This window comes from Somniosus microcephalus, unplaced genomic scaffold, assembly GCF_052327205.1.
Source record: "Somniosus microcephalus isolate GS21.2 unplaced genomic scaffold, FLI_Smic_1.0 unresolved_chr9, whole genome shotgun sequence".
In the NCBI taxonomy this organism is placed as follows: Eukaryota; Metazoa; Chordata; class Chondrichthyes; order Squaliformes; family Somniosidae; genus Somniosus; species Somniosus microcephalus.
Window position 1 is genome coordinate 31,748,013 of NW_028225187.1, and position 72,089 is coordinate 31,820,101.

The 72,089-nt window shown below is 42.3% G+C and overlaps 1 protein-coding gene across 1 annotated transcript; it reads left to right on the plus strand.

Annotated features, from left to right (window-relative positions):
- The first annotated feature begins 9,139 nt into the window (after positions 1-9,139).
- On the plus strand, positions 9,140-31,933 carry LOC147085039 (Fc receptor-like protein 2). Its single transcript, XM_085979741.1, has 13 exons — positions 9,140-10,106; positions 11,902-12,168; positions 14,568-14,846; positions 15,726-16,013; positions 17,672-17,974; positions 18,805-18,906; positions 19,432-19,462; positions 21,464-21,555; positions 22,546-22,602; positions 23,382-23,438; positions 24,204-24,269; positions 28,305-28,336; positions 29,809-31,933. Exons 1-13 carry the CDS (start codon positions 9,941-9,943, stop codon positions 29,935-29,937), a joined length of 1,869 nt encoding a protein of 622 aa, XP_085835867.1. The 5' UTR covers positions 9,140-9,940; the 3' UTR covers positions 29,938-31,933.
- Positions 31,934-72,089: the final 40,156 nt, after the last annotated feature.

A 72,089-nucleotide genomic window follows, 5' to 3' on the forward strand; every position in this document is an offset into this window, starting at 1 on the left:
GCGGGGAGCCCAGCCAGGAAACATATGTTCTGGGACAGCCCCTCAGTCCAGTGCAACGTACAAGTGAGTGTGTCCAACAACACTCCAAATTGTTCTCCAAGGAAACATCCAACTATCTCAACGCAGAACCAGCTACTCAACACAGTAGCAAACAGCCTGTTTTTGGAGACACTGAGCTTAAAGGAGAAGAAACAAGCAAGACTTACCTACAGAGACCTCCACAGCACTCGGCCAATCCAGCCAAGCAGTCCTCACCCGAGCCACAAGGTACACAGGACCTCGCTGGGTGCCTTATCCGCCGAGAGTTGTTGAGTTCGGGCCTTCTGGAGTTAGATGGCCGTCCTGAAAGTTGTTGGTCATGGAAAGAGCCCAACCTGAGACTACACAAGGTAGCATCGAACAGTGGACAGGTGATGGAAGCCTTCCCTGCAGAGGACCGTGCCAAGGATCTGAAGGATTTGCACCTTGGAGTGGATCCTCCCCCCCTTCAACGGAGCCTGGGGCTCTCCTGGAACCTGGAAACAGACAGCGTCACATTCCTGGTGTCCCGTGAAGAAAGGCCATTCACACGGAGAGACATCCTGTCCACAGTCAACAGTTTGTACAACCCTTTGGGGTTCGTAGCTCCCATAACAATGCAAGGAAAAGCATTTGTACGGGAACTCTCATCGGATCAGAGTGAGTGGGATGCTCCACTCCTCCCTGAAAAAGAAGCAAAATGGAACCTACAGTTGATCAGAGACAAGATTGACATCGATGTGGGCGCCGTCAAGTTCTTCACGGACAGCAAGATTGTACTTGGTTACATCCACAACTCCACAAGAAGGTTTTACGTGTATGTTTCCAACTGGGTGACTCGTATCAGACGATCCACTCACCCTGACCAGTGGTGCTATGTCCCCACGGACCTGAACCCTGCAGACCATGCTACCAGGTCTATACCAGCAGCACACCTACAGCAAAGCAGTTGGTTCTCGGGCCCCTCTTTCCTGTCTAATGTCAACACAGAGGAGACTCCTGAGTCCAATCCCTTCACCCTTGTGGAGCCTGAAGCTGATACCGAGATTCGGCCTGAAGTTACGACCCTGGTCACCAAAGCCTCAGAATCTCAGTTGGGCTCACAAAGCTTCGAGCGATTCTCAAGCTGGAGAACACTCTGCCGAACCACAGCTCGACTCATTCATGTAGCAGCATCCTTCAAGGGGAATTCGGACAACATAGAACGCAAAGGATGGAAATGTTCTAAAGAAGTATCCAGCACAAGTGAGCCATCACAAGCCAAAGGTGTGATCATTCGCTCTGTCCAGCATGATGTCTTCAAGGAGGAATTCAAATGTCTTGAAGAGGGACAGACATTCCCCAAGCAAAGAGGAGAGTATTTGTCCACCCTACAGAGCCGTAGGAAATGGACAGAAGACAAGCCAAACGTCAAAGTGAGAGACGTTGTCTTGCTGAAAGACAGCCAAGCACGCAGAAATGAATGGCCAGTGGGCCTGGTTGTCAAAACTCTGCCGACCAGGGACAAGAGGGTCCGCAAGGTGGAGGTGAAGATTGTCAAGGAGGGGCCTATCAAAGTGTTTCTGAGGCCAGTCTCAGAGATCCTCCTTTCTGAAGTAACCTAGAGAACGAACTCTGAGTATGTTGCAGCCAAAGGACGTTTTCTTCAGGTTTATTTTGTATCTGTAGTGGTACAATGGAATTGTACCAAGCGGGGAGTGTGCTGCCTCTCCCTCTAACTTAACCTCACTGTATGTATTTAACTTACTTATATATGTATAACCTACCTGTTGGGGCCGTTGCCCCTTTAACTTACCTTTTAGGGCCATTGCCCCTTTAAGACGCGCCTTAGCGTGCTGACGTCACGTCACGTACAACGTAGCGTGCTGACGTCACGGCACGTACGACGTGACGTGCGTGAGGCGGCTGCCGGCCCGACTCGGCCTTCCAGAAAGGCTGCCAGCACAGCCCGGCCTAGCGTCTTTGGCCGCATCTACCAGCCGCCGGGAGCGACGCGATCTTCCGCTCCCGCGGCAAGCATCGGCTCAGCCTGGCCTCCAGCTCCCGCTCCCGACTTCGGCCTCCACGGCCAGAAACGCGACCACGCGCATCACGTGACGCCCCAAGCGCGGACAACGCTACCGAGCGTGATGAGGTCATCACGCTCCCCACAGGACTGCTACGTAGTCCTCGTGGAGTCCTCGCTGGGACACAGACCTACACCACGGTGCTCCTACAGCAGCACAGGCTCCGGGCAGTTGTATTGTCCCCATGCTTGAGTCTTGGAAATTGTTTGTCTGTAAGTATTTTAGAATGCTATGGATGATTAATGTGCACTGTATGTTGTAGAAAATGTTTAGTTGTAACTTTTCTCTGCCTAGCTGATTAACTAGTAGCTGTATTTTCATACACTATGTACAGGGCTAATTTAAAGAGAATGCCTCCCAGTTTACTAAATGTACTGTGTTGCTCAGGCGTACCTAAATCTGTGTATACATATCAGTTATGCGCCTGTATACTAATGTGTGCTTCCATTTCTGTGTTGTATTTCAGTTTTACAATTAGAATCGTTCAGTAAAGTGTTACAAGAAAAGTCAAGCCTTGTGATTTTATTGGAAGATATCGAGTTGTTCGCTATCTGTCTAGCTCTGCATAGAATCGCGTTGCGAGGGCAGAACAGGTACCAACCATAGAACTCTTTCAGTCGGCAAGTATATGTCATCAACATAGGCCTGTACGAGTAGGAGTATAAAGTTTGAAAAATGTTCCTGTAACAAAAGGACAGTATACTCAGTAATCAAAGATCCGCAGCACTAGGACAATATAAACAGTCATTAAAATATCTGAGCCAGTATGACAGTTAAGTTATTAATCAAAGGCCTGTACCAATAGGACAGTATAGATAATGATTAGAGACCTGCAGCAGTCGGACATTATAGGCACTAGTCATAGACCTGTAGCAAAAGGACGGATATTGGCCCAGAAATTTGGGTCTCCATGGGTGAGTACGCACGGGGTACTCACCAGTAAGGCCGATGGAAGTGCCGGTTTCCTGCATGCACTGCGCATTCGCGGGAAACCGGCACTTCCTTTCCACTGAAAGCAGGGGTTCAGAGGTCACGTGCGCGGGGGAGGCTGCGTGTGCGCATCTAACTTACGTTTTTCTTACAGGTTTTTCCGTGAGGGTAAGTCTGCAGAATTTAGAAATACAAAAAGCAGGCGTAAGGTCTGCTTCTTACAAGGTAAATGGTGAATTAATTAAATTAAAACATTTTTTTCCACAGGTTTATTATTTTTAAATACTTTACAGCTAGGTAAGTTGATTATTAGTCCCGTTAGAATAAAAAAATATTTTTTTCAAAAATTTCTATTATTGTTTATAAATAGTTATTCCTTGTCATTTATAGTTTGTTTAGTGCTATTTTGGGGCCGTAGCACTTCCTGTCAAGACTTATGAATGGAGCATTCCCTGCTCCGATTGGCTGCTCATGGCCCACGTAATCCCAGGGGACGCTTCAAATTAACTCTGCCCCTGGGATACGCAAGCACTGTGCGCCGGCAGTTTGACCAGGACCCGGATCGGAATCCCACGACTCAACCGCTGGCGCGCTAGGTTAGTGCAGATCAGGGGCTTACACCCGCAGGAAGCAACCGACCTACAATTCTGGGCCAATGTAATGAGCAATGACCGGCACCTCTAGGGCTATATATGTGCTAATAACGAACGGCACGGTTAGTAAATTACAGGTTGCTTATCCAGTAGCTCTGCATCGGTCCCAGTCATAGACCAACACCAATGGAACTGTGCAGATTCTAATTAGAGTTTGCCACAATATTATAGATTGGGTATTTATCGGAGATCTGTGCAAAGAGGACAGTATAGCTACTAATAGCTGGCCTGTACTAGAAGTCGTGTCTAAGTACTGATCATATACATTCTGCAGTAGGACAGTCGAGGCAGCAATCATAGACCTGCACCAGTAGGTGATACCTACAGTGAGCCCGAGAGAGGAACAATATTGTGTGGCTCAAGGAGATGCCCCATTTAAGCCTCGTTTTGGGCTTCAGTTATTTGAGAGTCGAATCACCTATTTGCTAAACATTATTGACGGAATTAAGCTCTCGGGACTTAAATGGTTAATCGTGCCAGGGTGTAACACCTCCCTTACCCCTCTACCGTTGTACCAGGCCACATACACAGAGCGGGAGTTGACCACTTCCCTAAGCCCGTGAAAAAAACAAGCCTTCACCCTGGGGCCACAGACCAGGCCAGTCTCTCTGTTAACGTTACAAACTGCGGTTAGAATAAATCATATTTGAAACAGTTTGAACAGATTACTACGGCCTGGATTCCAACTGTTCGCTTCTGATAAGAATTCAGTTTAAAACTGACAGGGCTCAGGTAACTTTTCAGCGTTAGGGTGGATTCGTCATCGTGTCCGGTTTAATTTCCTCTTGGCTCCAATGTGGTCAGAAGTCACAGTGATCACAGTGTGCAGTCGGCTGGTGCATGGGCAGTGAGCAATACAGCTGCAGACTGCTCTCGGGGAACTCGCTCCAGCCGCTGTCTCCTCATTCCCCGTAAGTACCGACTCGGGATCTGCGCGTGCGGGCGTTTGGTAATGAAGAAGTCGAACAGTGTCAGCGGCTGAATGTGATTCTATGATATCAGTTTTCAGGTGAACAGAACTGAAAACAGCTGATCCGAAGCGCGGGTCTTCACAGAGGGAGGTGGACTGCTTCTCGGATCCCCCGCATTCGAAATGATTCACATCTGTCGCCTTCTGACCTTGTGTAAGTAAATCTCAAATATTTCCAGTGCCTTTGAAAATCAACGTCACTCACCCCTGACCGTTAACCAGATTAATAAGACTCATTCAGTGAGAGGGTGCTTCACAGTAAATTAATATTCAGACTTTATTAAGGTCAAACATTCAATTATACTGCATTGAAATGTCATTTCCATGCTTCAGTTTTAATCAGAATTTAGTGGAACAACAGAAATAAGTTTGATTAGTCAGGCAAACAGGATCTTTCTGCTCATCTAAGGTTGCAGCCGACCTTAGTCACATCTAAACGGTCCAATATTTATTATTTCACCAATTATTTAGCCTCACCTGCAGAAACTGCTTGCACGTTTCTTATTGTTGTCGTTTTGTTTATTAGAAAAAAATAAATGTTTTATGCGCTTCATCTCAAGTATCAGAGTTGGCTCAGTTGACTCACTCTTACAAATTGCTCTTAATACATGCGGTGAGATTTACAGTGCGTGGGTTCTGTGGCTAGATGTTAAACTTGGTCCATGTCATTGCTTGATGATTTCGTGTGCGGCAGGCACGCTTCTTGTTAACAACTGCCACAGTGCGAGAGAGAGAGAGAGAGAGAGAGGGAGAGAGAGAGGCGGAGCGGGAGAGGGAGTCAGTGCGAAAGACAATCAGATAGGGACAGAGAGAGACAGATAGACAGAGATTGTAAGAAAGTAACAATTAAGCTGTCCACGAAGGAGAGTGACAGAGAGAGAGAGAGAGAGACGGCAGGAGTTTTTTTTTCAACTCAGTTTTGCAGATTCACGATGAAGGGCTTCTTTTATTTTCTGTTGTGAGGGAGAAAATAGACATTAACGGGACGACAACACTTGAGTTAACAAAGCTGAGGAGAACATATTTACTATGATTATACTTGACCTAAACTGACGGCTTAAGGGTGTTTGGCAAGGAAATTTAAAATGCTGCATCTTTAAAATTAATTTCTGATGCTGTTTATTGGAATTTAGACAGAAATGACTCTTTATGGCCACAGGACATTGAGGCTGCCTTCCTGTGAGATGCTGACGTCAGCGCTCTATTGGCTTGTTAACCACTGGATCACAAGCCCAGCAAACAGGAACAAACAACAGGGTTTGCATCTTTAATGTACCACCGACTCTTTCACCAGAATCTCATCTATTTTAGTAACTTGACATCAGTTGTGGGACCATGTTGGTCACAGCTACTTCCACAGATTAATGAGGTAGAGCTTAAAATATGTGAAGTTAACCTCAAGTTGTTCATTCTTGAGCATATAATAGGCCCCATGATTTATTTGTTGCACAGCACATGAAACCCACTTTTTGGAAATATTGGCCTAACTGAATGCTTGAAACATTCACCCTATTGAATCCTAGCTGGACAAAAGTCCCAGGTTCTACATGTTGAACAATGAAATACAGACACATCTGCATTGACCATTGACCCTTTTGCAATTATATTTGCAAGGTTTGCAGCAGCAGGCATTGCCTTAGTAGTCTGATTCCTGTGGCCTGAGGCGCGACAAAAGCTTCCTGCTGCTTTCTGCTGCTAGCGGCTGGGTCATGTATTGTCTTCACGAGTATCAGTTGCAACCCAGGTAATACTTGTGATTCTGAATCGATTAAAGATGAGTTAACTGATGATAGGAACATACCAACAGGAGTAGGCCATTCAGCCCTTCGACGCTGCTCTGTCATTCAATTATATGATGGTTAATCTGTACCTCCACTCCAATTACCCCACTTTGCTCAACATCCATTGTTACGCTTACTCAACTCGTGTCAGCCGTGGCTCAGTGTATAGCATTCTCGCCTCTGAGTCAGAAGGTTCGTGTGATTCCGGTCCCACTACAGGGACTTGAGCACAATCAACTAAGCTGATACTCCAGTGCAGTGCTGAGGGAGTGCCGCACTGTCGGATTGGCCGTTTTTTATAATAGACGTTAAAGTGAGACCCCTTCCAGGGTGTTTATCCCTGGTGCCCTGGGCAATATTTGTCCCTCAATCAACATGACAAAAACAGATAATCTGGTCATTATCAACATCATTGTGTGAACATTGGCTGCCACATTTCCTACACTGACTAAACTTTAAATGTCCTTCATTGGTTTTAAAACGCTTTGGGAAGTTCGGAGGTCTTGAAAGGCGCTATAGGAAGGCAAATATTTCTTTCATTTTTTAACGAAGATCTATCGATCTCCGTCTTGGAAGTACCAATTTACCCGCAAAATCCACAGCGGTTTTTGTAAAGAGCGTTGAAATTTCTCACTACACATTGTGTGAAAAAGTGCTTCCTGATTTCCATCCTAAATGGCCTATAAACAATTTTAATGAAATATTCCCTTCTCCTTGACAGAACAATCACACTCATTGGCTCTCAGAACAATGATACATTTCAATATTTGTCAGTTTCCTTTCATCCGGCAGCAACTTTTCCATATAGTCCTCAGACCATGGGGAACTTCCACAAAATAACAATTTATCTTTGTCTGTGAGAGGGACAATTGGCATCATTCGATATATTAATATTTTACATTTACTTCAACTGAACTGAATACCTCGTGGCATGTATGGACTGGCAGCAAATGTGTTTCCGCCTGTTTTGTGTCCCTGCCGAAGTCAAATTTCAACCCCTGGGTGTTTCCTCTATTCAGCTGCCTTACAGCTGAGCAGCTGAGGTCAAACTTGAAGATGGTCTCAGATAATGAAACATATTTTACATTGTCTTCTCTCTTGCAGTGCAAATTACTCATCAGGCGACCACACAAGGTATGATGACAATAATGTCCTTTATTGATAATAATCCAGTTGTGGAATGAACGCTTCCAATTTATATCTATAGGACAACAACAATCCAGCAATGGAGTAATTATCAGCTGTTCGCCCGTGCGTAAAACTGTGGTTCTGGACTCGCCACCTATGAGAAACTTTCGGTCATCATTTTCATTGATTCGGTGGGAATGTAAAGTGGGCGGTTTCTCTCACGGTCGGCCAATCAGAACCCCAGTTTTAAGCCTCGGCGCCAAGTTTAATGTCTACCACAATATATTAAAGAAAAAGCGACCTAGAAATTTGTCTGTGTAACTGCTAGATCATTTAACTGTGGGTTGGCAGCGAGTAATCATAACTGAGTAAATAAATGGATGGATAGATAGACAGTTCTTTGTTGAAGTAACAGGGAATGCTAATCAAATTAGTGCAGTTCACTGTCGTGTATATAGACTTTCAAAAAATGCCTAATGAAGTACCACACAACTGATTTGTTCGCAAAAATCGTATTGTTATCATTGCGATTAAGGGGTACGGACAGCGTGGATAAGAAATTGTCTGAGACAAGGAAGCAGAGAATAGTTTTCAATTTTCGTTTTCTGTGATTGGAAGGGAATATTCAGTGTTATTCATAGTCATAGAGTTATACAGCACAGAAAGAGGCCCTTCGGCCCATCGTGTACACGCCAGCCATCAAGCCCTATCTATTCTAATCCCATTTTCGAGCTCTTGGTCCGTAGCCTTGTATGCTGTTGCGTTTCAAGTGCTCATCTGAATGCTTCTTGAATGTTGTGAGGGTTCCTGCATCTACCATTTCATGATGATATGGAAATATATGGAAAGCGTACTTATTCTGTGTCGCTTTTATGCTTTCGCTAGTAAATCTGATGGGAGAGTGCATGGAGCACACTCCGACCATTCTGTTCTGCAATGACATACGGGGTGGGAGGCGGTGACTAGTGGTGTTTTGCAAGGATCAGTGCTTGGGCACCAGCTATTCACAATAAATATCAATGATTTGGATGAGGGAACCAAATATAATATTTCCAAGTTTGCTGATGAAATGACACGAGGTGGGATCGTGAGTTGTTATTAGGAGGCAAAGTGTCTTCAAGGAGATTTAGACAAGTTGAGTGAGTGGGCAAAACCATTGCAGATGCAGCATAACGTGGATAAATGTGAAGTTATCCACTTCGGTTGGAAAAACAGAAAGGCAGAGTACTAAATAAATGGTGATAGATTGGGAAATGTTCATGTATAAAGGGACCTGTGTGTCCTTGTACCCCAAACACTGAAAGCAAATATGCAGGTACAGCAAGCAGTTAGGAAGGCAAGTGGTATGTTGATATTCATTGCAAGAGGATTTGAGTACAGGAGCAAGGATGTCTTTCTACAGTTATAGAGGGCCTTGGTGAGACAACACCTGGAGTACTGTGTGCAGTTTTGGTCTCCTTACCTAAGAAAGGATGTACTTGACATAGAGGGAGTGCAGCGAAAGTTCACCAGACTGGTTGCCGGGATGGCAGGACTGTCGTATGAGGACAGATTGGGTCGACTAGGCCTGTGTTCACTACAGTTTAGAAGAATGTGTGGATCTCATTGAAACGGTTAAAATTCTGGCAGGGCTACGCAGACTGGATGCAGGGAGGATGTTTCCCCTGGCTGGCGTGTCTAGAACGAGGGGTCACAGTCTCAGGATACGGGGTAGGAAGTTTAGGACTGAGACGAGGAGAAACGTCTTCACTCATAGGGTGGTGAACCTGTGGAATTCTCTACCACAGAAGGCTGTGGAGGGCGAGTCACTGAATATATTTAAGAAGGGGATAGATAGATTTCTAGACACAAAAGGCATCAAGGGGCATGGGGAGAGAGCTGGAATATGTTTGTGAGACGTAGGATCTGCCATGATCATATTGAATGGCAGAGCATGCTCGAAGGGCTGAATGGCCTACTCCTTCTCCTATTTTTCCATGTTTCTGTGTTTCTAAGCTGGGTCCGGTGTAAATCACAAAATCCTGATTTGCATGGTGACAGAGGAGTACCGCCAGGAAAAGGCAGGTGCTTCTGCCGCCCAAAGGTCGGCCATTCTAAAAGTTTAAGCAGCCAGGGAGTTTCCGTTTACAACGTGCTGAGGTCGATATCAACGATGTAAAGTCATCACCAACTCAAAAGATCGATCCATGGGCACCCGATAGGTAGCGCCCATTTTGGACAGCGACTAGAAATTCTCTGTAGTGGATATTGCACAGATTAGTTTCAACAATTCTAATCAGAACATTATTTTATTTTCATTCTACAGCCCATGTCCCAGAAGTAGTCCTTAGCAATCCGAGCGATGGAATCGTGAAAGAAGGGGAGACATTTTACCTGCATTGTCGATACAGAGGCATGAATCAATGGGCTTATTGGTATAAAGATGAGACTTATATTCATTATAAATATATGTTCTTTGAAAGATATGCAGATAGTCGCAGTGGAGCGTCTTACCAGTGTTCAGTGCCGCTGCTTTGGTCCTCCTCTGAGAAGAGTAAACCTCTGGATTTAGTCACCATTGGTAGGTAAACTTCGACACCAATGATCATAGCACAGTTTTAGTCGAGAAATGTGTCGCTTATAAAGGGGCCTCACAGTCAAATATAGTACAGGATATCAAGCACATGCAATACTGGGATAAAATTGGACCACTGGGCAGAAGTGTATCTTCATCCCTCCTCCTAACAGGGGGACCTCTCGGTTTCCCCAGAGTTGAAATATATGCCGCTATTTTGTGCGGTAGTATCAGCCAGTTTCACCTCCCATTTATATCACATTAACTTCAATTGAAATATCGCACAGAGTCTAAATCTACCCAAATTCTTACATGTTGTTAGGTCAATCAAATGTTATTTATTTCAAGAGAGACCTTAAACCGCTAATTGTGCATGGAACAGCGGCTCTCTAAAACAGCAGATACGAGAAAGCCACCGTTAATATCTCCTAGAGTAATTTTAAGACTGTGTTGAAAGCTTAAATTCTATTTCCAAAGTTCAAACTACAAAATCTGTGATCTGCAAACTAGTTTATATTAATAATAATGACATCTGAGAATTGCTGTGTCGCTGGTCTGATATGCAATGACTTCTCCATTTAAACATTACTTCATCCTCTGCGAAGTAGGTTGTAGGGTGACCCATCACAGGTTTAAAATCCAACTTTGGTGGAAGCACGTAATGGGCTCTACTCTCTCCAACCCTGTTACAAATCAAATGTAAAAGTCATAAAACCGACTGCTGTTTCGTATTCGCTCATTTGCCGCCAATGTGTATTACAAATTTATACCGGAGTGGGAATAACTTTACCTTTCATCGCAGGGTGAAATAAACAGGCGAGGTCCAATCAATCGCCATGTTTTAGATTCAGGTGGAGTCGCATTTCTATTTACTTCAGTGTTAAATAAATCGAGAGTGGTTTGAAACTTATGGCTGCTCCATTACTGCCCTTTGGCCTCTTGGCGGTAAAAGTGAAAAGTAGCTCAAGTGTATCCTCCCGGCGCTCCCCTGGGATCAGGATTGGTTGGAAGTGCATCTGCAGACCCGAGGCATGGTGAGAAGTGGAGTGTACATTTATCTTGTGTCTCTCAGAAAACAAATTATTATGAGGTGCAACGAATGCTTTTATCTAGGTAATAAGCAATGCTAGAAAAATTGTTGATAGGTGACTAACTAGGGGCGCTCCTTGAGCACTGCCACAAGTTTATTGTATGTGCAGTGCAAAAACCCTTTACATACATAAATGGGGTTCCCTTCCGCACACCTGGCGAAGTTACAGCGGAGGAGCGAAGGCAGGAAATTGCCCTGTGTTTCCACAAAAGTTAATGGGACAATGAGCAGCTAATTTGTTTGGTCTTGCTGGACGAACGAGCAATACCCCAGGACACTGGAACGACTTCTTCGTCTTGGCGTCGTTCAATGGGATTTTTAACTGATATCAGAAGCACCTGAACAGGTGAAAGCGGCCACGGTTTTAATATCTTGATTCCACAACATTTACAAATACCAGACGTTTATTTAGAGAGGGCTGGGCATCTGCCTGGCTGTTGAATCGATCCTCGCCATTGAACTTCGTTGATGAAACCTTGAAGGGCAATATGAGCAGTGATAGCTCAGCATTAGAAAGGGAACGGTCACTCTCTGAACCAATAAACATTAGTTTGGCTTTTCAGGTCTTAAAATTACTTTTAGTTACTGAGGTGATACCGATTGCTCTGGATATTGAGCTGCACTTTCAAGCCAATGTTTTTTAACATTGAAGAATGGTGCTTTAACATATTTTAATTTGTATTTCGTTCATATGTTTCACTTTTTTTGCAGCTTCTGATATGAATTTAACTCTGGAAGTGAATCCAACATCCGCACTGTCAGGTGACAGTATTATCCTGAAATGTTTGATGCCTTCCTGGAAATGGAGAGAAGGTTTTCCCTTCCTGTGGTATCGAGATAAACAGTTAATAGCAGAAACTGACGAATCTCAGTACACCATAGAAAACGCAAAAGAGTCAGATACGGCACCATATCGGTGTGAACTCAAAATACGTTACAGGAAGTGGATCTCCCCGAATGTAACCATCACCATAAAAAGTTGGTCACTGCTTTTCTTTTTCATTTTCTTTATTTGATCTGGTAATGAGCTGTTGAAGGATGTGAAGTATTCTAAGAATCCTTGGCCTATATATGACTGCACAACCACAGAAATGTGGTTGACTCTTAATCCCCTCTGAAATGGCCTGGCAAGCTACTAAGTTTTATCAAAGCACGAGAAAAAACTGTAAGATTAAAACTTGGAGGAACACCTGGCATTGAACTAGGCATCATATTCGGACACAGATAAGACACACAGTCAACCCTGCAAAGCCCTCCTCCCTAACATCTGGGGACTTCTGCAAAAATTGGGACAGCTGTCCCACAGACCAGTCAAGCAATAGCCTGTCATAGTGATGATCACAGAATCATAACTTCCAGCCAATGTGGTGGCTGGGTGGTGACAGAGTGATGTAACTGTGAATATTTGCAGAATTCACAGTGATCATAGTAGATGTTGAGACACAGCAGGGAATAGCGAAAAGAGCAAAGTTCTATTGAAGGATTCATACTTGAATAAGTCTTGCACAGCGTGGAGTTCCTGTATCAGCAGAATATATTAAGCAGATTAAGTTCTCCGCAAACAAAGCAGCGAGTGCAAATCCATAACAATATAGTAATGCTGCCTACTGGAGTGTTCCACAATACAGCTGCTGGTTACCATTTAGTACAGTCGCACCTCGTGGTGGTTCTTGGTATATCCTTGCTCTTGTTATCAATAATCTCTGCTATTTGTTTAACTATATGAGATGAATTCTTACCTCCCAATCCATATTCTGTTTTCACCGAACTCTTCTCCAAACCTAAACTGAGGACTGAGCCTGCAGTTAAAATATTTGAGGTAGACCAGTTAAAATTCATTTTTTTTATTGAAACAATGCTGTTCAATATTAGGCTTCAATACACATTTCACAAAAATGGCAAAGCTCTGCAGTTGAATTCATACATCAACTCTAAGCACATGGGGGCAGCTTCTTTGAAGGGCTCGGTGACTTAGCCTTGTTGAGCAAATGCTTTCTACCACCGTGATAACAACAGAGTGATGAGGTTTCCATTACGGTAGAAGGTAAATAGAACCAGCTGTAATTACTGTTCATCTTTCATTTAAAGAATTCTTCAGGGGATTATAGATAAATAAATATACGGGAGGGATCCAATGTGGAAAAAGATTTACTCCCAGCTTTATCACATAATAAATCAATTTTGGATGTGATCTGTTTAAATCAAAGCGCCACCTGGTTCTATAAAAAATCCATACATTTACTGAAACCCACACTTGTAATAGCTGCAACGTTTGAAGACCAGTGTCCACTCCCAGTGGCTAATATTAGCTTCCTGCAATAGTGTCGAATGGGCGATACTGAATTTGCCTCCCATTATATGTCCCTCCCGTGTTTGCATCGCATCATTATCATTGGACAGGAACATCGTGCGTGGTGTACAATTGGTGCAAGATTCGATACCACGCGTTTTACACCATGGATCCAAGGTCAAGTTACCTCCTCTGTTTCTGTCTGACTGAATCAGCAACGAGCAGAACCTGGTCAGGAACAGCACGGTGTTTAATCAGACAGTGCCTTACCACTTACTAGTCCCGGCAATCGTTGCTAGCTGAAATCTCGGTGCTAAAATTTAACTTGGAGAGTGCAGTAGATAATTGGCAGACAAGGAAATCGAATTTCACCTGTGTGTAGATAGTATGGCCAATGAGCTACTACCGGTTTTGCACCCCAGACAAACTTGAATTTCCACCCCTCCAATTTCAGTAGAGGGGGATGACGGGGTGGCAAAACGCCGGAGGCTATTGAAGGCTGAGCCTCTGATGTCCGGCCTCTCGATTGCATTCAGTTAGAATCTGCCAATCATAACTCTATCTTTACATTTTAAAAGGAGCAGGCAATCAGAACACCAAGTGGGTGTTATCGATCCTGTGTCATCAGTGGATTTTCAAAGAATTGCATTGTCCATAGCTGAGCGTTTAACATGAATGTCCTAAAATGTGAAGGTGCTGCAACAATGACCAATGAGGTTTCAGTATTTAAGACTTGGGCATAAAGCATCGCCTGGGCGGAGAGCAGAGTCCAAAATCTGAGTGGGGGGAATGGGGTGGGCTGAAGAGGGATAATCTCACAGGACCCGCAGGATGTTTCCTCCATTCATTTTAACGGAAGGGTTAACTTCTCCCCAAATCTAGCCACGAGAGTATGTTCAGATGTCGGTGTTCCAAAATGCATCTTTCTATAAACCGAGTGCAATCAAGGATTATTGAACGGCTCTTTCTTTGAACCGCTGTCAGCATTTCATTGCTCTGATCATTAACTTGTGTTATCCAAACAAATACTTTCATAAATCTTTGAGAGATGCTTCAGCTGGTAAATCTATTTTTTACTCTTTTATAGAGCTCTTCTCCAAACCTACATTGAGGGCTGATTCTGAAGCTCAAATATTTGAGGGCCAACAGTTAAATCTCGCATGTTCGGCTGAAATATTTCGCTCCAGTTCGTCTTTGAGATATGTATTTTTCAAAGATGAACAAGCTCTCAATTCAGCGGCAGACCACAACTATTACATCAAGGAGACATCACTGCTGGACGATTCGGGGATTTACCAGTGTGAAGCAAGTACTTTGAACAGTGAGGTGAAGAAACTGAGTAATCAGGTTTCTGTTTCAGTCAGACGTGAGTACAATTTACTGTTAGAATTTAGCATCTTTCATCCACAAAATTCCCAGCAGGTTCGCACACGGGGATTGATCCGTGAAGAAAGGGCCTTACCTATATGTTCAACATGCACTGAATACATAAATAACTAAATTATTGTCGCATAGACAACAGGGGAAAGGAAATAATAGCATGTTTATACAACACATTCGTGAGGCCACAGATACTGTGTCCAATGTCCTGCCTTCCATTTTAAAGAGAACAGTAAAATCACAGAAAACGGGAAGCGTTGATTCACCAGATGACGCCAGGGATGGAAAACTTTATTCACCAGAATAGACTTGAGCTACTGGCACGAACACTACCGGAGTAGCCATGGCTAAGAGTTATTTCATTACTGTTTATTACATGATAAGACCGAGATAGGGTGATAAGGGAATGGTATTTACTCTGATTGCGAAGACAGGAAGGAGGGATCATTGATGTATAATTATCAATATAAGCGGGAGGATAGCTTAGAAGAACGTTCTTTATTCGAGGATTGCTGGAACAAAGAATGATTGGCCAAGTGGAGCAGTGGAGTTAGATGCAATTGCATTTAGGTAGATAGTGTTTATGGTACTGGAATAGTGCAGAGTTAGTAGGAATCAGTACCAGGCCAGAGATAGTAGGGTGGCCACTAGTGGATTGCAATAGGAATCATTGCAGTTCCAGAATCAGTTTTTCCTCTATTAATTCCACTGACTGCTGAAGTAGGAGAGGGGCACGGGCGCCCAAGATTGGAGTGGTAACCTAAATGACGAGGCTCTTTATTTTGATGAGAGCCCTATTTCACTTTGAAAGTAATACTACAAATTCCACAAAAGCAATGTAATTAACAAATGGTTATATTTACAGGAATCCCAGTGTCCAAACCAGAACTGGCAATCAGCCCTGGTAAAGAGTTACTGGAAGGCGACACAGCATCGTTAACCTGCTCAGTGTTCAACGGTTCTACCCCGATTACCTACATATTCTACAAAGGCCCGAATAAAGAACTCTTCCGAGAGGAGTCCAACCTAACCGAAATTACTTACCAAATCGGTAAAGTCAACCAAAGCACCCAAGGGGATTATATTTGTGGTGTTTCAAATGAAGCGACCAGACGTCCTCTACACAGCGATTTTGTTACGGTTGCAGTGCTAGGTGAGTTATTATAAATACCTCTGAGGCAGAACGAAACTAGTGACTCAAAGTGAGAACAGTCCGGGAATCATTGCTTTTGCCAATAGCTTGGACGTTGTAACATCTTCTTTGACATTCTTCTGTGTGAAGTGAGGCACTGCGCCATTTACATTAAACAGGTGAATGCCTAAAAAGAACAAGAATGTCATCTGATTGCATCAAATATTGGTCTACAAACTGCAACTGTTAGTTGTAGATTTAAAACGGCCGATCAGTCTGTTTAATTGACAAATTGAGAGAAGTTATACGGAGAGGTTAATGACGACTCAAATCTTAATACCATCGGCAGTAATTTTTGGGCTATAAATTTTAGAACATCATCTCTTAACCGTAGCTGCTAATACTTTTGTATTTGTATATGGGATTGGGAGTCGCTGGCAACATTTGCTTTAATTGGCCATCCCTAATTGCCCTTGAGAAGGTAGTGGTGAGCCACCTTCTTGAACCGCTGCAGTCCACGTGGTGAAGGTACTCCCACAGTGCTGTGAGGGAGGGAGTTCCAGGATATTGACGCAGGAGCGATGAAGGATCGGCGATATACTTCTAAATCAGGGCAGTGTGTGGCTTGGAGGGAACCTTGGAGGTGATGGTGTTTCCATGCCCCTGCGGCCCTTGTCCTTCTTGGGGGAAGAGGTCGCGGGTTTGGGAGGTGCTGCCGAAGAAGCCTTGGCGAGTTGCTGCAGTGCATCTTGTAGATGGTGCACACTGCAGCCACGGTGTGCCAGTGGTGGAGGGAGTGAATGTTTAAGGTGGTGGATGGGGTGACAATCAAGGGGGCTGCATTGTCCTGATGGTGTTAAGATTCTTTAGTGTTGTTGGAGCTGCACTCAATAGAAAAGTGGAGAGTATTCCATCACTCCTTAATTGTGCCTTGTAGATGGTGGAAAGTCTTTGTGGAGTCAGGAGGTGAGACACGCGCCAGAGATTACCTAGACTCTGACCTGCTCGTGCTGATAATATATTTCAAGCTCAGTTGGACAATATAGGTTCCATCCCTATATTGGAAGATGGGCAACAGTGGAGCCCTCAGGCTTTCGGCCCGAATTAAGCTTTGCTCTGAAGCGGGCCATTGTAACTTTAGCCGAAGGTGAAACATGGGTCATATCGTAGAGTTCGCCCATTATAATCAACGTCATATATTTCCTTCCATTGCCTGGTGGATTCCCCCCGCATTGTTCTGTATGTAACTCAGCGCAAGTTGTACTGATGGCTCATTGTCACCACCACATTGAGGCCGGTGACAAAGGAAATCTGCACATGTTTCAGTGCATTAACGAACCTACCTGAAAACAATCATCTTGTTTGTCCACTCGCTATATTTCCCGTTTCATATACAGTCCTGTTGAAAACTTTCAATTTTGGAAGAAAACCTACTATTTGGTGTTATGTGCAGAAACATTAGTTAGAACTAATATTCAATATCACTAATGGAACAGCGCAAGGACAATTCTGAACTAAATATTTTCGCCAATGCATTTACACCTGATCAACAATTCTTGCACCAGTCTGATTTATTTATCTGATTTAATCTAAGTGAGTACTCAAAATAGGTTTCAATTTTGAATTGTAACTTGCAGAATTAATTCTCTACATCTTTAATCTTATCTGCTTTCCACTAGTTCCTGCAGCTGGTGCTTCTCTCACTTCCAATGCCAACAAAACTGAGATTTCAGCGGGGGACCGTCTCTTTCTCCAGTGCCTGGTGAAGAGAGGCACTGCACTGCTTTTCCGCTGGTACCTGAACAACCAACAGTTAGGAAACAACAGCGAATCTTATCACTTAAGCAGGGACGGGAGTGAACTCATTATCAATTCATTCCAGACAGGCCATGGAGGTCGATATCACTGTGTAGCGACCAACAGAGGGAGCTTTGAAGGAATAGTAATGACAACCAGCAATTATATCGATGTCACGGTACCATGTAACAGAACATTGTGCTTGATCTAATTTTATGAAATACTTTTCTTCCGTCAAAGTAAACAGTATATTGAATTTGCATGACTTATATCTCATAAAGAAAACATTGCAGCTCAGGTGGAAATTTATAAGTATAGTTTCTGATTAAGAAATTGAACTTAACTAGGTGAAAACCGTGCTGAAATAAACTAGCAAATTTTCACAAGGGTGCTTTTGAAGTTGAAATTGATAAGGATACAAAGCAGAGCCATGGTCATAAAGTGACAGAGAGGGGAAGTTTGGGAGGGGTGAGCAAAAACCTGGCTGCAAATATGGTTCCTGTGAGGATGTTTGAAGCAGGCTGTAGTAGAGGTGGTTTAGGAGAGTAGAGCCAAAGCACTTTCACTAATGGTGTGACACAGGAAGCGCGTGAGCCCAATAGGCCACAAATTAACTGACTGAGGGCTGTAAGGATGGAGATATAATTGGAGGATATATGTAAGAAATATAGTGAACACGACGACCAGGTGTTTAAAATTGTTACATTCGAGGACAGGAAGCTAGATTGGAAAAGTGGCGAGTAGGAATTGGTGTGGGACAGGGATGTCTTGTTTAGTTGTAGTTTGTGGATGGCGGCGTTGGGAGCTCAGCAAGGAAGGCATGGTAATAATCGACCCTAGAGCTGACAAATCCATGGACCAATGTTCCAGGTTCGTGGGTCTCAGGTGGGTAGAAAGGGAATCCATTCAGTGCAGATTTTAAAAACAATTTTAATTCGGTGTATGGTGCGGTGTTGGATTTGTAATGCTTGGAATGGTTTTATGCTATTCATGTAATAAGTTTGTTTGATTCCAGCACAAAGTCACACAACCGCGATCACAGCAACAGTTCTTCCACTTTTTCTGATCGCTGCCCTGATTGCACTGGTTTTCTTCAAACTTCGGAAGCAGAAACAAGGTGAGCAGTGTCTTCCGGGCAGGTGATTGGCTCGACAGACACGGGATGGGATTCATTACCCAACATATTCAGTTGCATCATTCGAAATGTAACAGACTGATTTGAGAGGGAGAGGCACAGTTTGGGCAGGAGTGCAAAGAGTTATTTACATGGATGAATTCGGTTGATGAACTCACCTTGCTTAGTTGAGGATATGTTTCCGCTTCTACCATTCTCAAAAGGAATAAATCTGTGCCAGGGGGAGAATAATAACTGGCACGTGGTTAGGAAGAGAATGTGAAATCTGCTTGATGATTTGTAATGATTGGTGATATCTTAAATTTTTCCAGAAGTTCTTTGTGCATTCGTGCTCTGTTTTATTTAATTATTGATATAAATGCACGTGTGTAACAGTTTTTAATTATTAACAATGAAAATGCTTACTGTCTGACGATTATTTCAGGAAACCAAAACCATCTCTAGGCAGTAGAAGTGCCATATTTATTGCACAACTTGCTGAAATATGTCTCTTTCTATTTTATCCAGACAATTCCTCAAGTGTTTCACAGCCGCAGGGGTAAGTCTGCAAAATCTTTATATTAGTCCATCGTAACTATATCCATGATTATACTGAAAGCTGAAAATCCTCTTTGGCCCGGGTGCAAATTATACGCCCCCAATTGGAACCGAATATTGGACTCGACCTAGACGGTCGCTAGTTGCGCCTTTTATGCCTCCACGTACAAATGGAATTACACCCCATAGTCTCTGATATAGCTCCGATGGAGACGGTTGGAATGTTTAAGTGCTAAATACTCTCTTTTTTTGTTCTTGCTTTTTAGTTTATCAACAGGTCAGTCAGCCTAACATAGTTATTGGAAACCATTATTAGGGAAAAAATAAACATTAATTTGTAAAGACATTGTTTAATCAAGGAGATGCAACATGGATTTGTTAAAGGAAATCATGTGTGACTAACTTGATTGAATATTTGATGAGTTAACAGAGACTTTTGATCAAGATGGTGTAGTAGATGTTGCATATATTGACTTGCAGAAGGCAGTCATCCGAGGCTTGTTAAAAAAGATGTAAACCCATGGGATTAAGGGAAAGTGGCGTTATGGATACAGAATGGGCTCGGTGACAGGAAGCAGAGAGTGGTGGTGGATGGATATTTCTCAGACGGGGAGGTGGTTTTGCAGTGGTGTTCCCCAACAGTCATTTTGGGGTCCAGTACTCTTTGAATTTTAATGACTGACCTAGACAAAGGTGTAAGGAGCAACATTGTAAATCTGCAGATGATACATAACTTGGCCAGGTAGTAGATTGTGATGAGGATAGTTGTAGTCTTCAGGGTGACATAGACAGGAATGGTTAAATGGGCAGAAGCATGGCAGATGGAGTTCAACCTGGAACTGTGAAGTGATGTACTTTTGGAGAACTAATCTGGAAAGACAATATACAACAAAAGCCACGATTTTGAAAAGTGTAGATGAGCAGAAATCCTTTGGTGTGCATATACACAAATCCTTAAATATGACATGGCAAGTAGATAAGTTGGTTAAAGAAGCATATGGATCATTTGTTTTTTTAAAATAGCGGCTTATAATGTAAAAGCAAAGAGAACAAGCTAGAACTTTATGAATCAATGTTTAGGTCTCAGCTGGACAATTCATGGTAGCAACTCATCAAGGCTTCTTCGGCAGCAGCTCCAAAACACGCAAACTCTTCCAACTAGAAGGACAAGGGCAGCAGGCGCATGGGAACACCACCACCTCCAAGTTCCCCTCCAAGTCACACACCATCCTGACTTAGAAGTATATCGCCGATCCTTCATCGCCGCTGGGTCAAAATCCTGGAACTCCCTCCCTAACAGCACTGTGGGAGTACCTTCACCACACGGACTGCAGCGGTTCAAGGAGGCAGCTCACCACCACCTTCTCAAGGGGCAACTAGGGATGGGCAATAAATGCTGACCTTGCCAGCGACACCCACATCCAAAATACGAATAAAACCACACTTCAGGAAACATAGTAAGAGGCAAAGAAAGGTTACAGCGGAGGTTTACAGGATATTGCAAGGGATGAGGGACTTTATTTACGAGCAGTGGTTGGATAATTAGGACATGGAATAGAGAAGGTTAAGAGGTGAGCCATTAGAGATTTTCAAGGGGATGAGAAGCTTTGTTAGAGTAGATAGAGAAACAATATTCCCTCTTGGTCAATAACTAGAGGTCATAGATTTAACATCATTGTATAAAGATCTTGAGGGGAGATGTGGAGAAATATTTTTCAATGAGAGAGTTGTCGGGATGTAGAATGCTCTACCTGAAAATTTGGTGGAAGCTATTTCCATCAATAACTTTAGCAGTGAGTTGGACGGATCGTTGACGATGAGGACCATTTAGGGCTGCGGACAACAGCCAGGGATATGGGACTAAGTACGATTGCTCCTTCAAGGCATTCTATGTTCTGTATATCTACTTCTGAATTCTATGATTCTGTAACATTTCGTTAAAAGTTAACTTTGCGTTGTTGATGCATGAATCCTAAATATCTGAGAACATTTTCGTGCACAGTGTGGCAACTGAAAATAAATCTCTAACCCCGAGTGAAGAAACATCTGCGAACAATTTCGAGTATGCAGTTGTGGGATCAGCCCGAAATACCGGTAAGCGTGAACTGACACATGTGAAAAATATGGTAGATTGTTCATGGTAACATTGGTTCTGCCGGTAACCCATCGTATCTTCGGTGGAATATCGGTAAATATTCAGGGAAACGGCCATATATGCATGGCTTGCGGCAATATTCCACTGACGTTGTGACAGGACATGGTGGAAATCACCCATGGACATTGGAGTTCTTCATCTGCAAGCATTCAGAATACCCTCGTGTTAGATTCCCATCTTATTGTCTGGGTATTAAGCATCGCATGGGTCGAGCATACTCAGGGAAATAGTTGAGGCACTTGGCACGGTTCAATTGAACCATGTTAGTGGAAAGAAAAGCTGGTTGGTTCCGTAAAGGATGTGCCTGTTGCCCCAGCAGACTGAGCAGTCTGCGCTCTTTGCAGGTGATGCTAACTGTTCCGATGCCAAAACAAAAATCTACCCCCTATTCCCTTTTAATTTTGAATTCATTATTTCCTCTACCTCTCATTTTTCTTTTTTCTGATGGTAGTGGTTCTCAATCGGCTGGGATTGATAGGTGGACATCTGGGTGCTAGTCCAAAGTTTTAATCTCGGAACCTGATAATCAGACATATTGAACAATATCTTGAGTATTAAATTGATTTGGGGAACTGTCTCCTCCCCACCATTACGAATCAACTTTCCAAGCAAAGGATGCTGGAACTGGTCCTCAGCCCGATATCTGGGTGCCTGGAATGGAGTAATCAGAGAATATGCTTCTCACCGTCACCCTGTTTACAAGCAAGCGACTCAGCCCAGCCCTATGGCTTGGGACCAAAACACTTCATGAATTTGCTCACGGGACGGTGGATCAGCTTGTATTGATCAGGATAATTAGTTGCTTAATTTTAATACCAGTAAACACAGCAGTAAATTTCTAATCATGAATTGTAGGTTGTGTCTGGTATCTAAATGCTTCCTTAATTAACTATGTCATTGAGCACAGTTTCCATTTATTCTCTCTGCAGCTTCTATTTCCAATCATATAATCTACAGTGTAGTCCAAGGCACGAAACCTATGGAAGGTAAGGATTCGCCTTGTTACTTGGCTGGAGGGATTTGTATATCTCATAGGGCTTCATAACTACTGTGAGGGTAGCGACTGTCTTCAGACTGTGAGAAGTAATCTGGGAAGGGTCTGAATCCATTGATGCATTATAGGACTGGCACCACAATCGCAGTATTTGTAAATGACAAAATCACTATTGGCACTTTGTAAGTTCCATCTCTCGGGAGTAGTATCCTTAGAACCTGCACACGAACTCCACTGTTCTGGTTTTTAGATAACTATTGTGTGGAACATCGTAATTGGCCAGACTCTTAATGTCACCATAACATGCAACGACGATAACAAATCCTTAATATAACTCGATCGATACAGTTGAAGGCAAGTAACGTGTACATTTGGCAAACATAATCCATTCTTGGACATTTAAATCAATGCTATGCAATTAATGGTTATATAACTGAGGGGAATGATATGCTCTAATTCCATGCACTATATACATATTATGGATACTAATACGATTTTCTCAATTCATTATCGCTGTCAATTAATTTATACCAAGCAATCAGTCAGTCTAGCTCTGTAAATAGGTATCCATGTGTCAATCAATATCTTTCTATCTATGACTTTGCTCACGGGCCTGTGGAGCAGCTTTTATTGATCAGGTTAATTAGTTGCTTCATTTTAAAACCAGTGAACACAGCAGTAAATTTCCAATCATGAATTGTAGGATGGATCTGGTATCTAAGTGCTTCCTTGATTATCATTGATCGCAGTTTCCTCTTTCTCGCTCTACAGCTTCTAGTTCTGATCAGATAACCCACAGTTTAGTACAAGGCACGAAGCCCATGGAAGGTAAGGATTCGCTGTGTTACTTTGCTGGAGGGCTTGTTAACTACTGTAAGGGTAGTGACTGTCTTCAGATTGTGAGACATCATCTGGGAAGAGCCTGAATCGATTGATGCATTATAGGACTGAAACCACAATACCAGTATTTGTAAATGAAAAAAATCACTATAGGCACTTTGTAAGTTCCATCTCTCGGGAGTAGTATCCTTAGAACCTGCACACAAACTCCCCTGTTCTGATTCTTAGATAACATCATAATTGGCCGGACAATTAATGTTGCCATAAACTGCAATGACGATAACAAATGCTTAATATAAGTCGATCAATAAAGTTGAAGGCAAATAATGTGTACTTTTGGTGGCAAACATCATCCATTCTTGGACATTTAAAACAATGCTATTCAATTAATGGTTATATATCATCCTTATTAAACTTATGGAAATGACATCATCTATTCCCATGCACTAAATTCATATTATGGATACTAATACGGTTGTCTCAATACATTATCGCTAGCAATTAATTTATATCAAGCAATCAATCAGTCTACCTCTGTAAATAGCTATCCATGTATCCATCAATATCTTTCTATCTATGTATCTATCTATCTTTATATCTATCTTCCAAATATCTATGTATCTTTCTATCTATCACTCCATGTCTTCCTCCCTATTTCTCTATATATATCTATCGTCCCTCTATCATCTATATATTAATCCATCTTAATGAAGCCTTATTTTTGTCTTGTTTTCTCTTTTTGTTTCTGTTTAGATATTACCGGAAATGCTGCCAATTTAGTGTATTCGGAGGTCACGATCAGAAAGTCACGAGGCTGTGGTAATTTCTGTCAATTGTTCGCAGCTGTTGCTAAGCAAGATGATAATTACAGTTCTACATAATGTTGGGTTATTCCTCTGCTTGATATAGTGGGAATGAGGTACATGGACTGTAAACTAAATAGTGGGGAGGGGGGAGGGTTCAGTTGAAGGGGAATTTAGAAAGTCAAACAGAAAGGAGGAGGTAACAGTGCAAGGTAGCGATAGGGGTAATGATAACCAGAGATTGACAGGAGGAGACAAAGCATACAGACATAAACGTGCACTTGCAAACAGATTCAGAGTAGTTAAAAATGGTATAAAAATAAATAAAAGCTCTTTAACTGAATGCATGCAGCATTCATAACAGGATAGATGAGTTGCCGGCACAAATCGAAATAAATGGGCATGATCTGATAGTCATTACAGAGACGGGGTTGCAAGGTGACCAATTCTGGGAACTGAATATTCAAGGGTATTTGATATTTCGGAAGAATAGGCAGAAAGCAAAAGGAGTTGGGTAACTCTTTTAATAAAGGATGTGATCAGTGCAGTGGTGAGAAATGATATTGGCTCAGAATATCAAAATATAGAATTTGTTTTAACGGAGATAATAAATAGTAAGGGAAATAAATCATTAGCGGGAGCAGTCTATAGCACTCCTAACTGTAGCTACACTGTGTAGGACAGTGTATAAATCAAGAACTAATAGGGGCTTGTAAGTAAGGTACTGCGATAATCATGGGCGATTTTAATATTCATATAGCTAGAACAAATCTAATTGACAAGGTTAGCCTTGAGGACGAGTTCATAGAATGTATTCGGTATGGTTTCTTAGAACAATACGTTGTGGAATCAACCAGGGAGATGGCTATTTTAAATCTGGTAATATGTAATGGGGCAGGATTAATTAATGATCTCATGGTAAAGGATCCTCTTGTGAAGAGCGATCATAGCATGATGAATTTCTAATTCAGATTCAGGGTGAGAAACTTGGGTCTGAAACTTAAATAAATTCAATTACAAAAGGTATGAAGAAAGAGTTGGCTAAAGTAGACTGGGAAAATAGATTAAAGTGTAAGACGGTAGATAGGCAGTGACAGATATTTAATGAGATTTTTCATAACTCTCAGCAAAGATTTATTGCAGTGTGAAAGAAAGACTCTACGAGAAGGATGAACATCCGGGGCTAACTGACGAAGTTTAGGATGGTATCAAATTGAAAGAAAATGCATAATATGTTGCAAAGATTCGTAGTAGGTGAGAATTGGGAAATTTTTGAAAATCAGCAAAGGATGACTAAAAAATTAATAGAGGTAGAAGATAGATTATGAAAGTAAACTAGCAAAGAATATAAAAAAACAGAGACTAAGAGCTTCAACAGGTATATAAATGAAAGATAATAGCTAAAGTAAACGTTGGTCCCTTAGATGATGGGACTGGGGAATTAGTAATGGGAAACGGGGAAATTGCAGAGACATTTAACAAATATTTTGTATTGGTTTTCACGGTAGAAGACACAAAAAGCATCCCAATGATAATTGATAATCAAGGTGCTGTATTCACAATATATATCTAAAATTTGGGTGAGGGTCCCAAATGTAATATTTCCAAGTTTGCTGACATCACAAAACTAGGTGGGATTGTGAGTTGTGAGGAGGAGGCTAATAGGCTTCAAGCTAATTTAGACAAGTTGATTGAGTGGGCAAATACATGGCAGATGCAGTATAACGTGGATAAATCTGAAGTTATCCATTTCAGTACGAAAAACAGAAATGCAGAATATTATTTAAATGTTGATAGATTGGGAAATGTTGATGTACAGACGGACCTGGGCGTCCCTGTACACCAGTCACTGAAAGCAAACATGCAGGTGCAGCAAGCAGTTAGGAAGGGAAATTGAATGTTGGCCTTCATTGCAAGAGGAGTTGAGTACAGGAGCGAGGATGTACATTTATACAGGGCCTTGATGAGACCTTGGGAGTACGGTGTACAGTTTTGTTTTCCTTACCTAAGAAAGGATATACTTACGATAGAGGGAGTGCAGCGAGGGTTCATCAGACTGATTCCTGGGATGGCAGGACTGTCGTCTGAGGAGCGATTGGGCCGACTAAGCTTTATTCACGAGAGTTTAAAAGAATGTGAGTGTATCTCATTCAAACGTATAAAATTCTGACAGGGCTAGACAGACTGGATGCAGGGAGGATGTTTCCCCCGGCTGGTGGATCTAGAAGGATTGGTTACATTCTCAGGATGGCGTACATTCAAGGTTCTTAAATGAAGTGGCTGCAAAGATAGTCGATGCATTGGTTGTAATCAACCAAATTTCCCTGGATTCTAGAGAGCTCCCAGCGGCTTGGAAATTCGCAAATTTAACGCTCCAATTGAAGAAAGGAAAGAGGCCAAAAGCAGGAAGCTATTGGCCAGTTAGCCTTACATCTGTCATTGGGAAAATGATGGAATCCATTATTAAGGAATGAATAGCAGGACATATAGAAAATCATAATGCCATCTACTTGAGTCAACATGGTTTTATGGAAGGGAAATTGTGCTTGACAAATTTATTGGAGTCCTTTGAGGATGTAACGAGGAGTGTGGATAAAGGGGAACCAGTAGATGTAGTGTATTTGAATTTGCAAAAGTCATTCGCTAAGGTGCCAGATAAAAGGTTACTGCACAAGATAAGAGCTCTCGGGCTTGGGGGTAATATATTAGCATGGATAGAGGATTGGCTAACTAACAGAAAACAAAGAGTCGGGATAAATGGGTCATTTTCCGGTTGGCTAACTGTAACTAGTGGGATGCCACAGGTATCAGTTCTGGGGCCTCCACTATTTACAATCTATATTTATGACCTGGCCAAATTTGCTGACGATACAAAGGTACATGAGAAACAAGTTGTGAGGAGGACACAATTAGTTTGCAAAGGGATATAAATATGTTAAGTGAGTGGGCAGAAATTCGGCACATGCAGTATAATGTGGGAAAATATGAGATTATCCACTTTGGTAAGAAAACTAATGAAACAAATTATTATTTAAATGGGGAGAGACTACCTAATGCTGCCATACATAGGGGACTGGGTGTCCTCATACTTGAAACACAAACGGTTAGCATGCAAGTACAGCAAGTAATTAGGAAGGCAAATGGAATGTTGACCTTTATTGCCAGGGGGTGGAGCATAATAGTAGGGAAGTCTTGCTACAACTGGAGTATTGCGTGTAGTTCTGGTCCCCTTATTTCAGGCGGGATACACTTGCATTGGAGGCAGTTCAGAGATGGTTCACTAGGTTAATTCCTGAGATGAAGGGGTTGTCTAAAGAAGAAATGTTGAGCAGGGTGGGCATTTACGCATTGGAGTTTAGAAGAATGAGAGGTGATCTTATTGAAACATATAAGATTCTGAGGGTGCTTGACAGGGTAGATTCAGGGAGGATGTTCCCCCTCGTGGGGGAATCTAGCAGTAGTGGACAAAGTTACAGGATATGGGATCGCTCTTTTAAAACGATGATGAGGAGGAATTTCTTCTCTGAGGTTGTGAATCTTTGGAATTGTCTAACCCAATGAGCTGTGGAGGCAGAGTCATTGAGTATATTCAAGGTGGAGATAGACATATATTTGAGCTACAGGGGAGTTAAGGGTTTTGAGGAGCGGATGGGAAAGTGGGGATGAGGCCAAGTCAGATCAGTCATGGTCGTATTGAATGGTGGTGCAGGTTCGAGGGGCCGAATGGCCTACTCTTGCTCCTATTTATGTTTCTCATGAAATATCACGTAGATGTTATTAGCAGGTGTAATTTTAACCTAACTCAGCCTGGTCGAAAAGGGACTGGATCTGGTGAAATCCCTGTTGTCAATCGCACCCAATTTTACTCTCCTACTACAAGGGAGAGTAAAGTCCATTGGGTGTACACCCACCCTGAAATTGTCCCGATCTCGTCAGTTTACTGCCAGGGTGGGTGATACTAAAATGACCCCGGATTAGGCTGGATTAATCTGATTCTGTTCATCAACTTCCCCAGATTGTTGCCTTTATAATGCATCTGCTTTATTTACAGATAATGATGATGGCGCCTCAGGAAGGAAACAGGTAAGTTTTCTTTAGAGGGGAAAGATGCTGGTGAGAAATATCACGACCAATGCGGGTAGATTTCTAACTAACCTTCGCAAAGTAAACTGTCGGCCATCAGTTTTAGCAATGGCCCGATTGAAACACACACCCTTATCAATAAGATATTCCTTTGGACTGTGAAACGAGCAGCACATTCGCTGTCCACCCGTTATGGTCCCACACTGCCCAAAAGCAATTTTAACCCCGATGTCTATTATTCTCTATCATTGGGACAGATATGCTGCTTGCGACTTGGGCTTAAAGAGGGCGATGACGGTCTTTCACACAGAATAGAAAACACACATTTTTAATTTGCAATGATTTGAATTAAAAATAGAATCCGGCGGTTCCAGTCGACGCCAGTTTTAAGCCTGGGCCGAATTTGTGAAATCTAAATCATTCTGTCTGCAAAGGTCGCTGCTAAACTTGCTCCACACCACTAAAGTAGCCCCTGATTAGTAATTTAAATCCCGACCATTATTTTAAAATTCAGTTGCCAGTTGTTTACAGAATAATAAAGAACATTTTAGTTTCGTTCCACCGAAAGATCATTGCAAACATGGGTGCAGTAGATTATTGGTTACATAACTGGATCAATAATCCAGAGGTCTCGAATAATGGTCCGAAGATATGAGTTCAAATCCCAGCACTGGCAGCTGGGGAAAGTAAATTCAGTTAATTAAATACATCTGGAATAAAAAGCTCATAACAGTAATGGTGACCATGACACTCTCTGGTTGTTGTAAAACCCAACTAATGTCCTCAAGGAAGGAAATTGGCTGTCCTTACCTGGTCTACCCTATATGTGACTCCAGACTCACTAGCAATGAGGTTGACCCTTAACTGCCCCTAAAATGGCCGAGCATGCCAATCAATTGTACCAAACTGCAAGAAAAGGCATTAACCCTATGGGAACACCTCCCCCTCCAAGTCACACACCATCCTGACTTGGAAGTATATTGCCATTCCTTCATCGCTGCAGGGTCAAACTCCTGGAACTCCCTCCCTACCAGCACTGTGGGAGCACCTTCACGACACAGACTGCAGCGTTTCAAGAAGGCGGCTCGCCACCATCTTCTCAAGGGCAATTAGGAATGGGCAATAAATGCTGGCCTTGCCAGCGACGCCCACATCCCGTCAATGAATAAAAAATTATCATCGCTTGTTTAAATTTAGTCGGTGGTTTATTCATTGCTCGTTTCAATCCAACCATTTTATTTTGATTTTTAACTATAAAAGTAAATTAATAGAGGAATTATAAGTGAAATTGTGTGAGCTCAGCCAGTTAATTGTCAGTAGTTTTGACCATACTGTAAATCGGGCAATATTGAATTGGCCATCCATTATCCATCTCTCCCGACTTCCCTTCCACTGAAATCACCACTGATTCTCTCTCGCCAGCTGTGCACCACCACCTGAGACAATTTCAGCCCCATATTCTTTAATTCCAGGTTAACAAGATTGGTCCCAGCGACTATTGTGTCACGTACGCCACAGTTAACCGCACAAACACTGAAGCTAGTTTGGAAGGACGTCCAATGGAAGAAGGCTGTGTCTACGAAAACATTCCACGGAAATAAGAGTGAAGCAGGATTAAAAAGCATGGATAAAACAAGAAAACAGAATGGAGGCAACGACAATCAACTTGTGCTCTGTGCAAACTACCTGCCCTCAGGGACTTTAGTCTGAAGGCAGGTTAGGCCATTGTTCCTTGTGCAAGGCCTCCTAGGCACAGCGTTCCTGCCCGCCAGCCATTCAATTTATACATATGTTTTACTCTGACAGGACTTTATATCTCGAGGGATATCATGTCGCAAGCTTTGCAGCTGATATTTTGCACAGGGAACCTACGTGTGGCTTTGGTGGTGCTACGTGCAAGTCTATACAGTGTGTAAGAATATTGCACCGGAACGTACACCCAGGCTAGCCATGTTCTAATGCAATTAGTTAATGGATGCGTTTGGGGCTCTTGCTCTCTTGTTCCGCCAGTGTACTTGCATTCTTCCAAAACTGCAGAGGGAGATCAGTGGATCCCCTGGAGAAATTATGCAAATGCCCGAAGATGATGGGAGAAATCCTGTAGCAATTTCTAGGGTCAATTTTATCTTAAGTCATGTTGTAAAATGAATGTTATCGAACTGACCACCTATGTGACCCCATGACCCCATGACATATTTCCTTTTCCATTAACTTCAATGTAAAGTAAAACCGGGCATGCTGTATAATGGGAGCCTTGATTGATATCGTCCATTTGCCACTCTCGCCCAATATTCAAATTATTCCAATCTATATGAATGCCACAAAAAAACTGTGTATAGAGTAAGTGGTTACTGTTTAATCTTCATCAATTGGGAGTTTAGCATTGCATTGGCAGAGCGCAGGGTAGAATATCTGGTGGGAAGGATGGCCCATTACTTGCCAAGCCCATCGAATTTTGCTTTCTTTCAACCTTCAAAAAGCAGGCCGTTCCGTTACCGGCATCCCTTGTGCCAAACTTTCCTTCCACGTTCCGGCAGTACAGACTGAACTTTACCTCACCACATATTAGTGCCAGATGCATAAGACATAGCGTTTTGTAATGCTACATGGATGATGGGATTTTTAAAATTTACACGGAATTTAAAGCACAGTAACTGGCATTCTGCCCAAGTGGCCTGTGCTGGCGTTTATGTTCCACACGAGACTCTTCTCACCTTCCCTCATCTAATCCTATCAACATATCCATTTTGTAACATATAACATAAAAACATAAGAATTAGGAGCAGGAGTAGACCATATGGTCCCTCGAGGCTGCTCTGGCGTTCAGTAAGATCGTGGCAGATCTTCGACCTTAACTCCACTTGCCCGCCCGATTTCCATATCCCTTGTTTGAACTAGAATCCAAAAATCGATTTTATCTCAGCCTTGAATGTACTCAATGATTCTGCATACACACCAAATTGGGGAAGTGCATTACAAAGACTCACAACCCTCTGAGTTAAGAAATTCCACCTCATGGCTGACCCCATAACCTCAGACTATGTCCCCGAGTTTTAGAATCTCCAGCCAGGGGAAACTGCCTCTCAACATCTATCCTGTAAATCCCCCCAGAATCCTAGATCATCTCTCATTCTTCTAAATCCCAGTGAGTATGGTCCCAATCTACTCAATATGTCCTCTTCGGACAACCCTCTCATCCCGGGAATCAATCTAGTGGACCCTCATTGAACCGCCTCTGTGATGGAGACCACAAAAGGACACAATACTCTAATGTGGTCCAACAACATTTCTATACAAATTTAACACGGCTTCTCTCCTTTTCCATTCATTTCCTCTAGAAATGGACTCCAATACTTCGGTAGCAACTTGTTTTTCTAATTTTAATGATTTGTGAATGTGCACCCCTGGATCCCTTGCTCCTCTACCCCATTTAGATTCTAATTTTTCGAGAATAATGTGGCTTCCTCATTCCTCGGACCAAAATTCACAACCTAACTATGTTAAAATTCGCTTGCCATGTACACGCCCATTCAGCATGTTTATTAACGTCTTTTTGTATTTTATCTTGCTTCAACAATAACTGTTTTAATCGTTGAATAATAAATACAATTTTAAGAAATATTCCCTGTTGTTCACAGATTGACATCAAGTGTAAGTCTATTCAGAACGATTTCAACCAAACCTTCTGCTAATTCAATGCACAAATACAGTGGCTTTAGTTTGTATTTGGGGAATGACCATACGGTACTGCCTGGAGACTCCCTCCAAATGAGTGGGTAGGACAGGGGAGGGAAAATATATTTCTGATGTCTTTAACTCATATTCCGCTGCATATTTAAAATATATATATTTATTTTAATCACTAAATATTCTGGGATGCGGCACAATACGAAAATGGAAACAATTAATTTTGATGATGGCGCCAAAACGATTAATCTCTTTTTCTAAAAGTTAGAGAAAGGAATAACAAAAATTCTGTTAGTTCCTTATGGGCATTCCATATATTGTTATAGCGCATTGTCGGTCTGTTTTATCTACCTATCGATCTATCTTTTTGTGTTAGATTTACTAATTATCTAACTATGTGTCTGTTTATTCATCGTCAGTATCACAAATAATCAAAGGCATGCAACAATAGGACAATTGAAGTTCCAATTATGGATTGTACCAGTAGAATACTACAGGTACTAACCATAGACTCTGTCAGTGGGACAGTATAATTGACAAACAAAGGCCTGTACGAGTAGGACAATAAAGTTTCAAAAAGACCTGCAGCAATAGGACAATTTAAACAGTCATCAAAATATCTGATCTAGTATAGGTACTACTCATAGGCATGCACATATAGGACAGTATAACAAATGATTAGAGACATGCAACAGTCGGACATTATAGGCACTATTTATAGAGCTGTACCAGAAGGACAGTGAATGTACTGAGCATTGCCCGCCACCTGTAGGGCTATATATGTACTGATTACTAACTGCACGAGTAGTAAATTAAAAATTCCTTATCCAGTGTCTCTTTATCGCTCCCAGTCATAGACAGACACCAATTGAACTGCGCAGATTCTAATTAGAGTTCGCCACAATAGTAAAGAATTGGTATTTATTGGAGATCTGGGCAAAGAGGACAGTATCACTACCAATAGCTGAACTGTACTAGAAGTGCTATCTAAGCACTAATCATATACATTCTGCAGTAGGAGAGTCGAGGCAGCAATCATAGACCTGCACCAGTAGGTGATATCTAGAGTGAGCCCGAGAGAGGAGCAATACTGTGCGACTCAAGGAGATGCCCCATATAAGCCTGGTATTAGGCTTCAGTAATTTGAGGTTCGAATCACCCATTTGCTAAACATTAATGACGAGATTGAACTCACGGGATTTAAATGGTTAATTGTGCCAGAGTGTAACAGGTTCAGTGGTCCGATTTTTCGCTGGTATCAGCACTTCGCCTCCCTTCCCCCTCTAAAGTTGTACCAGGCCACATACACAGAGCTGGGGTGACCGCTTCCCTAAGCCTGTGGAAAAAAGCAAACCTTCAGCCTGGGGCCACAGAGCAGGCCAGTCTCTCTGTTAACGGTATAACTGTGGTTAAAATAAATCATATTTAAAACAGTTTGAAGCGGTGTCTCCAGCATGGATGCCAACTGTTCGCTTCTGATCAGAATTCATTTTAAAACTGACAAGGCTCAGTTAACTTTTCAGCGTTAGAGTGGACTCGTCATCACGTCCGGTTTGATTTCCTGTTGTCTCCAATATGGTCAGAAGTCAGACTGATCTCAGTGTGCAGTCGCCTGGTGCATGAACAGTGAGCTCCACAGCTGTAGACTGCTTCTTGGGGAACTCGCTCCAGCCGCTGTCTCCTCATTCCCCGTAAGTACAGACTCGGGATCTGTGCGAGCGGGCGTCTGGTACTGAAGAATTAGAACAGTGTCAGCGGCTGAATGTGATTCTATGATTTCACTTTTCAGGTGAACAGAACTGAAAACAGCTGATCCGAAGCGCGCGTCTTCACAGAGGGAGGTGGACTGCTGCTCGGATCCCCCGCATTCGAAATGAAGCACATCTGTCGCCTTCTGATCTTCAGTAAGTGAATCTCAAATATTTCCAGTGCCTTTGAAAGTCAACGTCACTCACCCCTGACAGTTAATCAGATTAATAAGACTCATTCTGTGAGAGGGATCATCACGCTATATTAATATTCAGAGATTATTAAGGTCAAACATTCATTTAAAATGCATTGAAATGTCATTTCTATGCTTCAGTTTTAATCAAAATTGAATGCAACAACAGAAATATGTTTGCTTAGTCAGGCTAACAGGATCTTTCTGCTCATCTAAGGGGATCCCTCTTTACTATTAAAGGTTGCAGCCCACTTAAGATTGCTTCTAAACGGTCCAATGTTCATTATTTTACCAATTATTTAGCATCACCTGCAGAATCTGGTTGGACATTTCTTATTGTTCTAGTTTTGCTTATGAGGAAAAAAAAAATTTATACGCTTCATATCAAGTATCAGCGTTGGCTCAGTTGACTCACTCTTACAAATTGCTATTAATACATGCGGTGAGATTTAAAGTGCCTGGCTTCTGTAGCTAGATGTTAAAATTGGTCCGTATCATTGCTTGATGATTCGAGATCCACAGGCAAGTTTCTTGTTAACATCTGCCACAGAGAGAGAGAGAAAGATAGAGAGCAAGAGAATGGCAGAGCGAGAGAGAGATAGGGACAGAGAGAGACAGATAGACAAAGATAGGAAGAAAGTAACAATCTAGATGTGCACGAGGGAGAGTGACAGAGAGAGTGAGAGCGAGGGCAGGAGTGTTTTTCAACTCAGCTTTTCACATTCTTTATGAAGGGCTTATTTTATTTTCAGGTGTGAGGGACAAAATATATATTAGCGGGACGACATCCCTTGAGTTAACAAAGCTGAGGAGAACACATTTACTATGATTTTACTTGAGCTAAACTGACGGCTTTAGGGTGTTTGGCAGAGAAATTAAAAATGCTGGATCTTTAAAATTAATTTCTGATGCTGTTTACTGGAATTTAGAGATAAGTGACTCTTTATGGCCACATGACTTTGAGGCTACCTTTGTGAGATGCTGACGTCAGCGCTCTATTGTCTTGTTACCCACTGGACCACAAGACCAGCAAACAGGAACAAATAACAGGGTTTGCATCTTTAATGTACCACCGACTCTTTCACCAGAATCTCATCTTTTTCAATAACTTGACATTAGTTGTGGGACCATGTTGATTAAATCTAGTTCGACAGATTAATGAGGTAGAGCATAAAAGATGTGAAGTTAATCTCAAATTGATCATTCTTAAGCATATAATAGGCCCCATGATTTATTTGTTGCACAGCGCATGAAACCCACTTTTTGGAAATATTGGCCTAACTGAATGCTTGAAACATTCACCCTATTGAGTCCCAGCTGGACGAAAGTCCCAGGGTCTCCATGTTGAACAATGAAATACAGACACATCTGCACTGATCATTGACCCATTTGCAATTATTTTTGCAAAGTTGCAGCGACAGGCATTGCCTTAATAGTGTGATTCCTGTGGTCTGAGGCGTGATAAAAGCTTTCTGCTGCTTTCTGCTTCTAGCTGCTGGGTCATGTATTGTCTTCACGAGTATCAGTTGCAACCCTGGCAATACTTGTAATTCTGATTAGGTTAAAGATGAGTTAACTGGTAATAGGAACATAACAACAGGAGTAGGCCATTCAGTCCTTCGAGACAGCTCTGTCATTCAATTATATGATGGTTGATCTGTACCTCCACTCCAGTTAACCTACCTGGCTCAGTATCCATTGTTACCCTTACTCAACTAGTGTCAGCCGAGGCTCAGTGTATAGCATTCTCGCCTCTGAGTCAGAAGGGTCGTGGATTCCGTTCCTACTACAGGGACCTGAGCACAATCATCTAAGCTGATAGTGCAGTGCTGAGGGAGTGCTGCACTGTCGGATTGGCTGTCTTTCGGATGAGACGTTAAAGTGACGCCCCTTCCAGGGTGTTTATCCCTGATGCCCTGGGCAATATTTGTCCATCAATGACGTAACAAGAACAGATAATCTGCTCATTATCAACATCATTGTGTGAACATTGGCTGCCACATTCCTACAGTCACTTAACTTTAAAAGTCTTTCATTGGTTTTAAAACGCTTTCGGAAGTACGGAGGTCTTGAAAGGTGCTATAGAAATGCAACTATTTCTTTCATTTTAATAAATAAATGATCGATCTCCATCTTTAAAGCACCAATTTACCCCCAGAATCCACAGCGTTTTTTGCAAAGAGCGTTGCAATTTCTCACTGCACATTGTGTGAAAAAGTGCTTCCTGATTTCCATCCTAAATGGCCTATAAACAATTTTAAAGGAATGCTTCCTTCTCCATGACAGAACAATCACACTCAGTGACTCTCAGAACAATGACCATTTCAATCTTTGTCAGTATCCATTCATCTGGCAGCAACTTTTCCGTGTAGTCCTCAGACCATTAGGAACTTAACTAAAAACAATTTATCTTTGTTCGTGAGAGGGACAACTGGCATCATTCGATGTGTTAATATTTTACATTTACTTTAACTGAAGTGAATACATGTCGCCACGTATAGACTGGTGGCAAATGTGTTACTGCCTGCTTTGTGTCCCTGCCGAGGTCAAATTTCACCCCTGGGTGTTTCCTCTATTCAGCTGCCTTACAGCTTAGCAGCTTTGGTCAAACATGAAGATGGCCTTAGATAATGAAACATATTTTACTTTGTCTTCTCTCTTTCAGTGCAAGTTACTCATCAGGCGACCACACAAGGTATGATGACAATAATGTCCATTATTGATAAAAATGCAGTTTGTGGAATGAACGCTTCAAATTTATATCTAGAGGACAGCAGCAATCCAGCAATGGAGTAATTGTCAGCTGTTCACCCGAGTGTAAAACTGACCTTCTGGATTCGCGACCTATAAGAGAAACGCTCGATCATCATTTTAATTGATTGAGTGGGAATATAAAGTGGGCGGTTTCTCTAACAGTCAGCCAATCAGAACCCCAGTTATAAGCCTCAGCGCCAAGTTTAATGTCCAGCACAATTTATTAAAGACAAAGTGACCTATAAATTGGCCTGGGTAACTGCCAGCTCAGTCACCTGAGGATTGGAAGCGAGTAATAATAAATGAGTAAATAAATGGATGGATAAATAGACAGTTCTTTGATGAAGTAACAGCGAGTGTTGATGAAATTAGTGCGTTAATGTTGGTTATAGACTTTCAAAAAGCGCTTAATGAAGATCAACGTAACAGACTTGTTAGCAAAATTGAAACCAATATGAATAAGGGGAAGTGGCAGTGTGGTTAAGAAATGGACTGAGACAAAAAGCAGAGACTAGTTGTGAAGTGAATATTCAGCGGTGTCTCGCAGATGTCTGTATTGAGACCTCTGTTCTGTCTGATATTTATATATCACCTGGATTTGGGTATACATGGGCACAATTACAAGCCTTGCAAAAGTCATGAAGCTCGGAAATGTAGTAAGGAATACGAAAGGTCGAAGCAGGCTTCAGAATGATAAAGACAGAGGGGCGAAATAGGCAGACACATGGCAGATACAATTTAATGCTGGAAATTGCAAAGGAAAGTTACTAAAAGTGTACCAGGGACACGGGATTTCAGTTGCATGGAGAAACTAGGGCTGTTCTCCTTTGAGCACAGAAGTTTAAGGTGTGATTTGATAAAGGTGTTCAAAGTCATGAAAGCTTTTGATACAGTAAATAAGGAGACACTTTTAAAATGTAAGTTAATTATATTTGAAACGCCTACCACCTGATACAGCGAGGCGATTGTGCCACAAAACCATTGGTCCTTATGAAAATCATAGCGGGCAGAGATTCGGGCGAAAGGGATGGTAAGTCTACCGATCCCATCTCGAGGTTCTTACCACCCGATTTCGGCAAGTTAATGTCACCTCTTAAATAGAAATTTTGGTCAACAGCCCGCCAAAAGTTAGCGCCTGTTTGGGACACTGAGTAGAAATAACCACTGTATTTATTACAGTGGATATTTCATAGATTAGAAGTTCAATATTTCTAACAACAAATTCCTTTTAATGTCTTTCTGCAGCTTCTGGACCGGAAGTGCTGGTTAGTTATCCCAGCAGTGGAGTCGTAAAGGAAGGAGATACATTTAAACTGCAGTGCCGATACACTTATTGGTGGAAAAATAATGAAAAGTTACCTGAATCTTATGGGGATATTTATGAATCGCTTGTCGACAGTAGCAGTGGCGGCTCTGACCAGTGTGAAATGTTTTCGGTAGAATGGCGGAGGAGTGAGACTTTGGAAGTGGTCACCATCGGTAGGTGAACTTTGACACTTAAAATCTGTATTTATCTACCGTCTTTCACGACCTCCGATAGCACCATAGTGGGCAGCGAGTGAGCCAGGCCTATTGTTGATTATTGGCTGCTGAGTCAAACCGCTGGAAGTGGCCAGCGTCGGTCGCTGAACTTTGACCCATAGTCAGCTCAGCTCTTGTCCCGAAAGGTTACGTTTTTAAAGAGGCCTCTCACTAAATCGTAAGACAGTGTAGCAAACATATTATATACTTGAACAAAATTGCCAAATGTTCACCGGGGTGAAGCGTGCGGCCAGTCCACAAAACTGAAGTCCCTCTTCCCTGATACCATTCTGGTGCAACTCCCTTCAACCAGCTCTGTTCTAAATAGAACAATCCCAGCTCCTTTAGTCTCACCACACCTGATGAACAAATAAAAGTCGCTCCTTGAGAGAGGGCCGAGTTTGTTGCTCATTTGTAGAATCGGGTTTCTAAGTAAAAGTTATTTGATGAACGTTTGCAGGACAACATACGGGGAGTCAGCTGAACATTAGAAGGGACACGTGACTTTATAATGCCACACCTGTCGCTATGGCTTTTCGGGTTATAGATGTGTTCATTACTGAAGTGATTAGTATAGCTGCACTTTAAAGGAAATATACTATAGGATGTCATACATGTAATTTAACATATTCCAATTTGTACTTACTTAATATTTCTTTCATACTGTCAGCTTCTGATATGATTATAACTCTTAAAGTAAATCCAAGAGCCGCGCTGTCAGGAGAACCAATTATCCTGAATTGTTTGGTGTCTGACCAGAAAGGGACAGGATACTTCCTGTGGTATCAGAAAGAAGAGATAATAATTGGAATTTTTCAATCTCAATACATCATAGCTAAAGTGGATATTGCAGATGAGGCATCTTATCGGTGCGAACACAGAATATGCTACAGGAAGTGGCTCTCACCGGAAGTTAACCTCACCATAACAGGTTAATCCCTGGTTTGGTTGTTTTCCTCCAAAATTTGCTGCTTGGTAATTTGCGGAAAGATGGAAAATGAATCGAAGTGCATTCTTTGACCAGAAAAGTTCTGATGAAATTGGTAAATATTTGCAATTACTGGGAAAACATCCCAAGCTGGGCACTTTAGGCAAGTTTCTGGGTCGCATGTGGCAACATAACACACTCTGTTACTGTAAGGGCCCCATGAATCCATAGGAGGGGAGGTCTCCTTCTCGGTTGCACCTGAGAACTATTGAGAAATGTCGTGGGGGGTCATTTGCAATTCATTTCCGTGCTCTCAAGCTGCTGTGCGATTTCATGTGTAACCCCGTGCTCATATCACTGGGACTAGCGTCAGTAATAAGAAGGTGGTTAGAATGTGGAACTCGCTCCCACAGGGAGTAGTTGATGAAACTGCATTTAATGTGAAGATAGGTAGGCACATGTGGGAGAAAGCAATATATGGATATGTTGCTGGGGTAGATGATGAAAGGTGGCCAAAGACACGTGTTGAGGATAAGCACCTGCATGGACTTATAGGGCCGAATGACTCTCTGCTGTAAATACTGGGAGCAATTTACTATGAGTCTGGTGGTGGTGATCCAGTTTTCCCCAATAGTTTCCTATCCATTTAGCCATGGCGGGCCCCAAGAAAGGGAGGCTCTTGAACAACACTGGTTGTGGAGCTTTCATCGGTTATAATCTGCCAAAGAAAGTCTTTGTGAGGATCCAGGGGCATCCTAAAGATATAACAAGGTAGGTAGTTATTTGACTTAAATACTCGCACCTGCCGATCTTAGGTCCTGGAAGACTTTGAACTGCTAATCTTCGGCTGCAGCCTGAAAGCTCCATTTCAAAGTTAACATGAGTCCATTACCCATGCTCTCGGGCCTACTGTTGTGTTTGTAACCCAATGTAAGACCATCCCAACATAGCAGGATTTGATGCTAAAGGATGGGAGTTGGTACCTGAGTCAGGCTTATAGCTGAGGCCTAGAAGCATTGGGGCGCTCCTTTCCTTATGTTCCCAAAGCATTTCTGGCATCCTGATCCGGCTGGGCGTCTCAGAATGCAAATTGAGCTGGAGTCACTCCTTCCAGAATCTGGTGGGATGGATGGAATGCCCCTCAAAAAATCCGGTGTAATTTCCATCTTTTGAAATCAATGGAATACATATACGACGGGTTCAGTAAGCAATAAGTGATACTTTGTGCCGGATTTTCTATTCCCTTTTCTGCTTATGAGTTTCTGAACCGCTGTACACAACATGGATTATTTCAGAGTTCCAACCTAAGAAGAGCTGTGCCAAATGATGGGGAAGTTCTGCATGAGGAGAGCAAAATCAATAAACAGCAATTGGAACCATCAGTAAATTCAGCACCAACTGACCACTGCTTCCTTTCTGTTCTGTATTTGCCCCAGCCTGGATTGGAGTTGCGATTGGGATTATATAATGTGTCCAATGTATTCGGGCTGTTGTCAAAGCAGTTCTTAGTTTGATTTACTCATTTGTTAAACTAAACCACGAAATTCTTCTCCCACCATTAGATCGCAATGTGGCCTTCCAGGTCGACCCATGTTCGGTTTTGGAAGGAGATGTTCTGAATTTGAATTGTCGGTACAGGAAGTATTATTTCTGGAAATATGTTGGCTTTTTCAAAGGCAATAGAAGGATCCACTCAATGAAGTTGAATCATTGGAATGCTCTGCATAGCATTAGGGTGAATAGTTCAAATGACAGCGGATCGTACCATTGTACTAATGACAAAAAGATTTCTCGAAGTGTTCATGTTCACGTTCATGGTATGTATTTCAATTGGTGATATCCCTCTTTAATATTTATAAATATTACAGATCTGAGAAGTTCTGAATCTGTACTAAATTATACATAGTTCTGTGATTCTGGAATAATGTGCTCACGTTAGATCATATGATGTTTATCTAACAATGTGCTACTTTACTCGATATTTAACCCAGGGTGGGTCTCCTCCCATGCCAGCACCAGCAGATTTCCTTCTCCTGCCTCCCCACCTCGGAGGTGAATTTGTCGGCTTCTCCCATTACCACCCTGTCACATCTAGAGGCTGACAGAGAGTTTTCTCCCAGGAAATCGAAATATGAAGCTGCCTCTCTTCCTTAATTACCACGGTGTGGAGATGCCGGTGTTGGACTGGGGTGTACAAATGTAAGAAGTCTCACAACACCAGGCTATAGTCCAAAAGTTTTATTTGAAACCACAAGCATTCGGAGCGCTGCTCCTTCGTCAGGTGAAGTGGAGAGATGCCTATAGACACAGATTATATAGTCAGTGAATAATGCCAGATGATTACAGGTAATCTTTCTAACTGCCATTTATCACACCTCGGCAGAGAGATAATCACAGCAATCAAAGGTGTGAATGGTGTCCAAACAGGTCAGTCAGGAAAACATTACATCGAAGAACAATGAGGTGGGGTCACAAGGGCTAATATGTTGCAGATGCTGGGGTCTGTAAGAAAAACAAAAAGCAGACAAAAACATTTTCTTTGCTGGAAATCACAGCAGGTCCGGCCGCACCTGTGTAGAGAGAACAAGCCAACGACGACTCGAGTCTGGAAGACCCTACATCAGGTGCGGTTACATGTAGCGTGACATGATCCCGAGATCCCGGTTGAGGCCCTACTCATGAGTTAGGAACTTGGCTATCAGTTTCTGCTCTACCATTTTGCATTGTCGTGTGTCTCGAAGGCCGCCTTGGAGAATGCTTACGTGAAGATCGGAGGCTGAATGTCCTTGAGCACATCGCTAAGTCCATCTCCACGCCTCCACTACTCACCTTCTAACAGCTGCCTAACCTCAAACAGACCATTGTTCGCAGCTTTCAGGAGATCAGCGACCATGACACCACACAACTCTGCCATGGCAACCTTTCCAACACATGCCAGATCATCAACACAGATACCATCATCACACGTGAGGACACCACCCACCAGGTACATGGTACATACTCATGTGACTCGGCCAACGTTGTCTACCTCATACGTTGCAGGAAAGGATGCCCCGGAGCATGTTACATTGGCGAGACAATGCAGAAACTGCGACAACGGATGAACGCACACCACGCAACAATCGCCAGGCAGGAGTGTTCCCTCCCAGTCAGGGAACACTTCAGCAGTCAAGGACATTCGGCCTCCGATCTTCGGGTAAGCATTCTCCAAGGCGGCCTTCCAGACACATGACAATGCAAAATCATACAGCAGAAACTGACAGCCAAGTTCCGCACTCATGAGGACGGCCTCAACCGGGATCTTGGGTTCATGTCACGCTACATGTAATCCCACCTGACGAAGGGTCATCCAGACTCGAGTCCTCGTTGGCTTGTTCTCTGTACACAGATGCGGCAGGACCTGCTGTGATTTCCAGCAAAGAAAATGTTTTTTTCTGTTTTTTGTTTTTCATACAGACCCCAGCATCTGCAACATTTTACCCCTTGTGACCCCACCTCATTGTTCTTTGATGTAATGTTTTCCTGACTGACCTGTTTGGACACCATTCACACCTTTCATTGCTGTGATTATCTCTCTGCCGAGGTGTGATAAATGGCAGTTAGAAAGATTACCTGTAATCATCTGGCATCATTCTATGTGTATAGGCATCTCTCCACTTCACCTGACGAAGGAGCAGCGCTCCGAAAGCTTGTGATTTCGAATAAAACTGTTGGACTATAACCTGGTGTTGTGTGACTTCCAAATAACCACGATGAGGAGTTAACAAAAAGTACCAGCAGGTCCACGTGAGCCCCTGAAACTTCAGTGGTGGGTCCGCTGATGGACTTTGTGGAAGGATAGAATAAGCAGTGAGCTCCTCTCCACTCTGTTTTGCTATTTTCACTTACGTGTTTGACGTAAGCTTAGAGACAGACTCCTAATAAACTATGGGAGCAGATTCCCTTGGATGTCCTTGTCATCACAGCGGGTGATTTGTATCATCACTGATCCATCGCCCTGGCCATGAGAATCCAGATTCTTTGTAATTTCAGATGGTGACAGCTGAGCTGGGGGCTGGCTGGGGACAGAGCGATGTAGCTGTGAACATTTGTGGAGTTCACCCTGGTCATAGTAGATAGTGAGACACAGCAGGGTATGGCTAAAAGAGAAAAGAACTATGGGAGAATTCCTGCTGAAACATATGTCTTGTCCTGTTTGGGATTCCAGTTTCAGCACAATATATTAAGCAGATTAACTTCTCTGCAAACAACGCAGCGAGAGGAATTCCATAACAATATGGTAATGCTTCCTGCTCCATTGTTCCACAATACAGCTGCTGGTTACCATTTATTGCAGACGCCCCTCGTGGCGATTCTCGGTATTGCCTTGCTCCTGGTAATAAGCTCTGCTCTTTGTTCAACTCAGTGATCGGAACTGTGACCTGTCAATCCAGATTCTGTTTTCACAGAACTCTTCTCCAAACCTAAACTGAGGACTGACCCTGCTGGTGAAATATTTGAGGGACACCAGTTAGTATTCATCTGTATTATTGAAACAATGCCGGACAGTATTGAGCTTCAATACTCATTTTACAAAAATGGCAAAGCTCTGATATTGACTTCATACAACAACTTTAAGCTTACAGAGACAGCTTCTTTGAAAGACTCGGGGGCTTACCTGTGTGAAGCAAATGTTTCCTACCACGGTGTGAAAAAGAGTGATGAGGTTTCCATTGAGGTTAAAGGTAATTACAGCCAGCTGTAATTATTGTTCATCTTTGATTTAATGGGGCTTATAGTTAAATAAACATACGGGAGGGATCCAGTCTGGTAAAGGATTTACCCACATGTTTATCACGTAATAACTCAATTTTGAATGCAACATGTTTAAATCATAGCGCCATCTGGTTATTAGACTATCCATACATTTGCTGAAAAACGAATTTGTAAAAGCTGCAACGTTTGAGGACCAGTGCCCACTCCCAGTGGGTAATATAAGCTGCTTGCAATAGTGTGGAATTGGGCGCTATTCAATTTACCTCCCATTATATGTCCAGTCCGTTTTTGCCTCCATTAATTTTCAATGGACGGGAAAATCATGCGTAGTGTAGAATTGGTGCAAATTCCGGTATCATACGTTTTAACCCATGGCCCAAAGCTAAAGTTACCACCTCTGTTTCTGTTTGGCAGATTCAGCAGCGGGCAGAACCTGGTCAGGAACAGCAGGGTGATTAACCAGACAATGCCTTACCACTTACTAGCCCCGGAAATCTTTTATAGTTGAAAACTCGGGGGTAAAGTTTAACATTGAGAGCGCTAAATTCGATCGGCAGAAAATGGAATTGAAATTGGCCTCTGTTTGTAAAGGGTGACCAATCTGCTCCACCGGTTTTGCACCCCAGACAACTTGAATTTTCACCCCCTCCAATTTCAGTAGAGGTGGCGGCAAAACGCCCGAGGTCACTAAAGTCTGTGCCTCTGATGCCCGGGGATTCCTTCCCACTCCGTTAGATCCGGCCAATCATAACTCTAGCTTCGCATTTTCCACGCAGCAGGCAATCTGAACACAAGGTGGGAGTTATCAATCCTGTGTCGGCTGTGTATTTCAGAAATATTGTATTGTCAGTAGCTGAGCGTTTAACATGAATGTCCTAAAATTTGCAGGTGCTGCAACAATGATCAAGGTTATTTCAGTATTTAAGACCGGGTAGTAAAGCATCGCCTGGGCGGAGAGCTGTGTTCAAATGGTGGAGTGGTGGGGGATAATCTCAAAGGACTCGCAGGATGGTTCTTCCATTCATTTCAATGGAAGGGTTAACTGGTTCCCCAATCTAGCCACGACAGATTGTTCAGATCTCAGGTGATAACTGTGTCAATGTCCCAAACTGCATATTCCCGTAGCAGAGCGCAATCAAGGATTATTGAAAGCCTCTTTCTCTGAGCCGCTGTCGGCGTTTCATTGTTCTGCTCATTAACATGAGTTGTCCAAACACATAAATTGTTAAGTCTGTGATGGATGTGGAAACCGGAAAATCCACATGTCATTCTATTTTATAGAGGTCTTCTCCATACCGACAGTGAGGGCTGAGTCTGGAACTCAATTATTTGAGGGCCAACAGTTAAATCTCATCTGTTTTGTTAAAATATTTCGATCCAATACTTCCTTGAGACTCATATTTTACAAGGATGGACAATCTCTCACTTCAGCGGCAGACCACAACTATTACATCAAGGAAACATCCCTGCCGGACGATTCGGGGATTTACCAGTGTGAAGCAATTGATTTGAACAGTGCTCAGTTTCTTTAGCTCAATCAGGTTTCCGTTTCAGTCGGACGTGAGTAAAATTTAAGATAATTGTTTATCACTTTTAAAGAGAACATGAACATCATAGAAAACGGGCGGCTCTGATTCAACATATCACCAGGGAAGTAAAATTGTTTTCTCCAGGATAGACTTGAGGTACTGGGACTAACACTACCGGATTAGCCATGGCTAAGGATTATTTAATTAGTGTTTTTTACATGCCAATTGCGAGATAGGGCGATTCTGGAAATGTATTCTCTCTGATTGCAAAGACAGGAAGGAGGGATCAGTAATATTTAATTATCATTAAATCGGGAAGGTAGCACTTTGAAGTACGTTCTTTACATAGACGAGTGCTGGAACATAGAATGATTTGCCAGGTGGAGCGGTGGAGTTAGTTACCATAGAATTAATGTAGAGTAGTGTGGTAAACCACTGTTTGTATACTGTTTGCATTCCATTGTGTACATGCCTGGACATGCCTCGGCTGACTCCTCCCACAAGTCCTAGTATAAAGGTGGCTGCTCCCCAGCCCTTTGTATTTCTGGACCGGTCGACCACTCGAGGCAGACCTCCATTCTTTTGTTAATAAAAGCCTTTAGTTACTCTCCTAACTCTCAGTCTTTTATGAGTAATTGATAGCGCATCAAGTAGTTTTTATGGTACTGGAATAGTGCATTGCTCCTGCCTTTCAATAGCAATGAGAAGGGAAACTGGGTGTGGTGTATGATGAGCGGATAATTCCACGCGCTGCATTTCACACCATCTTGTAAAATTCAAAATACCCTCCGAGTTGTTCAGCATGAAACTCAGTGCAAGTTGTACTGTTGGCTCATTGTCACCACCACAATGATGCCGGTGACAAAGGAACGCTGCACATGATTGTTTCAGTGCATGAACGAACCTACCAGAAACAATTATCTTGTTTGGTAGCGCAAAAATATTACCGTCCACTTGCTATATTCCTCGTTTGATATACAGTCCTGTTGAAGACTTTCAATTTTGGAAGAAATCCTACTCTTTGGAGTTATGTGCAGAAACTTTAGGTAGAACGAATATTCGATATCAGTGACGGTACATCGCAAGGGCAAATCTGAACTAAATATATTCGCCAATGCATTTGCAGCTGATCAGCAATTCTTGATTTATTTATTTATCTGATTTAATCTAAGTTAGTACTCAATATAGGCTTCAATTTTGAATTGTAACTTGCAGAATTAATTCTCTACATCTTTAATCTTGTTTGCTTTCGTCTAGTGCCTGTAGCTTGTGCTTCTCTCACTTCCAATACAAACAAAACGGAGATTTCAGCGGGGGACCGTCTCGTTCTCCAGTGCCTGGTGATGAGAGGCACTGTACCACTTTTCCGCTGGTACCTGAACAACCAACTGTTAGAAAACACCAGCGATTCTTAACACTTCAACACGGACGGGAGTGAACTCATCATCAATTCATTCCAGAAAGGGCATGGAGGGCGCTATCACTGTGTAGCGACCAACAGAGGGATGTATGAAAGGATTTTTAATACAACCAGCAATTATATCGATGTCACTGCACCAGGTAACTGATTCATTGTGCTTGATATGAATATATCAATAACTTTTCTTTCGGCAAAACAAACAGTATATTGAATTCGCATGATTTATGCCTCAGAGGACACATCACAACGCAGGTGAACATTTATAAGTTGAACTTATAGATAAGAAATTGAATATTATAAGGGAAAATGTCTCTGAAATAAACTAGCAGCATTTCCCAAGTGCGTTTTATTACTTGAAATGGACAGGGGAACTACAAGAGCCTTGGAGAGAAAGTGAGAGTGTGAGAGATTGGAAGGGAAAAGAAAGCCCTGTCTGAAAATAATGGTCCTGTGAAGGTCTTTGAAGCAGGATGTAGTAGAGATGGAAAGAGGATTAATGAGGTGGTTTAGGAGCGTTGAGCCAAAGCACTTTCACTAATGGTGTGACGAAGTAAGCGGATAAGTCGAATCGGCCAGAAACAATTGGCTGAATGGTTTAAAGACAGAGAAAAATGTGGACGAGATTTGTCTGAACCATGCTGAATATGAGGAGCAGTGGTTTAAATTTGATGCCTTGAAGGACAGGGAGCTCGATGGACAAAATGTCGAGCAGCTTTTATTGTGGCACAGGAAAGTTTGGATTAGTTGGAGATTGTGGAAGGCCGGGCTTGGAACCGAGAAAGGAACGCATTGAAGTCAATGAGGCGAGAGCTGAACAATCCATGGATCAGTGGTTCAGGAGTACTAAATGGGGGAGGGAGGAAATCATTTCTATGCAGCTGTTAATATGTCAGAACCTCCTCTGCAAAGCGAATTCGTTGCGGTTGCAGTGATAGGCGAGTTATTATAAGTATCCCTGTGGCAGAACGCAACAAGTGACGCAAAGACAGATCACCCTGCTTGTGCCGTAAGCTTGGATGGTGTAACATCTTCTTTGACATCCATCTGTGTGAAGGGAGGCCCTGGTGACACAGGTGAATGACAAAAAAGTACAAGGAATGTAATTTTAACGCATCAAGTTTTTGATTCTGAAAACCAGTACAGTTACTTGTCTGTTTAACTTAATAGAACGCTTTGTATAAATGCCAAATAGGGTGAATTTATGCAGATAGGTTAATGCTTCAAATCTTAATACCACAAGCAGTCATTTCTGGGCTATAGATTTTAGACTATAATTTGTCGACAGTCGTTGCTAATGTTCTTCAGCTCAAATAGAATATATAGGTTCGAGACAATTAATTTTGTTCGATTGGCATCTGTGGAGCACTCGGTCTGCTGTCTCGAGTTATGTTGAAGGCTTCACCCTGATGGCTAATATTAACTTTGGGAGAGGTGTAACATGAGTTATATCGATTTCATAGAATCATAGAGACTGACAGCACAGGAGGAGGCCATTCGGCCCGTCGTACCTGTGCTGGCTCTTACAAAGAGCAGTCGTCGTGCTGAGCCCCACACCCCCCGCATTTTGTCCATTACCCTCTAAATTCCTCATCCTCAAGTAGCTGCCCGAGTCACGTATAAAATTATTGATGGAATGGGCTTCAACCACCTTTGCAGGCGGAGCAATCCAGATCCAGACAATGCACTGAGGTAAAAAAAAGATCATCTCATCTCCCCTCTAAATCGTTTGCCAATGCTTTTGAATCTATGACCTCTGATTATTGACCCACTCGCCAGAGGGAATAGTATTTTTCTATCTACTCGATCAAAACCTCTCAAAATCTTGCAATGGCCTCTCATTGTAAACCCCTCCTGTTATTTCCTTCCTAGTTTATGACTAGCGGATAATTCGACAAGGTGCATTTCCAAACCATCCTGCCAATTTCACGTTACCCCCTGATGATATAACATGCGCCCAGTGCGATGTCGCCCTTTTATGCTTCCATCCCAGACAGATTTATAAGCTCATGTCCAGACACGTTAGTTAGAACTGATATTCAGAAGGTTAGAACTAACCTATTCAATGGCAACTGGGGATGGGGAACAAATGCTGATCTTGCCAGCGACTCCCAAATCCTGTGAATGAATAAAAGGTCGACCTCACTGATGGTACGACACAAGGACAATTCGGAATGAACTGTTTTCACCAATGCATTTACAGCTTACCTGAGATTTGAGTTTGAACCTGAACTTGCTGAATTAATTCCTGGGAACGGAATTAGGGAAGCAGTTTAGGAGAGTAGGGCCAGAGTGGATAACAGATTCATTTGAATCAGTCGGAGTTTCTCGAGGTTTGGATTGGGGACCCAGAAAGGAAGGAATTCTAAAAATCAAATTTAGAGCTGCAAAATCAAAAAGAATATAAGGAATAAGAGCTGGAGTCGGACATTTGGCCCTTCGAGCCTGCTCCACCATTCAACAAGATCTTGGCAGATATTCTACCTCAACTCCATCTTCCCGCACTATCCCCATTTTTAGAATTCCCTTAGGCCCAAAAATGTATCGACCTCTGTCTTGAATGTGCTCAACAACTGAGCCTCTACAGCTTTCTGGGGTAGAGAATTCCAAAAGATTCACAAACCTTTGAGTGAAGAAATTTCTCCTCCTCTCAGTCCTAAATGGCCGACCCCGTATTCTGAGCCACTGACTCCGTGTTCTAGATTCCCCAGACAGGGGAAACATTTTATCAACAGTAAACCTGTTAACCCCCTTAAGAATGTTATATGTTTCATTTGGATCTGCTCTCATTCTTCTAAACGCTAGCGAATATATGCCTAGTCTACTCAATTTCTCCTCATAGGGCAATCCCCTCATCACAGGAACCAGTCCACTGATGCTGCATTGCCCTCTCTTAAGGCAAATATATCCTTCCTTAGATAAGGAGACCAAAACTGCACACCGTACTCCAGGTGTGGCCTCACCAATGCCCTGTATAACTGTAGTAACAATTCTTTACTCTTATACACTAATCCCGTTTTTAACAAAAGGTAACATTCCATTTGCTTTTCTAATTGCTTGCTGTACCTGCATGTTAATTTACTGTGATTCATGTACAGGGAAACTCAGGTTCCTCTGAAAGCAAATAATTCCTAGAATCTCAACATTAAACAAAAATCTGCTTTTTTTTCCCTACCAAAGTGGATACATTCAGACTTCCCCACACTGTATTGCATTTGCCATGTGCTTGCCCACTCAATCAATTTGTCTATATCTCTCAGCAGCATCTTTGCGTCTTCATCGCAACTGACTCTCCCACCTAATTTTGTATCATAAGCAAACCTGGATAGGATACACTCTGTCCCTTCATCAAAGTGATTAATATAGGTTGTAAATAGCTGCGGCCCAAGCAACTACCCTTGCGATACCCCATTAGTTACAGCTTGTCAACCCGAAAAATTCTCATTTTTTCCCACTCACTGTTTCTTTACATTATCCAATCCTCAATCCATGCGAATATATTTCCCACAACGCCATGAGTCCTAATTTTGTTTAATAACGTCTTGTTTGGCACCTTATCAAATGCTTTTTGTAAATCCAAATACATTGCATCCACTGGTTCCCCCTTATCCATCCTACTAGTGAGATCTTCAAAAAACTCTGGCAGATTTGTCAAACACGATTTCCCTTTTCTGAACCCATGTTTACTCTGCCTAATCATATTACAATTTTCTAAGTGCCTTGTTAACACGCCGCAATAACAGATTCTAGCACTTTGCCTACTACTGATGTCAGGCTAACTGGCATATAATTCCCAATCTTTTCTCTTCCTTCTTTCTTAGGTAGTGGGGTTATGTGTGCTACGTTCCAATCCTTGGGGACTGGTCTAGAATCTAGGGAATTCTGAAAGATCAGTACCAGTACATCCTCTATCTCTGCAGCTACCTCTATTAAAACCATAGGATGCAGGTTTCAGGTCCTGGGGATTTGTCGCCACTCAGTCCCATTAATTTCTACAGTACTATGTCTTTACATATACTGACTTCTTTAAGTTCGTCATTCTCTCTAGACCCTTGGTTCCCCATTGCTTTCGGAATTTTTTTCTATCTTCCCTAAAAGCCCCTTTACTACAAGTTTAGTAATTAACCCTTCCTCATTGCACAATACTAGATCTAAAAAACTCTGTTCTGTAGCGGGTTTCTCCACATTATGATTATAAAACTATCATGAACCTGTCCTCCATACTTTTACTGCAAACTTGGTTTGCCCCATCTATATGTAGATTAAAGTCCCAGATGATAGCTTTATTATCCTCGTTACATTCGCTTCTAATATCCTAACTTATACTCTACCCTACTTTACATCTGCTGTCTGGGGGCCTACAAACAAATCCCACAAATGTCTTCTGCCACTTGTTGTATCTTAGCTCCACCCAAACTGATTCTACTTCTTAATTTTCCGTGCTAAGATCCTGTCTCTCCACTGTCTTTTTCCCATCCTTTATTATCAGAGCTACCCTGATAACAAGAGCAGTTAAAGAGAGTATTAGATCATAGGAAGAGGCTTATAATGTTGCTAAACAGAGTAGTAAGCTTGAGGTTTGGGAGGATTTTAGATTTAAGCAAAGGAGGACCAAGAAATTGATAAGTAAAGAGCAAAAAAGAATATGAGAGTAAATTAGCAAGAGATATAAAACAGATTGTAAAAGTTTCTATAGTTAGGCAAATAGGAAGAGATTAGTGAAAGTTAACGTGGGACCATTAGATTCAGAGATTGGAGAAATTATAAATGGCAATAAGGAAATGACAGACACATTAAGCACATATTTTGTGTCTGTCTTCACTGTAGAAGACACAAAAAACATTCCGGAAATAATGGGGAACCAAAGATCCAGAGAGAATGAGGGACTTAAAAAAATAATTATCACTTAAGACATAGTTCTGGAGAAATGAAGGTGGTGTTGAGGTAAAAGATCAGCCAGGATCTTTTTGAATGGCCAAATGGACTGCTCCAGCTCTTATTTCTTACATTATTATGTACACCATCCATGTTGCCCATCTCTTCTGAAAGTTAAGTATCCTGTAATATTTAGTTCCCAACCTTGGTCACTGTGCAACCACGTCTGCATAAGTGCTATTAGATCGAAACTATTAACTTATCTGCGCTATTAATTGATCTATTTAGTTGTGAATGGATCAGCGCTGCGTTATGGTGGCATTGAGGTGGGGCAGGATGGATTCAATTAATTGCAGGTCTAATATTCATTTTTAATGATGCACATGACATTCATGGGTTATGTTTATATTATTCCAGTGCAGGGTCCCACAACCGCGATCAGAGCCTCAGTTCTTACACTTTCTCTTGTCGCTGCCCTGATTGCACTGGTTCTCGTCAATCTTCCCAACAAGAAACAAGTTGAGTAATGTTTACAGACTGGTGACTGGCTCTACAGTCACGTGAAGGGATTCCGTGTATTCCAAGCACAGTTGCCACCTTCAAAATGTAACCATATGATTTGGGATAGATTCGAGTAGTCTGGGCTGGAGAAAGAAAAATGTAGTTTGCAATGATGAGATCAGAACAGATATGAGCTTAATTCTGGGGTGAACTTGCTCGGTTAACGAAATTGTTTGCCCCTGTGTGCTGTTCAGAATAGATACGTATCTGGTCGAGGGGCAGAACAATAAGTGACTGCATCACTCGTGGTTAGTGTGAGGAGATGAATTGGCCTAAAGGATTTGTAATTCAGTATATGGGAACACCTTAAAAGTTTCTGCACGTCTTTTCTGTATTGATGCTGTATTAATAAATCATTGAATGTACGTTTGTAAATATATAGTATTGACATGAATGAATATGTTTGCTGTAAAAACAAACCAACTGTGTTTACTGTACAACTTGCTGAATTAGGTCTCTTCCTATTTTATCCAGACAATTCTTCAAAATTTTCACAACAGCTGGGGTAAGTCCACGAATGTGTTATATCAATAAGGCGTAGTAATATCCCTGAATATATTCAGTCTCTGTATAGCTGAATTAAACACTGTTAATGTTTTTGGGGTAGATTTTGAATTTGAATTGAGCTTAAGTCCGCCATTACGGATCAACTGCCTGTTATAGAAATCGTCCCATTTTATTTCATTTGAGTTCAATGGGATTGAATAACATTTGCTTTCTACAACTGCTGTCGGTTCCACGATGCCACTTTTAAGCCCGGGCAGCAAGCTGAAAATATGCCCCTTTGATTATGGGGCTCATCAGTAGCTCGCACTCACGCTATTATACTCTCAGCAGTCTATAAGATTTGATCATTTTCTAATTTATGTCCGTTGTAGCTGGACTTCCTAACTTAAATAACGTGAAATTCACCCTGCGTGGTACAGTAAAAGGGATGATTACAAATCGTTTTACAGTCCGCACGATATTAAATTCCACTGACTTGTAAACGAATTTTGGGTGGATTGTAAAAACCGTCGGATATTCTCTGCGCACTGCTCTCCACCATCGTCCAAGAAGGCTTTAAAAACATGAGAAAATAAGATCATAAGAAATAGGTGCAGGAGTTGGACATTCGGCCCATCGAGCCTGCTCCGCCATTCAATGAGATCATGGCTGATCTTCTGCCTCATCTCCATTCACTGGCCCAATCGCCATATCCCTTGATGCCTTTACTAGTCAGAAATCTATCGACTTCTGTTTTGAATATACACAATGAATGAGCCTCCACAGCCCTCTGGCGTAGAGAATTCCAAAAGATTCACCAACCTCTGTGTGAAGAAATTTCATCTCATCTTAGTCCTGAATGGCCTTTATCCTGAGGCTGTGGCCTCTGGTTCTCGACTCCCCAGCCAAGGGAAACATTCTCCCAGTATCCACCCTATCAAGCCCTGTAGTAATTTTGTATGCTACAATGAGATCCCCTCTCATTCTTCTGAATATAAGAGAATTCCTGCCTAGTTTACTCAATATCTTCCCACACGACAGTCCCCCCATCCCAGGAATCAATCTTCTGAACCTACGTTGCACTCCCTCTATGGCAAGTATATCCTTCCTTAGGTAAGGAGACCAAAATTGTACACAATACTCCAGGTGTGGTCTCAAAAAGTCCCTCTATAATTGGAGTAGGACTTCTTTACTTCTGTACTCAAATCCTCTTGTAAAGAAGGTCAGTATAACATTTGCCTTCCTAATGGCTTGCTGCACTTGCACATTCACTTTCACTGACTCATATGCAAGGACACCCAGGTCCCTTTGAGCATCTGAATTCCACAATCATTCATCATTTAGGAAATAATCTGACTTTCTGTTTTTTCTACCAAAGTGGATAACTAACCTTAATTACATGCACAATCGCACTGCATATTAAATCTTAGAAAGCGTCAGTTCCCTGAGATTTACATGATGATTAAATTTGAGGATTGAAAAATGACCAAGCTCACTGAGTGATTGAAGAGTTTGGGGAATTAATTTCAAGAAGACTTTATATTTAATTTTATTTAAAAGCGATATTTCTGTTGTCGGTGATTTTTGTTAAACTTTATTCACTGAGAACATTTCTGCACTAAGGAAGGCAACTGGAAATAGATCTCGACCCCCGAGTGAAGAGAAGTCTGCAGACAATTCCGAGTATGCAGGTGTGGTATCTGCCCAAATCACCGGTAAGCTCGACCTGATCTGCATGTGATGAACTGTAGATAGCTCGGGGTATCATTTCCATTCAGCATCAATATCACTTACACTTTCTCAATCTCTATGTCTATGTCAAGTCTACTTCTATGACTCTCTCAATCGAACAGCATCTCTCATTCTAAATCTATCTTTCTCTATTGCACTAACTCACTATCTCTATGTACCTATCTATCTCTACCTCTCTATCTCTGTATCTCTTTCGGTATCTTTCTATATCCCTTTCTATTTCTGTCTCTCCTATCTCTATTGGATGCATTTTCTGATGGGAGCCATCCTGCGGACGGATGCCTCCAATTGGAAAAAAATCTCCGAACATACCAGCTGCCTCCGTCGGTCCCGCGGAAATGCGCAGAGGCCCAAGTATCCCAGGGGCGCATGCAGTTCGGAAGCATCCCTGGGAAAATTTTAAAAACCATCACGTATATAAAATTAGTTCAAATACTTTAAATTAAATATTTTAGACGAAATATTAATCTTTTAAAAAATGATTTTTTTAACGGGGCTAAATATAAACTTATATTTTTTAAAGTATTTTTAAATTATAAATGGCATTTTATTTTTAATTCTTATGCTGTTACCAGGCATAAGATTATTAAAGGTTTTTAACGGGCGGAAGTTGGGCAGAAAGCGGATCTCCCCAACTGCAGAGGCCCTTCTCCTGGGCATACGGATTCTTGACAGATCGGTAGTGCCGGGTTTTAGCGCCTGCGCTTGCCATGCCTGAAACCGGCACTTGCGAGGCCACTACGGGTGCGTACACACCTGGTACGCACACGTGGGCGTCAGATAATCCGGCCGAATATATCTAACACTGTCTCAATGACCATGTCTATGTGCAGCCTATTTCTATGCATTTGTTTATGTCTACGTCTGTGCCTATCTCGAGCTCGATCTCTATGTCCACCTCCATCACCATGTGCCGTACTTTCCAATCAGAGGCTTCCTGCGTGTGGAGGCCTCCGACCTGGGAAAAATCTACTAACTTACCTGAGAGTTCCCGAGGTCCAGACACTTCCACTCCTGGGCCTCCCAACTCGAAATTTGCAGGGCCCACGTATCCAAGAGGCAATGGCCTAGAAATTCAGTTTGGGCCTGCCAGCTGGCGTGCGCCCAAAAGTTAGCGCTGCGCGCGGTGCCAGTTGCGCCCGTGAGATATTTAGTTTCTGCGCCCCAAGTCGGCACCGGGCGCTGTTCCAGGGTATGCCCGCCTCCGCTTGGGGCGCTGAAACTGAATATCAGCGCTCTAGGTGCCACTGCGCCACCCGATGTGGTGCGGCAGGCTGCGGTACTGCAGGCATCCTCCTTCTCTTAAGGTGGAGGTGCCTGCAACGGGGAGATCGCCGCTGGATTGTGCCGGCAAATGAGCCCGGCACCACGGAGAAGTGCCGGGCTCACAGAAAGCAGCCAACAATGCCACGGGGGGGGGTGGTGGAGGAGGCCGGGGAAGGAGGTGCGGGCAGGCGGCCGCCGAAAAAGCGGCCGGCCGCACCTCCACCTTTATGCGCCCCACTAAGGCTGCAGGAAGGCCCTGGTCTCCGGATGTTAGTAGCGGCCGCCACGGAGGAGGCGGCGGCTACTGAAGATGGGGGTCGGGGCGGTAGCGGGGCGGAACCGGGGCACTGCGCACACCGATGACATCATCGGTGCCGGCGCAGCGCTACCGGCTACCGCCGCCGTTACGGTGGCACTCAATATCAGCGCTACCACCCCTACTGGCGCAAAAGCCCTCTTTGGGCGAAAACTGGGCGCAAAGCCAACTGAATTTCCAGCCCAATGTGTTTCACAAGCGTCCTTGGGATCACGTGGGCCATGGGGAGCTAGATAGACCCGTCCAATACAGGAATGTAGATCACTCCAAAAACAATGTAAAATATTTTGAAAAAAATTAAAATATCAAATTTTTTACATGAGTTGAAATGACAACAAATTAAATATTTTAAACAAAAATTTAAATTTTTGGATAAAAAATTAAGATTTTTAAGGGGCTAAAAATAAACTTACTTTCTTAGCGTATTTTGAATTGATAAATGAGTGAATTTTTACTTTTACTTTTACTCTTTTCAACTCTTATGCTCGTAAAAGCAGGCCTTACGCAGGCATGCGATCAGTCAAGAGAATTCTTGACAGATCAGAAAATACCGGTTTTCAGCGCATTTCTGATCTCCCTACGTGTGTGTATGCAGTACACCCGCAGCAATCAGAATATCCGGTCCCATCTCTATAACAATCTCCATGTCTATGTCTAGCTCTACCTATATATTTCTATCTCTATCTCTAAATTTCCATCTATCTCTCCTATCTATATCTCTCTGTATATAGCAGTCCCTCTCATTCTATCTGTATCTCTCACTCTAACTCTATCTCTCTCTATTTATCTAACTCTCTACCTCTATGTCCATATCAATCTCCCTCTCTCTATCTGTATCTCTCTGTATCTGTCCATATCCATTTCTATTTCTATCTCTTCTGTCTCTTTGTATATCCAAGATTCTCTCTATTCATAGAACACATTACATATATGTGGGCAGCACGGTGGCATAGTGGTTAGCACTGTTGCCTCACAGCGCCAGGGACCCGGGTTCGAATCCGGCCTCGGGCGACTGTCTGTGTGGAGTTTGCACATTCTCCCCGTGTTTGCGTGGGTTTACTCCGAGTGCTCCGGTTTCCTCCCACAGTCCAAAGATGTGCGGGTTAGGTTGATTGGCTATGATAAATTGACCCTTAGTGTTAGCGGGATTAAATACATGGGGTTACGGGGATAGGGTGGGATATGTGTTGGTGTAGGGATAACGGGGATCGGGTGGGATATGTGTCGGTGCAGGCTCGATGGGCCGAAATGGCCTCTATCTGCACTGTGTGGTTTCTGTGATTTCTGTGATATGCCTCTATTGGTATCAGTATGCACGTTATTTATTTCTGTCGCTATCTCTAGCTCCAGTACGTTGTCTATGAGATTCTCCAAATTTGTTTCCATTTCAATACCCTCTCGGCCAACGTGCCTATCTCTATCTATGTCGATTAGTATCTCTATCTCTATCTTCATGGCTATCTCTAGCTCTTGCTATAACACAACTATCTCTAACTCCATCTCTCCAATGTCAATCGTTATGTGTATCCCAGTCTCTCTCATTGTATCAGCATCTCTCACTCTATTTTGATATATCTAATCTCTTTCGCTCTATCTATCTATGTCGCTCTATCTCTATCTCTAGCTATCTACTTGCATCTATCTCTATTGTTCTCTATCTCTCTCTACCTCCACATCTCACTATCACTATCTCTATCTAGGTCCATTTAGATCTCTACCTCTATCTGCACTATCTCTACGTCAATCCCATACTCTTTCTATATATTTATATAGCTCTATTTGTATCAATTCATTTATCTGTATCTCTCTCTAGCTCTAGTTGATTCTCTACCAGCATGTCCAAATGTATGTTCGTTTCAATCCTCTCGCTGCCTCTGTGCCTATCACAATCTATGTTGTTTAATATCCCTCTTTCACAGTATTCTATCTCTATCTCTATTTCTAACACTATCTCTGTCTCTATCTCTATCTCCATCTATAATCTCTAATCTCTATTTCTGTCCCTAATCTGTCATTAATCTCTGATATTACAATATTACCATTATGCACACCTGTTGATTGCTAAACTGTGTAAATCCTTAGTAAATGGATCTCGACAGCAAGAAAATGTGCATTACGTAGAGGAAACAGGAAGCTAAATTATGAAAATTTGGCAGTTACTTTACTTGGAGACTCTTAAGAGCCGAGATGGTATTACTTAGCCACCAATAGATTGAATAAAATAAAAGTGATCTTACTTTCGTTAGAAATCTCTTTCTTAATCCTTATATTCGATCTGAAAATTATTTCCTTGTGAGAATATATCAAACGAGTAATGGAAACGGACTGATAATATGCAATACAATTGAGATTGTTGCATTGATAGAATGTTAATTTCCTTTCATGGTAAGTTTGAATCTTCTGACTATTACGTGGCTCCTGTGACACGAATCATCAACTGGAAGGGAATCGAGAGCCTGGGCACCTAGAAGAAAAATACGGATGATCGGAGTCTACAGGAAACTGCATAACCTTCCAGAGGCATTCATTGAAGCAAGCATGTTATTCTACAATTGGCTAAAGAAGTTTATTGCAAGGAGAGCACCTCATTTTGAGATGTTCACTCAAAAGAAAAACTGTGGAATCGTCACGTTTTACCCAAGAATAGGATCTTTCTTCACAAGATCCTCTATGTACAGAACCTGATTCATCTCTCTGTTGTATACAGCTTTTGATTGATCATCACAGAGAATAAGTAGCCCACCTCGAACAACTTAATCATCTGTTTGTGGATGTACATGCCGATGGTCAATGATCAATTGAAACCTTTGGTAAACTAGCTTCCCGACTGTGATTGGAATATTTTCATTCGGACCTAAATGACTTTCTATCGCTTGGACATTTCTCTTGTATACACCAGATAATTAACTGCTTATCTCCCAGATGTTTCGGGACATCTTCTGATTGACAGATTTCACCTGAAATTTTCGTGTTGGTTCTAATTGATTGCTTATAACTTGGGTGTATCATTTCAGCTACTGACTGATTGGATTAAGGTCTGGATATTTTCATGTATAAGCCTTATACTTTCTGAAGCTTACTGAATATTTGTTACCCGAAAAATTCTCTGCTGGACAATTTCTTTCAGAGTCATGTTTCCTTGATTATAACATATTGACGTCGGAGAACACTGGCTGATTTTAACTCGAGTGTATCATTTCAGCTCCTGATCAGTTGGCTTCGGGCCTCGATAGTTTCAGGTAAAAGCAGGTTGGCTGAATGTCACCTTGGCACTGTCTTTTGGCAGCTGAATTCATAATTCTAACCGGAATAATTCTCAGCTGGACGCCTTCGTTCACTGACGATATCCAAACATTTCTTCTGGAATTCGGAAAAAACTGATTGATTGATTGTTTCCACCATAGGCTCTTGAAATTTAACAATAATCGACATTACTATTGCAGGCATCACTTATCATCAGGAGAATATAACTAACCCGTTGAAGACTGTTCCCTATTACTAAATGAACAACGCAATAATTAGCGCATTCTGCATCTCAATTTCAGGTGGAATCAATGTCTGAGGAAGGGAAAATTCTGACTGAGCTGTAACATGAATCGTCCTTCTTACACTAGAACTAAGTAGATGAATGATTAACTATTAGAAAGACTAAACATGAAATAGCGGCATTGGTTATTGTTGAACAGACTGGGGGAAGGTGTCGTTTCTATGGTTGAAATGGTGAAGAAGCACGAAGTTTTGAACTTAAGCATAATGTGGAGATGCTGTGTCGGATAGTTTGAACACGAGCATCTGTTCTGATACACTTGTTTAGTAAACCTTCCTGTGTGTACCGTGTCTAGACTCACTGAAAGTGATGGGAATGGACTCTTGTATGTTTAACGCTGTTATGTGAAAATATTGCACCAGTTAGTCTAGGCACAGTAACTGATTGCAGGAATTCGACAGCGGTACTTGTGATTTACTAATAGTTTGAGTCTAGTACGATTTCAGCTGGATGATAGCATAAATGCAGTCAACGCTATTGATTAGGGACGAGAATGATATTGAAGCATATTTAATAGCTACTCACAGATTGATGTGGTGTTAATGATTCACAGCATAATAGTTTCCCCACAGCGAGAGGAAGGCAGGATTGATGCTTGACACATGGCGTTTTTAAAGCCTTGAAGAAAGACTAGGGAGGATATTATTTTGTGATTCTATGTCGAGGAGAACAGATGATTCCCTGACAGACTGCAGTCTACAGACTTGAACAATAGTGTTATCCTTTGCAGTTAAAATCGAGAGAAAGGGACATGGAGGAGATTTCATTGGTTTATAACACATTAGTAACAATATTAATTTTTAAATAAAGAATAACAAAACTGAGTAAAGATAATAATCATTGCTATTCAGATTGTTGCTACTTAACTGATATTTTGGTAATGCTTTGTACAGGAGCGGAATTATTGATTCACTGCCAGTCTGCTCACGGACATAAATTATCGAAATAAAAAAAAGCAGATAAAGTGAATGACTTACAGGCAGGTTGGGGATGAAAGTTATTACCAGTTGCAAAATCTTGGACACCTGAATTATAATTTGAGCAGTCGCACTGGACAGGTTTGATGCCAGAATGAGTTCAGGAACTAATAGAGAGACAGAAGAAAGGGACGATATCCGATATTTACCCAAATTATATGGAAATTTAGTGACTGCAGGAAGATTGAGTGGACCTGTAGTAAGATTAGCAGAGAGGCTGAAGGTCACTTTTTAAGATGCATCAGCAAACGTGGGGCTGGGCAGCATTGGGGATTGCTGGTACGCTGGGAATAAGCTTTTACAAATTCAAAGACAAAGATTTGACAAGCCCAACAAACAACGCTTTGCAGGGAATGTCATTCTTTAGATTGTTAGGGTGATTTTTGTTCGTTGTCGAAAGTCACTGGCTTCAGACCAGAGCAGATTTGTCATTAACAAATAACGGAATTATGACGCTGTCGATGACGTGAAAACAAATGGATTTTTGTAAAGATTAACTAATGACTCGGGGACGGTCACACCAAGGAGGTATTATTTATTCATTGATAGTAGGCGGTTAAACCGAATATCAAACACATGGGAACCGTACAATATACTTAAATGTCTCCATCGCATTTGCAGTCTGTAGTGTGTTGACATTTCTCGTTGACAATCTGGCAGAAAGAGACGTCACAGAGCAGTTCCGTGCAATAGATTTTTAAATAGGTTTACGGACTCCCAGACCGCCTGTTTGTTTTGCAGTCTGGAGGAGTCCGTGACTCATGTTTATGTCGAGTGCGAGAGGTTGCAGCCCCTCTTCCATTATTTAAGGGGGCTGCTCCTCAAGTTTTGGTTGCACTTCAGTCCCACGCTCCTGATCTACGGTCACCCGGTGCGGAGGGGAGCGGGCAGGTCGGAGGACCTCCTCGTGGGTCTGCTCCTGGGCCTGGCAAAGGTAACCATCAATCGGTCCAGGCAGCGGGCGGTCGAGGGGGTCGTCCAGCCAGATTGCCTCCCGCGCTTCCGCGGCCATGTTCGCGCCCGGGTGGCCCTGGAGATGGAGCACGCGGTCTCCGCCGGCACGCTCGAGCAATTTCGTGACCGGTGGGCGCCGCGGGGACTGGAGTGCATAATAGGTCCAAATGACCAAATTTTAATTTAATTTCTGATTTGGGTTATTAAAAGTTCTTAAAAGTTACTGGATTTTTAGTTGCATTTGTTTTTGATTTAACACAAGAGGAGAAAGAGACGAACACGGGGACCCGAACACGGGGATGTTGCTAACAGACAGAGCAGTCGCTATGCTGATTTACAGGCGCATAGTTTGAGCTCTACTTTGCAGGAGATTTTCCTACCAGCGAGCTTCCACTGGCAGAATTGATCACAGATTGAATGGAGAAATTGTACTATTCATGGACTATCTGGGCAGGAGATTTCCATGTTGCGGCACTCATCATGTACATTGGAGTTCAGCCCGTCAGTTGGAGGGATACTGTGCGGACGTGACAGTGCTGGCGATATTGATAGGTTATGGAAAAGCACGACCGGGGATTTTCATACACTGAAGCGAGGTAAGATACTGCTGGGTGACAGATATACTGTAAATGTAAACTCCTGATGATTTCTAGGCCTATTTCTCTGAGGCATTATTTGTGTGCAAAGCAGTGCTTTTATTGGTGAAAGACGAATATCCTATACCAGGCGGTGTGGCAGCATTGTCACTGCACACACGTTTGAAGAAGTCTATTTATATGATTGTAATCAGGGGAGAGTTATTACTGATGATTGACATTCTGGTGTGGGAGGAGTGTCTGTAATAAACGCACGTGTTAGTTACCAGCTTCCCTTTGACACGGGTATTCAGAGTTCACCCCCTCATTAGAAAGATTCTGGCGTCCATTGAATAGGTCGCAGTGTTCATTAAATAACTGAGCTTGTTTTATAGTTGTAGGCTCTATTTCGAATGGCAGCTCAGAATAATCTAAAGTGCTGCAATCAATTAATTGCTCCTTTTAACGATTACATTTAGTAAATGTATCTTGGCTATTGAATTGCCAGGTGGTTTTTCGTTTCTCTGCTGTTTCTGGCGCAACTGAATTATTTACAAACAACAATCTATTTTCAATTTCGATATGAATACTGCAATATATAATGAAATGTTGTGATCCATTCAGACGCTGTCTTTAAATATTTTACAAACTGAAAGCTGACGGTACCGGTTCAGGTAGTGTATGGCATAACCAAAGGGCAGGACCTGTATAGGTAGCATGTTTATCAGTCCCAGTACTTCATGTAGTTTTGACAGTCCTGTACAAGCAGGACACTGTAGGTACTGATCACAGAGCTGTACAAAGAAGGTAGCGTGGGAAATAATCACAGATCAGTATCATTAGGCTGGTGTAGGTGATAATATAAAGTCTGAACCTATATGACAGTGCAGATATTAATCATAGTGGTGCACCGGTAGGATAGTGTTGGTATAATCAGGAATCTGTATATTTTGCCGTCTATGTACTGATACCAGGTCTGTCCAATTAGGGCAGTGTCGGTACTACTCACAGACCTGTACACAGACGGCGCTGTAAGTATTAATCATAGACCAGTACCAATAGAACAGTATATGTACTACTTATGCACAGAATAATCATAGTCATGAAACAGTAGTACAATTTAGATATTAGTCATGGAGCATTACCAGTAGAACAGTGCTGGCGCTAATCAGAAAAGCGGGTATTATAGTTAATAATTACACACTCGGACCTCAGCATAGGTACTGATCATAGCCCTGTACCAATAGGGCAGTTTCGGTGCACATCATTGAATAAAACATCTGGGATCTTGGGCTTCATAAAGAGAGGCGTAGAATACAAAAGCCAGGAAGTTAGGCTAAATCAATATAAATCACTGATTCGTCCCCAGCTAGAGTCTTGTGTCCAATTCTGGGCGCCGCACTTTAGGAAGGACGTGAAGTCTTTGGAGAGGGTGCAGAAGTGATTTATTAGAATGGCTCCAGGGATGAGGGTATACAGTTACGCGGATAGACTAGAGCAGCTGTGGTGGTTCTCCTTAGAGCAGAAAACGCTAAGAGGAGATTTGACAGAGGTATTTCAAATGACGAAGACTTTAGGCAGACTAAACCAAGAGAAACTCTTTCCAATGACTGAAGCCTCGATAACCAAAGGGCAGAAAAATAAGTTGATTGGCAAAAAAAAGAGGCGACATGAGGAAAAACATTTAACACAACGAGTGTTTAGGATATTGAATGCATTGCCCAATAGGGTGGTGGGTGTAGATTCAATAGCAGCCTTCAAAAGCGAATTGGATAAATACGTGATGTAGAAACAAACTGCATGGATATGGGGCAAGAGCAGGGGAGTGGGGCAAACTGGATTGCTCTTGGAAAGAGCCAGCACAGACTCGATGGACCGAATAGCCTGCTTCTGTGCTGTACTATCCCAACTTCTATAAAGTTATAGGCTCGTGCCAGTAGGACAGTATAGATACAATTTATAATGATGGGGCAAATGTTTCACTGTCATACTTATTGATTGTATTCACACGTATAGTGTCACTGATATGGTTAATAGAGTCATACAACACTTACTCAGTAATTACAAAGGTACACCACATCAATAACAACATGCATGGACACATTTTTGAACACAGTCAGCACTGAATGTGTAAGATATTCCATTGACCTGCATGTCTGCAATTAGAAGGCTAAACTCATTTAGAGTGCAAAAATTAATGTTCAATTATAATTAGAATATTGGTTCTGGTAGAGCAAAGTTAACGGTTACCTGGAGTGAGGCGGATAGTGGGATTAGAATGGCCAGCTAAAGCAGATACACCTGATAAGCCTGTGCTTAGGCTAATTTGTGAGTTGAATCACCTCTTTTGTAAAACAGCGGGTTAATCTCTCGGGAGTTTAATGGTGCCAGAGTGAAAAGCTTTCAGTGGTCACAGATCCCAGTGCTATCTGCCCTTCCCCTTGTTTCCCCCTCTACCGTTGTGCCAGGCCACACACACAGAGCTTGGTGACCGCTTCCGTAAACCCGTGAAAAAAACAAGCATTCAGCCTGGGGCCACACATCAGGCCCTGTGTTAACGGTACAAGCTGCGGTTACAATAAATCATATTTAAAACAGTTTCCAGAGATGTCTCCCGCCTGTATTAAAACTGTTCGCTTCAGAGAAGAATTTATTTTGAAAGTTCCAGGGCTCATTTCACTTTTCAGCGTTAGGGTGGACTCGTCATCACGTTAGGTTTAAGTTCCAGTTTTCTCCAATATGGTCAGAAGTCACAGTGATCTCAGTGCGCAGTCGCCTGGTGCATGGGCAGTGAGCTCCACAGCTGCAGAGTGCTCCCGGGGAACTCGCTCCAGCCGCTGTCTCCTCATTCCCCATAAGTACAGACTCGGGATCTGCGCGTGTGGGCGTTTGGTACTGAAGAAGTAGAACAGTGTCAGCGGCTGAATGTGGGCGGGTACATTTGTCGGGAGCTGGAGTGGGAAGCGGAACAATGCGCTTGGGAATAGATTGTTCTGTGTTTGACGGAATCGACCTGTTCTGGCGCTCGGTTGAAATGTTCACCCAAACCTGACTAAATAGAGGCTGCATTGAATCAAAGAGCATTATGATTCATGGGTCATTTATGTTAGTCTAAAAGGGTTAACACAGCCAAGTATCAAGCAATGGAGTCATTTTCTGCTCTCCGCCCGAGCTTATAACTGACCTTCTGGAATCGCCACCGTTAATGGAAACGCTCGATCATCATTTTCAGTGATTAAGGTTGAATATAAAGTGGGCGGTTTCTCTAGAACCCCACTTTTAAGTCTCGGCGCCAAGTTTAATGCATACCACATTATATTAAAGACAAAGTGACCTATAAATTGGTCTGGGTGACTGCTAGTTCATTTACCCGGGGTTTGGAAGTGTGCAATCATAATTGAGTAATTAAATGGATGGATAAATAGAAATTTCTTTGATGAAGTAACAGCAAATGTTCATGACATTAGTGCGTTACTGTTGTGTATAGACTTTGCAAAAGCGCTTAATGGCGTTCCACATAATAGACTTGTTTGAGAAATAGAATCCAAAGTATTATGGACAACATAAGGGGCGTCAGCTTAGCACAAGAATGGACACGTGACCTTCCATTGCCACCATTGTCGCTATGGCTTTTCGGGATATAGACTTATTGTTCGTTAATCAATTGATTACTATAGATGCATCTTAAAGGACATATTCTAAAGGATGCCATACCTGTCGTTTAACATATTCCAATTTGTACTTACTTTTTGCTTCTTATTGTTATCGCACATTGTCAGCCTGTTTTATCTACCTACCGATATATCTCTTTGTGTTTGTCCTACTATCTATCTAACTATCTGTCTGTTTATTCATCGTCAGTATAACAAATAATCAAAGGCAGGCACCAATAGGACAGATAAGGATCCAGTCATAGGTTGTATCAGTAAAATAGTACAGGTATTAACTATAGACCTGTATCATTAGGACAGCATAGTTGATAAACATAGGCCTCTTCGAGGAGGACAATCAAGTTTGAAAAATGTGCCTGTAACAAAACGACAGTATAGTTACTCATCAAAGACCTGCAACAATAGGACAATATAAACAGTCATCAAAATACCTGAGCCAGTATGATAGTTTAGGTATTAATCATAGACCTGCACCAATAGGACGGTATAGATAATGATTAGAGACATGCAGCAGTCGTACATTGCAGGCATTAATCATAGACCTGTATCAGAAGGACTGTGAATGTACTGAGCATTGACCAGCACCTGTAGGGATATATATGTGGTCATTACTAACTGCATGAGTAGTAAATTACAAGTTCATTATCCAGTGTCTCTGTCTCGGTTCCAGTTATTGACCAATACCAATAGATTTCAATTAGAGTTCGCCACAGTAGTATAGAGTGGGTATTTATCGGAGATCTGGGCAATGGGGTCAGTATAGCTACTAAAAGCTGACTTGTACTAGAAGTGGAGTCAAGTGCTGATCATATACATTCTGCAGGAGGAGAGTCAAGGCAGCAATCATAGACCTGCACCTTTCGGTGATACCTAGAGTGAGCCCTAGAGAGGAACAATACTGTGTTGAATCACCTATTTGTAAAACATTGCTGACTGGGTTAGACTCTCAGGACTTAAATGGTTAATTGTGCCAGGGTGCAACAGATTCAGTGGTCTGATGTTTCACTGGTACCAGCCTTTCACCTCTACCGTTGTACCAGGCCACACATACAGTGCTGGGGTTGACCACTTCCCTAAGCCCGTGAAAAAAACAAGCCTTCAGCCTGGGGTCACAGACCAGGCCAGTCTCGATGTTAACGGTATAAACTGCGGTTAGAATAAATCATATTTAAAACTGTTTGAACAGATGACTCCGGCCTGGATTCCAACTGTTCGCTTCTGATAGGAATTCATTTTAAAACTGACGGGGCTCAGTTAACTTTTCAGCGTTAGGGTGGACTCGTCATCACGTCCGGTTTAATTTCCTCTTGTCTCCAATGTGCTCAGAAGTCACAGTGATCTCAGTGCGCAGTCGCCTGGTGCATGGGCAGTGAGCTCCACAGCTGCAGACTGCTCTCGGGGAACTCGCTCCAGCCGCTGTCTCCTCATTCCCCGTAAGGTAAGTACAGACTCGGGATCTGCGCGTGCGGGCGTTTGGTACTGAAGAATTAGAACAGTGTCAGCGGCTGAATGTGATTCTATGATTTCACTTTTCAGGTGAACGTAACTGAAAACAGCTGATGTGAAGCGCGGGTCTTCACAGAGGGAGTGGAGCTTCTGCTCGGATCCCCTGCATTCGAAATGAAGCACATCTGTCGCCTTCTGATCTTCTGTAAGTGAATCTCAAATATTTCCAGTGCCTTGAAAAATCTGCGTCACTCACGCCGGACCTATAATCAGATTAATAAGGTTCATTCTGCGAGAGGGAGCGTCACACTAAATTAAAATTCAGCGTTTATTAAGGTCAAACATTCAATTAAAATGCATTGAAATGTCATTTCCATGCTTCAGTTTTAATCAGAATTTAGTGGAACAACAGAAATAAGTTTGATTAGTCAGGCTAACAGGATCTTTCTGCTCATCTAAGGTTGCAACCGAATTTAGACACATCTAAACGGTCCAATATTTATTATTTTACCGATTATTTAGCCTCACCTGCAGAAACTGCTTGCACGTTTCTTATTGTTGTCGTTTTGTTAATTAGAAAAAAAAACATTTGTATGCGCGTCATATCAAGTATCAGCGTTGGCTCAGTTGACTCACTCTTACAAATTGCTCTTAATACATGCGGTGAGCTTTACAGTGCGTGGGTTCTGTGGCTAGATGTTAAACTTGGTCCATGTCATTGCTTGATGATTTCGAGTGCGGCAGGCACGCTTCTTGTTAACATCTGCCACAGTGCGAGAGAGAGAGAAAGAGAGAGAGGGGGAGAGAGAGAGGCGGAGCGGGAGTCAGAGCGAGAGTCAATCAGATAGGGACAGAGAGAGGCAGATAGACAGAGATTGTAAGAAAGTAACAATCAAGCTGTCCACGAAGGAGAGTGACAGAGAGAGGGAGAGAGGGCAGGAGTTTTTTTTTCAACTCAGTTTTGCACATTCACTATGAAGGGCTTATTTTATTTTCTGTTGTGAGGGAGAAAATAGACATTAATGGGACGACATCCCTTGAGTTAACAAAGCTGAGGAGAACATATTTACTATGATTATACTTGACCTAAACTGACGGCTTAAGGGTGTTTGGCAGGGAAATTTAAAATGCTGGATCTTTAAAATTAATTTCTGATGCTGTTTCCTGGAATTTAGACAGAAATGACTCTTTATGGCCACAGGACATTGTGGCTGCCTTTCTGTGAGATGCTGACGTCAGCGCTCAATTGTCTTGTTACCCACTGGACCACAAGACCAGCAAACAGGAACAAATAACAGGGTTTGCATCTTTATTGTACCATCGACTCTTTCACCAGAATCTCATCTATTTCAGTAACTTGACATTAGTTGTGGGACCATGTTGGTCACAGCTAGTTCCACAAGTTAATGTAGTAGAGCTTATAAGGTGTGAAGTTACTCTTAAATTGTTTGTTCTTGATCTTATAATGTGCCCCATGTTTCATTTGTTGCACATCACATAAAACCCCCTTTGTGGAAAGAATTGGACAAATGTAATACTTCAAACATTCACCCTATTGAATCCTAGCTGGATTAAAGGCCCAGGTTCTACGTGTGTAAAAATGAAATAGAGATACATCTGCATTGATCATTGACCCTTTTGCAATTATTTTTGCAACGTTTCCAGCATCAGGCATTGCCTTAGAAGTGTGATTCCTGTGGTCTGAGGCGCGACAAAAGCCTTCTGCAGCCAGCCGCTGGGTCTTGTACGAGCAACAGTTGAAACCAAGGCAATACTTGGGCTTCTGATGAGGATTAAGATGAGTTAAATGATGATATGAACATTGAAACACGTGTAGTTCATTCAGACCTTCGCACCCGTTCTGTCATTCAATTATATCATGGTTGATCTGTACAACTCCAATTAACCCCCTTTGCTCAATAGCTAATGAAACCCTTACTCAACTAGTGCCAGCCGTGGCTCAGTGGGTAGCATGCTCCCCTCTGCGTCAGAACGTTTGTGGTTTCAAGTCGTACTCCAGAGATTTGAGCACACAATCTAGGCTCAATCTCCAACACAGATTATCTGGTCATCATCATCAGGATGTGAAAATTGGCTGCCACATTTCCTGCAGTGACTACACATCAAAAGTACTCCATTGGATGCAAGGCGCTTTGGGAAGTCCCGAGGTTGTGAAAGGCGCTATATGAATGCAAGTCTTATTTTTTGGAGTAAAATCTACCTTGACCTCCATCTTGAAAGTCCAATTTAGCCCCAGAGCCCGCAGCATTCTTAGCGCAGTGAGGTTCAATTTCTCACTACACATTGTGTGAAAAGGTGCTTCCTGATTTCCATCCTAAATGGCCTATCACTAATTTTAAAGAAATGTTCCCTTCTCCTTGACACAACAAACACACTCATTGGCTCTCAGAACAAGGAATCATTTCAATCTGTGTCAGTTTCCTTTCATCTGGCAGCATCTTTTCCATTTCATCCACAGACCATTAGGATCTTCAAAATAGAAGAACAATTTATCTTTATTCGTGAGAGGGTCAATTGGCACAACTCGATGTATTAATATTTTATATTTGCTTCAACTGAACTGAGTAACTCGCAGCACGTATATACTGGCGGCAAATGTGGTACCATCTGTTTTATGTTCCTGCCGAAGTCGAATTTCACCCCAGGGGTGTTTCCTCTAATCAGCTGCCGTACAACATAGCAGCTTAGGTCAACCTTGAAGATGGTCACAGATAATGAAACATATTTTACATTGTCTTCTCTCTTTCAGTGCAAATTACTCATCAGGCGACCACACAAGGTATGATGACAATAATGTCCATTATTGATAATAATCCAGTTTGTGAAATGAATTCTTCCAATTTATATCTAGAGGACAGCAACAATCCAGCAATAGAGTAATTGTCAGCTGTTCGCCCGAGCATAAAACTGACCACCTGGATTGGTGACCTACAAGAGAAACGTTCGCTCATCATTTTCATTGGTCCAGTGGGAATGTAAATTGGGCGCTTTCTCTAACAGTCGGCCAGACCCCCAGTTTTAAGCCTCAGCGCCAAGTTTAATGTCTACCACAATATATTAAAGACAAAGTGGCAGAGAAATTTAGCTGGGTAACTGCTAGTTCATTTAACTGAGGATTGGCAGAGAGTAATCCAAATTGAGTAAATAAATGGATGAATACATAGACAGCTCTTTGATGAAGTAATCGAGAATGCTGATGAAATTGACGCGGTTAATTTTATGTAAGGGCGTTTAATGAATTACCAGATAATAGACTTGTTTGGGAAATAGAAACCCAAGTCATTAAGTGGCGGTGCCACCCTGGATTAGAAATTGGCTGAGACAAAAATGAAGAGTGGTTGAGAATGGTCGTTTTTTCGCAATGGAGGGCAGTTTTCAGTGATGTCTCCCGGAGGCCGGTATTTGGACCACTGCTCTGTCTGATAAATATTAGTGGCCTGGACTTGTATACACCGGGCATAATTTCAAACTTTGCAGAAGTCACGAAACTCGCTAATGTAGTAAAGAATCAGGGAGATATTTTAACGTATCCAATCTGAACATATTTTGTATTTCTCATTTATTTTTCAGCTTCTGATATGAGTGTAAGTCTGAAAGTCGAGCCAAGAGCCGCGCTGTCTGGTGCAAATATTGCACTGAGGTGTTTGGCGCCTGACCAGAAAAGGGGAGGAAACTTCCATTGGTATCGAAACGAAAAGTTAATAGAAGGACATTCTCAATATGTGTACTTCATAATTCAATCTGAATACACCATAGTTAAAGTGGATATTGCAGATGAGGCATCTTATCGATGTGAACTCATAAGAGACAACAGGAAGTGGGTCTCACCGGAAGTAATGGTCACCGTAACAGGTTGGTCACTGGCGTTGTTGTTTTCCTCTGAATTTTCAGGCTGAAAGATGCAAACGATTCCAAGAACATTCCATTTCCAGAAAAATTCTGTGGAAATCGTTTAAATATTTGCAATTATTGAGAAAACATTCAGTTGTGTGAACTCTTGTCAATCACACCCTCGGTTAAGTGTAAGGGCTTCGAGTGCCAATAAATCCGTGCGAGGGGAGGTGTCCCTTTTGGTTGCTCCTGGAAAGAATCGGGAATTGTCGTTGGTGAACCTTTGCGACTTATTTCGCTGCTCGCTAGCTGCTGTGCCATGTCTTGGACATCTCCATACTTATATCACTAGGCCTTTTTTGGGATAACAACCTGAAAGAGGTTAGAATGTGGATCTCACTACCACAAGGAGCAGTAGAGGAAAATACCGGAGATGTATGTAAGGTGAGATAAACAAATGAGAGAGAAAGTGATAGGAGGATTTGTTGATCGGGTAGATGATGAAGGGTGGGATGAGGCAAGTGTGGAATTTTAACACCTGAATGCACCAGTTGGGTCGAATGGTCTGCTTCTGTGCTGCAAATACTGTGTACAATGCACTATTAGTTTGGTGCGGGTCTTCCACAAAATGTTCCTATCCCTTTGGCCTTGCGTGCCCGAAGAGAAGGGGATTTATGATGAACACTGTTGGTGGCACTTGCGCTGGGATAATCTGCCAAACTAAGTCTTCCTGAGGATCCGTGGGTATCCTAAAATGAGAAGGATTGCATAGGATTACATAGAATTACATAGGATATACGGCACAGAAAAAGAACATTTAGCCCAACCTGTCCATGCCAGCATTTATGATCCAGTCGAGCCTCCTCCCGTCTTTGTGTTTGTCCAGCCTCCCCGTAAATGTGACTATAATATTCGCTTCAACCACTCCCTGTGGTAGCGAGC

What these genes read in the sequence shown, in the direction of transcription:
- LOC147085039 (XM_085979741.1), top strand. Translation starts at nt 9,941, where the DNA reads ATGAATCAATGGGCTTATTGGTATAAAGATGAGACTTATATTCATTAT. An exon ending in TCTGGATTTAGTCACCATTG is followed by an intron (nt 10,107 to 11,901) that starts GTAGGTAAACTT and finishes CTTTTTTTGCAG; the next exon opens with CTTCTGATATGAATTTAACT. An exon ending in GCGCCTCAGGAAGGAAACAG is followed by an intron (nt 28,337 to 29,808) that starts GTAAGTTTTCTT and finishes CTTTAATTCCAG; the next exon opens with GTTAACAAGATTGGTCCCAG.